The sequence below is a fragment of the Ptychodera flava genome, chromosome 19 (genome assembly GCF_041260155.1).
Source record: "Ptychodera flava strain L36383 chromosome 19, AS_Pfla_20210202, whole genome shotgun sequence".
In the NCBI taxonomy this organism is placed as follows: domain Eukaryota; kingdom Metazoa; phylum Hemichordata; class Enteropneusta; family Ptychoderidae; genus Ptychodera; species Ptychodera flava.
In genome coordinates, this window is record NC_091946.1 from 18,443,454 (window position 1) to 18,515,542 (window position 72,089).

The 72,089-nt window shown below is 38.0% G+C and overlaps 4 protein-coding genes across 5 annotated transcripts; 1 reads left to right on the forward strand and 3 right to left on the reverse strand.

The window, feature by feature from the left end:
• Window positions 1-680: 680 nt before the first annotated feature.
• Window positions 681-12,083, reverse strand: LOC139118791 (sulfotransferase 1B1-like). 2 transcript variants are annotated; one of them, XM_070682250.1, is made up of 7 exons: window positions 12,008-12,083; window positions 11,477-11,671; window positions 7,216-7,475; window positions 4,590-4,713; window positions 3,522-3,616; window positions 1,966-2,137; window positions 681-1,586 (listed from the first exon to the last, which is right to left on the reverse strand). In XM_070682250.1, the coding sequence occupies exons 2-7, from the start codon at window positions 11,634-11,636 to the stop codon at window positions 1,477-1,479; spliced, it is 921 nt and encodes a 306-aa protein (XP_070538351.1). In that variant the 5' UTR covers window positions 11,637-11,671; window positions 12,008-12,083; the 3' UTR covers window positions 681-1,476. The 2 variants fall into 2 exon arrangements, with proteins under 2 accessions (XP_070538351.1, XP_070538350.1); XM_070682249.1 differs by lacking the exon at window positions 12,008-12,083 and having other exon boundaries at window positions 11,477-11,745.
• Window positions 12,084-14,330: 2,247 nt separating this feature from the next.
• Window positions 14,331-19,535, forward strand: LOC139118070 (sulfotransferase 1A3-like). Its single transcript, XM_070681365.1, has 5 exons — window positions 14,331-14,378; window positions 16,875-16,998; window positions 17,396-17,487; window positions 18,994-19,165; window positions 19,426-19,535. The coding sequence occupies exons 1-5, from the start codon at window positions 14,331-14,333 to the stop codon at window positions 19,533-19,535; spliced, it is 546 nt and encodes a 181-aa protein (XP_070537466.1).
• Window positions 19,536-25,311: 5,776 nt separating this feature from the next.
• LOC139118071 (sulfotransferase 1B1-like) lies at window positions 25,312-40,228 on the reverse strand. The gene is made up of 6 exons (XM_070681366.1): window positions 40,045-40,228; window positions 38,050-38,309; window positions 37,155-37,278; window positions 36,093-36,187; window positions 25,804-25,975; window positions 25,312-25,421 (listed from the first exon to the last, which is right to left on the reverse strand). Exons 1-6 carry the CDS (start codon window positions 40,202-40,204, stop codon window positions 25,312-25,314), a joined length of 921 nt encoding a protein of 306 aa, XP_070537467.1. The 5' UTR covers window positions 40,205-40,228.
• Window positions 40,229-50,089: 9,861 nt separating this feature from the next.
• LOC139118793 (sulfotransferase 1B1-like) lies at window positions 50,090-58,139 on the reverse strand. The gene is made up of 6 exons (XM_070682253.1): window positions 57,901-58,139; window positions 53,542-53,801; window positions 52,673-52,796; window positions 51,830-51,924; window positions 51,399-51,570; window positions 50,090-51,021 (listed from the first exon to the last, which is right to left on the reverse strand). The coding sequence occupies exons 1-6, from the start codon at window positions 58,058-58,060 to the stop codon at window positions 50,912-50,914; spliced, it is 921 nt and encodes a 306-aa protein (XP_070538354.1). The 5' UTR covers window positions 58,061-58,139; the 3' UTR covers window positions 50,090-50,911.
• Between the last annotated feature and the right edge of the window lie 13,950 nt (window positions 58,140-72,089).

Here is a 72,089-nt window from a genome sequence, read left to right on the forward strand (position 1 = left end):
GTCTTTCCTGTAGGTACTATAACGTAAAGTGCGACGTCAAATGTTCAATGCCGGGTAAAAAAACTTGAAGCCACCACTTTTTATTGAATCTCGGGGGGGGGGGTTTGAAACATATTGCCACTTTACTGATCCACTTTTAAAATCAAAACTAGGACGACTTACTCTTTGCTCAAGGTTTGCAACCAAGAATAATAACGTGATATATTTTCTCATATTCAGACCTAGTCTGATGGATTTGGGGTGAATCAACTTATGTGTGCAGGAGCAGCCAGCTGGTCACTTTGAGCAATGATAATCTGACATGATACACTACATATGTATCTTAGAGTTATAAAAAGGGAAAGTTAAGAGAAATAAAGAGCTCCAACGGGCATTTCCATTGCAAAAACTCCCCATTGCCCTTTCCACACTGCATGACATCACCATCGATATCCAAACAGCAAATGCCCGCTGAGGTACAGCAAAACAAACAAACAACCATACTAGCATTTAAGTTTCAGGTACAGTGCAAGCCCCCAGTCTAGCTCTCAAATTATAGAGTAAACGTTTTTTAAGGAGACAGGACCCATCCCAACCCCCTCATGCACAATCCAGAGATTTGAAATGCTAACTCAGTTTTATGTACACATGTAACACCACGCATCAACTTCAATATTGCGTGCAAAACAATTAATCCAACATTATTTTGTAAAACTTTATAACATGCAAAAATTCGTTAACTAAATATTAATTTTGGTATCTATCAAACTACAACAGTATGAGCCGGTTCTACTTCACTTGACATCTGTGGCGCCTTAGTTCATCGTACAGTTAATGAGAAATTACACACAGTTACAATATTGCGTCACAGCACAGTAACATGTCCTAAACATCCTTTGGCAGAGCTACAACTTGTGCCTTGAAGAGCCTGGAGCGGGTTAAGAGTCAGTTCACGAAGTTATACTGAGCTTGCCATGTAACAGCAGTCCCGAGGAATGTACGCTAGGGGCAGTGTAGCTGTATCAGTCTATGTCACGTCGCGAGAGCAAATTCAATCGTCATCGTTGCTGTGAGCGGCCATATATCACTGTTTTATGGCAGTTTACTCTTGAACAGAAAGAATATTCAAGGCGGTATCAAAAATATATTATAGTAACAACCACTCATATATGACCATCCAATTTCAGCTAAGGCGCTCTCACAGGCCGCTTATGCCGTCATGCTTATATTGACTCGCGTCTATACATAACTTTTTTGATTATTCACTCCACTAAAATAATTAATCGTCTTTGGTTATGCAAATTAGGGCTAGGGCTGCATGGAGACACCATGACCTTATATACAGCATATATACAGCATATATGCCAAAGTTGATAATTGAACATAAAACTTGACAACGAGAGGAAGAAGTGGTAAACATATTCTGATTACACCTTGCAGACAACACTTTTTCTGCATAAAACCTAAGGTATGATTTTGTCTACTTTGTGTCATCATTTAAAACTTGTATTTTAGGTGTTCGTAGCCTTTCATTTCTTCGTCGTACTGCTTGTTGAAAGCCTCGTTTTGGGCAATGGTGAAAGCATTCTTCCAATTGCCAACAACACCTGTAAATTGAGATGATATAGGAAATGTAGTTAGAAATATTTTTTCTGCTTGTTTAAAAAAATTGGCAGGAGAGTAGGCCGGAAATTACGTTTGAACTTCTGAATAATAAAATAATTGCATGTATGCCATGGAAAATATTTTGGAAATGCTACTTGATTGATCTTGAAATGAAAAAAAATTCTACTTCGGCGTTGCGCTCTTCCCTAGTTCCAAGATTTACTGGTCGACGCCTAAGGGACTGACGCAATTGAAAATGAGACCATCGATAGAATTAGATGAAACACTCAATAAGAAATGAAGTGGGTAACATACTACAGAATGGTGAAAGCACCAGCACATGATATCGCCAGAGTTTGTCAGGTAAATTGTGGATTTTACCTTTTCTCTGCCAAACTCCTTTTGGATTCAGGTAAGCGTCCCGACCTTTCACTGTTTCCATGGCTTTCTTCATGTAGTCAAAACTAGTGACGCGCATCACGTCATCAATCTGCGAGTCAGTCAGATTTTTACCTAAAAACGTCGTTATCTTTTTGATCGATCCTTTAGGATTCTGCAAAAAAGTACATTTGAAACATAAAAAATTAATAATAATCAATACTTGCTTGCATACATCTTTTAAGGCCTACATGTGCTGACCATATGGTTTTATATTAACACAGATACATTGTATATTATAGCCCAAACATGGGACTATGTTCCCGAGGGTAGGTGACCAATTGTTGGGTGACCGTAAGGAGGGAAAATGGTCTCCTGTCCTGAGGGTACATAGTACTTGTTTGGGCTATAATGTTTTTATTACATGCCTCTCCTACACAGTTTTCACTCAAAATATTTAGGTTTATTGGCAAATGATCATCAAATACTTTATTTCCATCTTAGACGAAAATCCGTGAAAAATGGAACGATTTTCATCATCGAATGGCGCATTGATATATTTAAACTGCTGTTATACGATTAATTTGGATTTGGTTGAGCGGTTTTGTCTGTGGCTTCTCTGCTTGGTGACTTGGTACCGTACGCTGTGAGTACGAACCCGATTGAAACCACCGTATTTTTTTCTGCAAAATTTAAAAAAAACCCCAGGATTTTCTATGCAAAACAGAAATTGCCAACATTTTTACATCCAAAGGTGTCAAGTTGAAAGTAGTTCCGGTTCACTCTCAGTCAAGTGATAACTATGCGGCCCGCGAAGTCATCGACGAGTAACCATTGAATCCTATGGAGCACGTGACGTTCTATATACGAGGCATGTAATAAACATAAATACAGACATACACTCTCACACTCTCTCACACACAAACACACACACACACACATACATACATACATACATACATACATACATACATACATACATACATACATACATACATACATACATACATACATACATACATACATACATACATACATACATACATACATACATACATATTCATATACTTACGGGCTGATGCTCGATATCGGATCGCAGAGCATATAGCGATAAAAACAATAAATACTGTGTAAGAACATGTCAAGTGCAAAATTAGGTACTTGACATTCGATTTTCAGTCATTTGAGGAACAAATCACATTGGAAAACTTTAATTTACCGACGTATGACAGATGTCCTTGAGGGAAATTACAATGCCCGAATGCCCGATGCAAAAAACAGAGCGTTATAAATAATAACACATAAAATCGGTCAAGTACAAAGCAATAATAAATGTTAGTTTAGTAAAGATTACATGAATAGTAAGTGTATATATATATATATATATATATATATATATATATATATATATATATATATATATATATATATATATATATATATATATATATATGTGCGTACACTATAGCCAAATAAGTGATAATTGATTATTGTTGATTCGGTGTTTTAATGCACGGTCCCTCGGACTATGTTTAATGTAACTATGATAGCTTTATCACCTGCCTCAAGTCTTCGTACTTCATCCATAAAAGCCATGGTTCGTTTTCGTATTTCGCCCAAGATTTGATAAAAGAATGGTAAGGTCCATATTCACCTACAAAGACAACGATACATAGTTTGTCAGTGATGATCAAAGCAGACAAGATTACTGAATTTCCAAATGATCACCAGAGTTGAACAGATAGACAAGCAACGTCTTTCACTTTCCAGTCGATACTGACCATCACATGTAAGCGAGTACACTGTTGGATGCTAAAAAAGTGTTAACCCGCTCTTTTAACTCCAGACTGTCGTGAAATGGACTGGGAAAGTCTATAATGTCTTCACTTTCTGCAACCGACAAAAAGTGTAGACATTATAGGGGCTCCTGTCTCAGTCCATTACACGGCAGTCTGAAGTTTTAAAAGAGTGGGGTCTTTTTTATCTAGATCTTGAAATCTCGCGGACATAAATCCTAATTTAGGTTATCACTGAAAATATTAAGTATGGTGTCGCTGATGTAAAGAACAGCCACTCCCGGGAATGCTAAATCAGTTTTAATCACAAAGCACAGTTCAAGTCTTTATACACGTAGGTGGAGTCCTTTACAATCAATGTGTTATCTATTTACATAATGTGTGTGTGAATGTGAGAGAGAGAGAGAGAGAGAGAGAGAGAGAGAGAGAGAGAGAGAGAGAGAGAGAGAGAGAGAGAGAGAGAGAGAGAGAGAGAAGAGAGAGAGAGAGAGAGAGAATGAGAGAGACAGACTGACTGGTAATCAGAAACAAAGAAACAGACACACAGACAGATAGAGACATAAACACAGATAGACAGGTACAGTGACAGAGTACAAAACACAAACACAAACAGACACAATATTGCTGTACACATGTATTCAAAGTACGAAATAACACATCCAATAAAAAGCTGAACTCTAAAGAAAATGCACACAAAGTACCTTCAGACTTTTGCAGCACTGACTCGTTCACCTTGCAGACCCACCATTGCCCAAGGCAGGAACGTACTGATGCCAATTGATGAGCGAACTATCCCCTTCTACTTACAAACAAAACTCTCTACATACTTACTGAGTCCATTCATGTATATCTCATACATTTCGTTCCACTCCAAGGGGGACAGAAAGCGTATTGAAGCGTACCATCCAAACAGGGAAACTAAACAGTCCTTCGGATTTCTGTCGACGAGAACAGTCTGAGAAAGATAAACAGAAAAAGACATTTCTGTGGCAGAAACAAATGAAAATTGGATTAACCTACAATGACAATGACAATGATAAGTTTGGTTCGTGTCAAGTACAGATTTTTGTTCTTTTTTTCTTTGTCAGCTACTTGTTACTGCCGAAGGCGACAAACATTGGACGTTTGGTAGAAATTAATGCTAGGTGTCGTAGGCTGGAGGGGCCACTTGTACCCCCCATAAACCTCCTACATGGGTATTTCTTTGTTCTTTGGGATCTGCTGAACTAGAAAAAAAAAGATGTTAACATTGGATATTTAGGATGCACTACCTATCTGCGCTGGTTTTTGATTTGCATGTACCGCAAAAAATGGCGAAAAATGGGTAGGGGTAGGGGGTACTATATCCTCCCCTACATTAAGTAAACTAGCATGAAATAGCACAAACCTTACATTTTGGAAAGCTCAGATACTGCTCTTTCTAAGAAACACCAACTTTAGCAAAATAATTTGTGTACATAGAATAGGACGACTTTAAAATGAATTTTTTTGACAATTTTGAAATTTTTTACCCAAATACCATGTAACAATTGTGATTTACTTTTTATTAAGCAAAATTTTCACAACTTTTTTGTGTTTGAATTATTTATTCCCACATATTAAACAAGAAAAAAAGTGTTAACATTAGATATTTAACTATACACTACTTCTCTGGAGTCAATTTTGAATTGCGTGTATCTGTATGGGGTGTGCAAAAGCTAGGGGTAGGGGTACAACATTCTTTCCTTGATGAAGTAAACTGGCTTGAAATGCCATATACCTTATAGTTTTAGAAAGCTTAGATACTGGTCTTTCTAAAATGCATAAAGTTTAGTAAAAAATATGACGTCATAGAATTGGATAACTTTAAATCGATTTTTTCTGGTAATTCAGCATTTTTAACCGGAAGAAAATACGATAACTATTGTTTCCTCCCTATGAAGCAAATCAAACAGATTTATGGATGTTATTTACTAATTGCAATGTGCTGAAGAAGAAATAAATTCAAATTGGGTATTTACAATGCATTATTGTCTCTACTCACTAAAATTGCAAGTTTTGCTACATTGGTATATCGTGAATGGGCATTTATTGTTATGCAATGAACTAATGCACAGCCTAAAAAGAAGACTTTAAAACGCACACACATAGTCATATTGCCATTTTCTCCTTAAGAAAATAGATTGTTGATGACTGTCTATTTTTATAATTTACATTTAAAATATTTGTTTATAAAATATTTTGATAAGACGTATTTGGAAAATTGTCTATGCCTCCTTGTCTTACTTATACAGCAAGCATACTAACAATCTATTAGGCCGTGGGCTAGAGGGGGCGTCTAAGTGCACCCTCCCCCAACCGCACAGGATAACAAACCTGTATTTTTCAGAAGCCTTGGGATCCTAGAATAAGAAATAGGATTTTAACAGACAAAATATACGGGACTCAATAGCTGTTACGGTCATGTTTTGAAGGGTACCGCAAAATCACGATTTGTGACCCACATGGATTTTTGTCAAACCTGTCTTCATGTACGTCATCTGCTGAGCTTACTGTTTAACATGACCTGGCTTATGGGGTATCATTAGAAAGGTGATTTATTCTTCTTGAAAATGGTATATAGCAATATGCAATATCTTCTATAGTTTTCATGAAATGAGACCAAAACTTACCCCATACCCCAAAGTTTTATGTCGCAAGTTACAGTCAAAACTAATGTCAAATTCTACCAATTATTTTCCTAGACACTTTACAAAAGGCAATGCTTTGTATAAAATATATTTTATTTGGTACAAGGACATGTCAAAAATATGAGCTAGATTTTTAACAGACAAAACATTGGGATTGAATGACTGTTACTTGCATGTTTTGAAGGGTACCGTGAAGTCGCAAATTATTTTGCGGTACCCTTCAAAACATGACTTTCAAAATTGTCCAAAAAAATCATTTTAAAGCCGTCCTATTCTATGTACACAAAGTAATATTGCTAAAGTTGGTGTTCCTCAGAAAGAGCAGTATCTGAGCTTTAAAAAAAGTAAGGTTTTGTGCTATTTCATGCTAGTTTACTCAATTAAGGGGAGGATATAGTACCCCTACCCCTACCCATTTTCGCCATTTTTAGGGGTACATACAAATCAAAAAACCAGTGCAGACAGGTAGTGCATCCAGAATATCCAATGTTAACATCTTTTTTTTCTAGTTCAGCAGACCCCAAAGAACAAAGAAATACCATGTAGAAGGTTTATGGGGGGTGCATGGTGGGCCCCTCCAGCCAACGGACTAAGGGTTATCATTTAAAAGCCTCCCAAACGCCCCCCACAAAACCAACAAAAACTTGTAATAGCCGATATAATCAAATATATTGGCAAAAGCAATGTACATGCGTTTGTGTTTGTGTTGTTGTTTCATAATTCGGTGTTTTAAAAGCCATCATTCCATTAAAAAAAACGATTTCCAGATGAATGTGAGGAGTTTATACCTTAGGTTTCTTAGTGAACAGTTGGTCTGGGCAATACTCCGGTAGCAGATGGGTAGGTATTCTTCTCGGTGACGGGCATGGGTCGAGTATAGCTTTTATGTTGGACGGTATGCCCTCTACACCGTCCGCCACCAGGTCTGGATGAATTGAGGGTCCAAGTTCCAGCATTGGAATTTTCTCGAATATAGACCTCGTCTTCAGGACTTCCAGGTTGTCGATGTTCAGAATGGCATCCAGAATTTCACATGTCCAGATTGTACCTTGAATGAAAAACAATTGGAGTCCTTCGCTGACAATATGCTCACCATACTGCTCACCTTGCCCTTTCGCCTTGCCCTTGCCCTTTGTTCCCCCCCCCGCTTCAAGTACAAAGGTCAACACTTACCATCGGAAACATCGAGTCTAGACCAAAACTGGCTTTGAGTCCGGTTTATAAAAGCATAGATATATAAGCCAGGCTAATTCCATGGATCGAAGAAAGGCACCCCTGCCCTCTGTGAATTGTTAAAATTGTTATGGAGTTTCAAATCGCTACCAAGAGCGAAAGCCTAAGAAAAAATCTAAACGCTTGGATCTAAAATAATAACAAATATTTACGTTGATAGGGGCGGCGTAATTATTGTTTCAATACGTCGTGATATCATGTCTTAATTGGCAAATTTATTTATAATTATCATTCGAGTGGCCCGAATGAGCTAATCACTCAACCCTATAAAAATTGATACCTTCTTCTGAGAAGCGTTGACTCGTCGTTTTTATTGTCCGATATTGAATCGATCAAGATAGGAACTTCTGGGAGTCTTTGCGTCGCCTAGTTTTTAATCGCGATATAAGTGCAATTGACTTCCTTAACCAAACTTTCATTCATTTTCAAAGATCTGAGCTGACAAATTAGGTATGGTGGCTTTGCTAATAGCTTTACGTTGGTCTTAAATTTTCTTGACTTTGACTACGCGTGGAGATGATTGAATATACCAACTTTAAAAAACTTATTATTCTCGGATAAAAGGCAAAATATTAATTCCCCTGCAGGATGTCCTGAGTACAGGTAGTAAGCGACTCGAGACTGAAAGACTTAAGCCTTGTTCTATATTTTCTCAATGAAAGTTTCAACGACTCTCTTTCAAAATCAAGAAAAAAAAATCGGGGAGTCATAGTGAAAATTTCGGTACAAGAAAAACAAATCAACCGAAGATACGGACAGTTGAAATGTAAAATTACCACCATCCCTGTAACTCAAAGGAAAAAATTACATTTTCGTTTTTTTTTTCAAAAATAAGACAGCGAAAACTTTATTCACTCTATTAGCTTCAAAATGAGCCCCCACAAGTGACCAACGGGAAGAGTATCGTAAAAAAATGTCTGAATGTCTGTCTCAGAGGCAAATTCAACTACGAGTGTACGAAGATGTTTGTGCAAAGTCATAAACTTTTTGGCGAATCGCATCACCTGGAAATAAACCAGGCAGAACTTATACCTTAAAAGTCACTCCCTCCTTGCAAAGTGGGCCAGTGTCCTGGTTATAGGGAGCCTTCAGTAATTACATGGGGTTGGCCTGGGGAGTCCCGCGCACACCTGTACTGTAAAATGTGACCCTCCCCATCCTCCTGTCTAAAATGTGACCCTCCCCCTTGTAAGACATTCTAAAACTTGACCCTCTCCCCAACCATTACCGTATTCTCCCGAGGAATAACTAAAACAGTATCAGCTAATTTACGTACAATTGGTTCAATTGTTATGTAAGTTAGGGACAAATTACGGAGGGGAGGGCTAGTGTTTTTTAGGGACTGTTGCAATTTATCACGTAAGAATTTTTGAAGAGATATGGTATTTCATCTTTTGAGGGAGGGTCACCAAATTTTTTGCAACTATAAGAAGGCAAGATGTGGCTGATATAGTGCTTCATCAAAACATATCAAATTACAATACATGGAGTCTATCAGGCAAATTATTTACAGTTTACCCTCACAAAAATCATGCTATATCTACCGGTATATATCATATATGTTTGATAATGTATTTAAGTGTACTTTGCTTGAATCGAGAAGTAAAATGTGCATTGTTTACAAGAAATTAATTTTGGAATTTCATACAAAATGTTTGTTCACTATAATTGGCAGGTTATGATGAAACTATGAATAATTTTTTTCAATACAAGAATAGGTAAATCTGTGCATTTTTATACGCTTGATTATTGATATTAATGTTCTTGATTTGACTAGAGTTGTTACAAGTCCACGTGAGTGCAAGAAATGTGATTTTGTAATTTCACCAAAATGAGGATTTCTTATACATGGCAGTCAATTTTGAAACTATGAATAATTTTTTCCAATACAAAATTAGGTAAATCTGTGCATAATTGTATGCTTAGACTAGAGTGGTTGCAAGTCCATGTGAGTGCAAGAAATGTGATTTTGGAATTTCACCGAAATTCGATTCACTAAACATGTGATGAAACTATGAATTTTTTTTCCAATAAACAATTATGTAAATCCGTGCATTTATCTATGCTCGATTATTAATAATAACGTTCTTGATTAGACTAGAGTGGTTATAAGTCATGGTTGTGCAAGATATGTGATTTTGAATTTTCACTGAAATGTACATTCACTGTACAGAGAACTATGCACAATTTTTGCCAATATAAAACAATATCTTTGTATTATGTATATTTGATAATTGATATACACTTTCCCACCTGCCTCTTGTCTTTCATCAGTTTAACTATTCAAGGTGTTAATGTAGGATACCACAGCCTCTTCTTTGCTTGTGAAACTTGCGGATATTCTGTACTTATTAAAAGAATCGGCATATTTCGTAGGTGATTTCCTATTCATTAAATATCACAAGGACAATCAAAGGTTTACCATAAAATAAACTTCTGTCAACAGTGACCCTCCCCTAACATAGAGGTATATAAAGTGACCCTCCCCCTTGAAACGTTTTCTAAAAAATGACTCTCCCAAAATTCCCCCGGCCCAGCCCCGGTAATTACTGAACGCTCCCTAAGACTGTTGGTTTTGAGAGTCACGTGACGTACCCGCAGGCTTTTCCTGCCAGACAACATGCTAGCCTCAAATTTCACGGACACAACTTGCAGCTAGAGTCTGAGAATAATTGAAACGCGCATGGCTTGCGAAACTCGTCGCGTATCAGCAGTGTAGGCGTATTTTGATTATTCGCTCAAACCACATGTCAGGGTTACGCATCCAAACCCATGTCAACTCAGGCGATTCCCGTGCACTGCTGATGCTCTTTTTGGAAAGTTTGTTGTTCAAAACCTCAGGCTGTTCGCAGGTCAAACTTCCGACGGCTTATTAAGGCAATTGATTTTTCATGGGGAAGTTAAAATCAAAATTTCCAGGCCGGATTTTTGCTTTACCAGACTTTCAGTAAGGCGAGTAGACCTGAGGACCTGAGGACCTGAGGTCACACACAGTGAGTGTGATTTGCCATAACTCTCTGGAACGTTTAAGGATAAAAAAAGACAATAGGGCCATAGAGTACGCAAGAATGATATTATACTTTCAAATATTATGGTTGTTGTAACGAGCATAGTAAAAGAAGTATTATGTCAATTTCGTTTACGACTGTTTAAATCATCGTAAAGCATAAACAAACGGCAAAAGTCCTACGTATTTCCAAACTTATCAGCTAGCAACACACCCCTCGTACAAGCCTTTGGCACCTTGACCTATTAAACCCTAAAAATGATAAACTCGGAGGAGTGTCATTTTGCCAGTGACATTTGCTTCTGACTGCTTTCTGTGTTAATGCGCGCTTTCAGCTCTGACGATTACCTCTCCACAATCGACAGTTGTACTGCAAACTGGTACATTAGTTATACCGCGAGCTGGGGAAACTAGTCACGGTTTCTTCACGATATAGCGATAAGTCGGGCCCGGGTCGTAGATGATTGCAATGCCCGCAAGACAAATTAACCTGTTCACCCAACGATTTCCTATGAACAAGTCCACATTCATCATTGACAACAACGGAATGTATAGGTGCAACCATGGTGGCTTAAACTAGGTGCTTTTTACTTGACATTTAAAAAACATTTGGAAAAGTACAAAATTAAAGGGCAGAAAATTTTATTTTGAACTTGCTGCAATTTTATCGGACAGTCGTTCGAACATAGCAGGACTCTCCCCAAAACTCTTTCAACGAATAAATTAAATATGTCAGACTTGTGTAGTTTGCGGCCTCGAAATTTAAAAACTTAAAACAGTCGCTTCAAGGGTACATTAGGTGTTCTTACCTGCCTTTGGATAGGTCACTAGGAAGACATCGTCGTCGCGAACTTGGAAATTCTTTACGTTCGTCAGAATGTTGTTCTTTTCCATGATTCCGGGCATCACCAAGTCTGGCCTTATGAAATAACACTTCTTCAACGCCTTCTTTTTGAGTTCTTCATCCATGTTTGTTGTCCAGGGATAGTTCGACCGAATCTACACTGTAAATATAGACACGGATACTTTATAGAGCGAGGTCAGTGCGGCTGTGTACCAAGCGCCAGGATGAAAAGTCAACCTAGAAAGCGATTTATTTTATGCCTAAACAATAAACTGTCGTACCTGACCTAATAGCACTGACCGCAAATGACGTCACTTTTCTCTCTCATTAATATTCCAAAATAAATATTATAAATAAAGTCACGGCTAGTTCGTGGTATTTTACGGCGCAGACTACAAGCTGCAACAACAGCCGCGCATGCAACAACAATGTTTGTCCGAATTTTAGGCAGCGTTGTCTGAAAGTCGCGCGCGTGCAGCTATATTTAGTAACAAACCTGAAATCACGATCAACGCTATACATGCATGTCTTTAAAAGGTTTCTGCATGAATAGAATAGATATGAGAGAGAGTTCGTGAGTTCGAGAGTTCGAAAGAGAAAGAGTTCGAGAGTTCGAGAGAGTTCGAGAAAGGGAGAGTGAAAGTTCGAGAGTTAAAGAGTTAGAGAGAGAGAGAGAGAGAAAGAGGGGCTGTGTTCGATTATGTTCCTCGGGGAACCCTAAGTGACGTCATGATGGGGCTCCCCGGGGAAGTGGGAAAATCGAATGTTACCGGGGTAACAAAATGGCATACGACAACTACAATACAGCTGAAAATCAAAGATATCGCCACAGATTAGCTATTTTTTGCCTGTTTATTTTCAACAACTAACCGTGTCACGTGAATTGTTTTGATTAACTGTAGCCTACAACCAATAGGGGGATTTTTCTCCATAAGCACTAGTGTTGTTTGTTTGCCGTCCGCCATGTTTTTTATCCAGTGCCCGGCACTTCCCGACTCGACGAGGGGCGGTGAAATCTACCCCGAGGTTCCCCAGACAATGACGTCACACGATAATCGAACAGAAACTGGCATGGGTCGCCCTCGGCCGCCTCGAGGAAGATAATCGAACGCACCCAAAGAGAGAGAGAGAGAGAGAGAGAGAGAGAGAGAGAGAGAGAGAGAGAGAGAGAGAGAGAGAGTCTCCTTTGTGATTACCAAGTGCAACTCTTGAATACTCGAAAACTGACGCCGCAATGATTAACACTCATTTTGTCATTGTTCATATCTATTACGAAAACTCTTTAGATTGGTTATACAGACGTTACAACCGCACGCTTTAGTTACACATAGTTTTCATAGTTTTCGTCCATTGAAAATTATATCGGCTACAGAAATTAAAGCAGTTCGCGCCTCGAAATGGAAAAAACTTCAGCACCTGACCAAAATTTCTTAAGCAGACTTTAAATCATTCGCTTCTGAAATCACAAAAAGAACTCAGAGGTCACCGTGCAAGATTTGGTACCAGAGAGACGAATTACCCACAATTTACCGACACTTGAAATTCAAAATGGCCGCCATCCCTTTGTTTACTCTATGGAGGGAAATATAATTTTTGAGCTTCTGCCGTGCATTACCTAAACACCCATGAGAAAAAAGGCGGCAATCAACCAGCAAAGTCTCCGTGCCTATCCTTGAAAAAACGCCAACTGAGAACTGGTCGCCGATAGCGCATGCGCATGAATGACGGAGGGTCAAATAAAGCGACCATTACAAGTCGGAATCTTTTAATCTTTTGAGACATTTTCATATTAAGAAGCGATATTTGTCTTCCGCATGGTATTACACGATTAACCAAGCCATGCACATGAAGTTTTCACCTTGAGTGTCGTCCACTTTGAATCAGTGGCTTCGATACTTTTGTACCGAAAAGAAGCCATTAAGAGAGCCATAAAAGGAAATGATTACGCTGACGTTTTATAATACCTGCCAAGAAGTTAAAAATTAGCTACAACAACATTACACGTTGCTGTCATCCCTATACAATGCAGGATTCGAGGCACAATCATTTTTTCCCCGAGGTCTCCGCTACGTAGTGAGCGGTATGGGTTAGCAATAAAGAAGTCATCCCTACTATTTGGCCGCTATCTTTACAGCTCGGCGATCAGTCAGCGATTTATATCGTGTGTTTCTGAATAACAATTTTATTGGAGTAAGTTGTCATTTGAACTGTATAACTGCAACAAAGCGACACGTACAAGAGCCTTGAATTCGCCTTGACTCTTTCCATTATAGTAAAGTACCGTGTTTTCATGCGTTGCAACACCTTCACATTATTTTGCTGTAATAGTACACCGTATTGCCCTTGCCCTTGAAATACGTGTCAAGGGTTTCAACCGACTACCTATTCCTGTGTGAATCATCCAATAGTTCGTGTGGTGTTGTTTGTATTGCTACATACAGCCCATATGCTTCCTTATCAAATTCGTATTTGATATAAAAAAACTCATTTTGATACCTGTTTTTATTTTATTTTATTTTTTTTTGGGGGGGTTGGGGTTGAGCACATGCCAATACACTATCCCGCGGTATCACAGTTATCTTACGTTACGATGTGCCACCGGCGGTCATAGGTGGAGGGGCAGTGCAGTGGAGGGGCAGTGCAGTAGAGGGGCAAATGCAGTGGAGGGGTTGTATTTACTCGTAGGGAAACAACAATGAATCTATGTCCAAAGCACGCTGGACGTAGTCAATAAGCACATTAATTTTTGCAGCGACAGTGCCTTTGCCCTTACTAGATATGACTTTGATTGATGTAAAATGAATATCAATTTTCCCAAGATGACGTGCGATCTGATCATGTGTGGTACCTTCTTTGATACCACCAAAGTAAATCAGTTTAATGTTCTGGCGCTTTGAATAAGGTACACCGTCCCTCAAATTCGAAGTAATTTTGGCCTCTATAAAGCGTGTTACACGACAAATCATCGGAAACGTGCGGCAATGAGACATGCATCGGATCACTATCTGTCGGAATTTCCTGCGCATCCGAGTTAGCAGCATGCAGTGAAAATGTCGATAGTATGTCTACTGTAGGGGCAGTTGCACTTACAGTTTTTGTTCTCGATCAGTCAAGTTAAGTCCTTCTAATAGAGCAAAATGTCCTGTCAATTGTTCAGCTTGGTTTTAATTTTGCAATGACATTTTGATCGGTGTTTGAGTAGTTCTTTTCGCCATTTCTGGTTGTACGGGCTGAAGATGATAGATCGATAGGCGATTTATTACCACATACAATGTCTGGATACGATTCTCGATTCGACCAAGTAGCACTTCGTAATTCAAGTCCACACAGACATCATACGTTTAGAACTTGGAATCTTCAGAATCAATCTAAACTTTTTTCTTTGAACTATCAAAAATCTGAAACCAGATATGAACTGAAAATGCTCACGTGTTTCATTATATATTGCATTTATGTGCAAATTTGAACCTTTGCCACATGTTTGCAGCTTCAATGAAAGTGTTATGATTAACATAATGAACAATATTCACCACAGATCAATTCTAAAGGCATTAATTATTCAAATATGTAATAAGCTGAAATAAAAAGAATTAATTTCGCTGAGTACTGTACATGTCATTGTATCACCACTTATATAATATAGCACGTGTAATTGCCTTTGGTCAAGTCCTTCAAGCAATATATGCAAAACTGTGAAAGCTTATTAGATATGCAAATTATAAATTAGCTGACATGAAAATGTGAAACGACTTTCAGTATTGTTATAACCTGGTATAATCATCAATGTACATAGCATGGTTTGCCAACTTTGATCAAGTATATCCCAGTATATATCCCTAATTAGGAAAGTTCATTAAATATGCAAATTAGGAATTGACTGAAATGTTCTCGTTAAATATGCAAATTAGGAATTGGCTGAAATAAAAATGTTAAATGACTTTCAATAATGTTGTATCATAGTATCTTTAATGTACATAGAAGTTTCGTCAACTTTGGTCTAGTCAACACAGATAAACATACCTAATTAAGAAAGTTCATCAAATATGCAAATTAGAAATTGGCTGAAGTAAAAATGCTTAACGACTTTTAATAATGTTGCATTATAGTATCTTAAAAATATGTAGCAAGATTCATCAACTTTGGTCAAGTCAATTCAGAAATATATCCCTAATTAGAAACATGCATTACGTATGCAAATAAGGAATTGACTGAAGTAAAACTAATTAATGACTTTCAATAATGTTATATCATAGTATCTTCAATGTACATAGCAAGTTTCATCAACTTTGGTCTAGTCAATTCAGATATATATCCCTAACTGATTAGGAAAGTTCATTAAATATGCAAATAAGGAATTGGCTAGCGCTGCGGTAAAATGCTTAATGAATTTCAGTAATGTTATATCATAGTATCTTTAATGTACATAACAAGTTTCATTTATTTTGACCAAGTCAATTCAAATATAAATCCTTCATTTCAAAAGTTTTATTTATTATGCAGATTAGGAGTTGGTTGAAGTAAAAATGCTTATTGACTTTCAAGAATATTGTATCATTATAGTATTTTTAATATATGTAGCAAGTTTCATCAAATTTGGTCTAGTCAATTCAGAACTATATCCCTAATTAGGAAAGTTCATTAAATATGCATATTAGGAATTGGCTAAAGTAAAAAATGCCCAATGACTTCCATAACTGTTAATATCATAGTATCTTTAAACACGATAGGAACTAATTTGGGATAATTGAATTTTTATATCTTTTAAATTTCTCAAAAGTGTTAGGTGCGAGATAGTTGAATGTTGCTATAATACAAATTACTGATAAAAACAAGTGAGTAATGTAAAAAAAAAGCAGATGATATTACATTTGTACATTAAATCGGCATTACATCTATACTTTCGTCTTAGACAAATGTGTTTTTTTCCCATGCTTTCCTGGTTCAGATACGAGGAATGCTTGGATATATTGACGTCGGAGTTTAATATAATTGTCAGGCTTTGACTAAACTCTTACGTTCCAACTCTTCTCAGATATGACTGTAATATAAGTTCTACCAATCTCGAAAATGATAAGGCAACCTTTTTTGACGGAAGAACAGATGAAAGGTGAAAGAGGGTAGGGAAAAGACAGTTAGAACATGTAGACACGGATATTGGACAAACAACTTTGCGAGTTCCTACAATTCCATCGGTCTTTGAATACTATTAGCCAGTCTTTTCCCAATTAACAGATCATTAATTTTCCTCTTTTCGGCTTAGCGTTGTTTTCTGTTTAGCGTTTCTTCATGTACATTATAGGACTTTGTTAAACTTTGAGGGCGTGCTCTCTTTTATTCTTTATCCTGTCTAAATCCCTCCGTAGACTATTGTGGTAGACAGGAACCCGAAGGATTGTCTCATATCCCTGTTCAACTGGCATCAGTCCGTGCGTTTCTTGGATCCCTGCACCTGGGACGAAATGTTTGCTGCCTACATGAAGGGTCACAGTAATTTTGATAAACCACGCAGTAATGCGTATTAGCTCATGTGCTATTAATATCTGTTCACAACTACACGCTTGGCTACTTTCAAATCCAAAGGAATTATGCTATTGCGTGTATGATTAAAAGGCGACTTATAAGAAATATCAGCCCAGGACTCCAAATACCATGTAGAGCAAGGGAGATCAAGCGGGGATATAGTAATGTTTTAAAATGAAATATGTAATACTTTGAATGTATACGGGTTGCTTATGTGATCGATACGTTGGTACAATTTGTGTTTCCGCCCAATTATTTATACATCGTTGTCCCCTGAATCTCTTTTGGCAAGTAGTCGTGCAGAGAACGTCCGCTCAGTCAAATATTTATAACCACTTAAAATTGTTGGACACTTCCTCCACAGCTACATATGGTGATTATTGCGTGTTTACCAAAGCTTGGGCTAAATACAAGAACGAACCCTGGGTGCTTTTGATAGGATACGAGGACATGAAGGTATGACTTGAAGTCATTTTCACAAGACTATGTGTAATGTTCACTGGCATGATATAAAGCATTCGTCCAGAAAAACTGCTCATTTACATTTGCGATAGACCTTTCATTTATGAACAAAACCTCACATAAAGATTTTTTAATTTTGCTTGTGCATGAGTCAAACCGAAACAGGAGACTGATCTCCTGTCGAACGATGCACTTTCTCAGAGGTTGGAATACACACAACCCCCTCTCTCCTTATTCCTAGGCCCTCTTCCCCCCCCTCTCTCTCTCTCTCTCTCTCTCTCTCTCTCTCTCTCTCTCTCTCCACTTTGCCTTTAAATCTTGCCCTACAAGAGCTGCGTCATTCTATTCGTCAAAAATTCAACAGTCAGCAGTAAATATGGTATACGATTTTATATGCCTTTGACAACAATACATGATACGAAACGCCTGCACAGTGCATTAGCACGGTTGTCCAACTTTACATGCATGCCAACTTTCATCTTTCTTGAAGTAGTCTATCTTCGTATGATTATTTGGACTGGCAATAATGCATGCCTGAAATAAAGATTATTGTATTCTAGTCATGTAGCTCAATATTCAGCCCTACAAAAGCCATCAAATATTCAAATATCAAATTAATGTGGCACAAAGAATGTCCAGTATCTTTACTGCTGCCTTATCTATGGCCATATATTTATCAAGTATCTATAGAGCCTGTTATGAAGATATATTGTCTGTAGTTAATCATGCTATTCCCAGTTGAGCTTGTCAAATTCAATCAACGCCATGCTGAAGGTAAAATTCTGGGAGCTGAATTGCTAAGAATTCGGCTTGATACTTTCTAAATTCTACAACTATATTACAACACGGGTGCGAAACATGCAAATTAGCATCTAATTTACATGGTTCTGACAATGTCCTTCAACTTATACCATTTGTAACACTATAACAAACTAGGTTTCTTTCAATTCTAAAATTTCGAGCATTACGAAAATATAGTGCTTCAAAATTAGTTACATTTGACAGTAAGCAGCCACACCCACAACAATTATTTATTAGACCTTTCCTATAAAACCTCTGCTTAAACTTTCCTGAATGAAACTTTCAGTTACTCTCTTACCAAATCAAGAATACAAATAAGGGGTCACAGTGCAAAGTTTGAAACAAGAGAAACAAATTACCAAACATCTACCCATGTGAGAAATTCAAAATTGCCTCTTCGCCTCTGTTAACTCTTCGGGGAGAAATATAATTAATTTGACTTTCAACACACGCGGTAGCCAAGAAAATGTTTTGAAAAAATTTGCGAGTCCGATTATCTTTCCCCGAAGCCACACAATTAACTTTGACCGAAGTTGCTTAGCAATCGTGCAGCAGTGATTTGGTTAGGGTTACACGTACTAGTAACAACAAGTTGCTACGTGAACGGAGAAGAGCAATCATGTAAGAAGTCAAGCACAATTATTGCTGAAAAGACAAGTGAATGTACAATATGTTGTTTTCTGTCTTCATTTTCATTAGGACCACAAAGGGTCTGTCAGGAGAATTGCCGAGTTCATGGGCAAATCGCTGACAGAAGAACAACTGGATGAGGTGGTTCGCGTGACACACTTCCTGTACATGAAGAAGGCCAACGAGACAATCAAAGGTTGTGAGTTCATACTCAGGCCAGAGGGAGTATGGCAGAGGAAAGGTACGTATACGTCGAAAAAAGAACACTGCCCTCTACCAGTTAACCTTTGACGTTTAAAAGTAAGCATGTCGTCAGTGTAGTTCTTACTTTCACCTATAGGGGGCCTGTTTTGTCTAAGTCAGATTTTGCGCGTTATTCGTTTTCATCGATTGAGAACCCTTGCTTACAAAAGCAATATTATTGTATGACATTAGACTGAATAGAACGGAAATGAAAACGACGCCTCCGAGTATGATGCATATTTTCCGTTAATATTTCAGGCGCTTCTGGTGGTTGGAAGAACACATTCACGGTGGACCAAGACGAGATGTTTGACAAAGATTACAATGAAAAAATGGAGGGTTACGAAGACTTGAAATATGATTTGTAACATTTTGGTTTATCTGCAAGCGGATCGCGAGATAATCGATAAAAACATGTCATTCCCGAGCGTATTTTTCACATCCCGAAGTTTTACGATCGTTTGTGATTATGACGCGAAATCCCCCGAAGGTTTGTTGTTGTGCTGATTGACGATATTCTAGGAAGTCTATAATAAAATCGAACGACGCAATTTTACCTCCCACTGCGAAGACTTTATTTACAGCACTATGCCTTTACCACAGGTCGTTTTTGAAAACGTCTTCTTAGCTTTTGTCGTTTTCATTATACCACATAACATCAGTGTTTACGTGTAAAATATTAGCCGCCTCCGATGACTACATTTTGTCGTCTGCCACACAGTACGTGTGGTTCGCCGCTCGCGCGCGTGGTATGCGTCTATGCATGCCATGCGGTGGCCGCTATATATCAACCGCACGTAACTGGCTAGTCACCTATGCGATTCTGGTGGAATCAGCAAAAATTGTTTTTTCGTTTTTCACCAAGTCAGTAAGACTCAGCTTTCTCCCACGGGGCATAACCGATCACCGACGCAAGTGGTACTGCTGTGGCGTACAGCCAGCGTCAGTCTAGACTCGTACTCCATAGCTTAGTTGACAGTGGCCCCAGTGCCGAACGTTCTATGTTCGGAAGCTGAATTTAGGTGGGCCACAGGAATTCAAACTTTTGCTTTTTTGAAGACATTTTTTATCGATATCTCGCGATCCGCGCTTAGTCGCCACGTCAAAATATCGACCGTTTTCACTCAAAAACTGTGTTTTAAAAATGTTACCAAGTGGGAGTGCCACTTAAATATGCGGTGTCAAACGTTGTTGTTGACAATTGAATTTTCAGGGCGAACCAGAATTCATTGGTCTACGATATCATCTCACATTGTATACAATGCATTAAGTTTACCAACCACACACCCACTGCACTTTAACGTACAATTTCTACGAAGAAGTAGAACGTGCACTGGTTTCATTGCAAAATAAATTGTGGATGGTGATAAAGTTACAGATTTTGGCCCATAAACATCAACAATAAAAATAGTATTATTTTATACTCTCCGATCCAAATAATGAAATAAAAAATCTGTCTGGTGGATTATTTTGCATGTGGTCGTCAGAATAAAAACGGATGGTGCAACTTTTCATTTTAGCCTTCCTGGCCTGTTCAGAATTTTGGACAATCAGTAGTGTGTCGTCGGTATCAGGGACGGCGTTTAGGTTGACATGCATGTGAGAGGTTACGTGAATTAATCAGTCTGTTTTTGACTGAGAACAATACCTTATCAGAGTTTCGGTTCACACGTACTTGTTTTCCTCTTATTTTCACCTTCCAGGTACAACTAACAAAATATCCATTATTTTGCCTATTGAATGTCGGGTAGGCTCAACAGGAACGTAAAAACGTTATGTGTAGCTTCCCTCTTTATATCCGCATACCTAATAATCTATAGTCTGTCTACCTGCCTGCATGTCTGTCTGTACGTACGTACGTACGTATGTATGTATGTATGTATGTACGTACGTACGTACGTACGTACGTACGTACGTACGTACGTATGTATGTATGTATGTATGTATGTATGTATGTATGTATGTATGTATGTATGTATGTATGTATGTATGTATGTATGTATGAAGTACGTATAGATAGATGGATGGATAGATGGATGGATGGGTTGATGGATTGATAGCTGGATGGCTTGATGCATGGATGAGTGGATGGGTGGGTGCAATCCTCCGATAGAGCTATCCGTCTTTCCCGTAGGTATCATAACGTGACGTAAAGTGCGACGGCAAATGTTCAATGCCGTGTAAAAAACTTGAAGTCCACACTTTTTATTGAATCTGGATGGGCGGGAGGTTTTGTTGAAACGTGTTGCCACTTTACTGATCCACTTTTTAAATCAAAACGTGGACGACTGACCCTAAGTTTGCAACCAAGAATAGTAACGTGATATTTTTTCTCATATCATAGATTCTGACCCAGTATGATTGTTTTGGGGTGAATGAACTTATGTGTGCAGGAGCATTCAGCTGGTCACTTTTCAGCAATGATAATCTGACGTTATAATGCTACATATGTATCTTGGAGTTCTAAAACATAGGGCAAAAGTCCCTGAAGCTACTATAGACATGGATACAAAATTAAGTATTTCCTGACTGTATGAAATTATCTCACTTAGGTCATCCTAGGGACCTGTAAACCAAATATTAAAGCTGTCTGACCAGCGGTTTTGAAAAAACAAGCGACTCAACAGTTGACAGAGCTCTGCTGTGTTATGTAGAGAATAACCTTTTGTGACACATGTATTGATGAAGAAGGTGGATATCTTTGATAGCTCATTTCAGGATGGCCTTACCAAAAATGGAAAAAAAAATTCCGTAAAAATACAGATTTGCATATTTCATCACAATTTTAACAAATCTAAGTTGGGTTATCCCTAGGGACCTGTATACCAAATAACAAAGCTGTCTGACCAGTGGTTATGAAGAAGAAGATTTTTTACCAAAAACGCCTTTTTTGGTGCTAATTTGCATATTTTCAACAATATCAAAATTAATAAAAGTTTCTCAAAATCATATATTTTATCTACACAACAAATATCAAATCAGTAAGTAATGCAGTTCTCAAGATATTTGAGTGGACGGACGCCTCACAAACGGACATACATACATACATACATACATACATACATACATACATACATACATACATACACATACATACATACATACATACATACATACATACATACATACATACAAACTGACGGTGCACGCAGGACGGATACCCATCCCAATAGCTTCTATAGACTATATTAGTCTATAGTAGCTAATAAATGAGAGTTAATTACATTCTAATTAAAGTAAACAAGACTTGCTTAAATCAAGATTTTCATCATAAAAAAACAGCATATCTGTCAGGTTATAAAGAATCTTAAGCTGGTTATCTTTTTATCAGTATTTTCATCCTATTAACCAAGCACATTTTAACTTTCAAATTAACTTGTTAGTAAGTTTCTGTTGAATAAGTTGAGACTGTACGTACTCAGAGAAAGCACACTGAAGAAACAAATGTTTGAAACTTAAGAAGTTCAAGGTCATCAAAGCATCATGTAACACTTTCATTGCACTGTTTACACAGATGCATAATTGCTATAAATAGCACATGAGGAATCTTACAGCCCAGCTTTACCATAAAAACCCTATCACTTTGACCACTCTTTTAATTGACCACTCTATTTTTTTCCTCAAAAAGTAATTTTATTTTATCCTTACCAAGTCAACCATAAATGGAAATTAGAACTTTCTCTATCTCTATTTATTTGACCACCCTATCATGACAAACAATTTTGAGCAATTTCTTTTAGATAACATACAGGGCACAATAAATGACGGTTCAGAATATGTCAAAGTTGGGATTCAGGAAATTGCCTTTACATGTTTTATTCCCCCAAGATGGTAAGCATTTCACTATGAACTGTCAAAAAAAGTTGAACTTTCTGATAATTCTACACTAAAATTATTTTGGCTTTGATGATTTCCTAATTAATTCAATTATTTAAAATCATATTAATTATTTTTTTCTGGGTGAATTGATAGGGTTTATACAGTACAAGAATTACATACAATGTAAGTCAAATTTTGATCAAAAATGACAAAAAAAATTCCTTAAAAATACAGATTTGCATATTTCATCACAATTTGAACAAATCTAAGTTGGGTTGTCCCTAGGGACCTGTATACCAAATAACAAAGCTGTCTGACCAGCGGTTATGAAGAAGAAGATTTTTTTACAAAAAACGCCTTTTTTGCATTAATTTGCCTATTTCAACAATATCAAAAAATAAAAAAAACAGTTTCTCAAAATCGTATTTTTTCATCTACATAACAAATATCAAATCAGTAAGTACTGCGGTTCTCAAGATATTTGAGTGGACGGACGCCTCACAAACGGACATACATACATACATACATACATACATACATACATAATACAGACTGACGACTGACACGCCGGACGGATACCCATCCCAACAGCTTCTATAGACTATAGTCTATAGTAACTAATAAAATGAAATATCAAGAGAAATAACATCTCAACGTGGCATTTCCTCTTGCAAAAATCCCATTTGCCCTTTCCATATTGCATGACCTCACCATCGATATCCAACAGCAAATGCCCGCTGAGGTACAGCAAATCAAACAAACAAACATACTAGTATTGAAGTTTCAGGTACAGTACAAGCCCCCGGTCTAGCTCTCAAAGTACAGAGTACACATTTTGTAAAAGGAGACAAGACCCACCCCCACCCCCTCATGCACAATCGAGAGATTTGAAGAATTAACTTTTTAATGTACACATATAACACCACGCATCAACTTCAATATTGCGTGCAAAACAACTAATCCTACAATTTTACAACTTTGTAACATGCAAAAGTTCGCCAACTAAACATTAATTTTGGTATCTATCAAACCACAACATTCTTTGGTGGAGCAACAACTTGTGCCTTGAAGAGCCTGGCGCGGGTTAAGAGTCAGTTGACGAAGTTATACTGGGCTTGCAATATAACAGTAGTCCCAATGACTGTACGTTGGGCGCAGTGTAGCTGTATCAGTCTATATCACGTGGTGAAATCGTCATCGTTGCTGTGAGCGGCCATATATCACTGTTTCATGGCAGTTTACCCCTGAACAGAAATAATATTCAAGGCGGTCTCAAAAATATATAATAATCGCGCCAGCGGCTTACTGACTACGCATGCGCAGATTCATAATATCTATGCAAGTAACAGGAAGTGTACCCAACTTTTATGGGTGCCGCCATGTTTTCAAATACGAAATGTGCAAATTATTTTATAACATTCTCTTTATAACGTATATCTCTTTTATTAGCCAGTAAGTATTGTCATCCACCTTGCCGCTGATACAAAATATCGTAAATATCACGCCTAAAAATAGAAAAAGAAAGAAAACTGTCGTGCATATACCGAGGGCATACGCAAATAATGCTGGGATTGAATTTTAGAAAAGCTCCCGTGTGTCAATAACTAGATTCAAAAATTGCCAGTTTTTAGACAGAACGCTATAGTTCTCAGCTTGCAAGCGGAAGGTGGGCACTGCAGTTACCATTGCAATGATCATAATGGCACAATACGTCCCTTGTTATACACAATAGGCTGTTATCATTGTAAAAATTGCAAATTTTTGTCCAACATTTTTACACATGACAGAATATCTATAGGCCTACCTGCATGCTGCAGGGTTTGGCGTCGGGTACGTACGTGAAGGCAACTGGGCATAGTTGCCATACAAACGTATATGAAGTAACAATTAATTCTATTTTATCATGAGTCAATACAAATAACATTGCCAATCTTAACCCCTGGCGCGACACCAAGGGCTGAGCCCTATATAATATAACAACCACTCATGTATGACCATCCAATTTCAGCTAAGGCGCCCTCACACGCTGCTTATACGTCATGCTTATAGTGACTCGCGTCTATACATAGCTAATTTTGATTATTCGCTTCACTAAAACAACTAATCGCCTTTGGTTATGCAGTTTAGGCAAGGGCTGCATGGAATCTCCATGACCAGTACTTGATATATAGCAATGCCAGAGTTGATAATGGAACATAAAACTTGACAATGGGAGGAAGAAGTGGTAAACGTATTCTGATTACACATTGCAGATAAAAGTATTTCTGCTTGAAACCAAAGATATGATTTTGTCTACTTTGTGTGAACACTCCGGAATGTCATCATTTAAAACTTGTATTTTAGATGTTCGTAGCCTTTCATCTCCTCGTTGTACTGCTTGTTGAACGCCTCGTTTTGGGCGACGGTGAAAACATTCTTCCAATTGCCTACGACACCTAAAAATTGAGAAGTAGTAGAAAATATAGTTAAATTATTGTTTCTGCTTGTTTTTTTACAACAATTGGCAAGACAGTAGGCCGGAAATTATGTTTGAACTTCTGGATAATAAAATAATTGCATGTATGCCACAGATCATCTTTTAGAAATGCTACTTAATGGATCTTGGAATGAAAAAAAAATTCCACTTCGGCGTTGCGCTCTTCCTTAGTTCCAAGATTTAGTGGTCGAAGCATAAGGGACTGACGCAATGGAAGAAAGACCATCGATCGCATTAGATGAAACACTGAATAAGAAATGAAGTGGGTAAAATGCTACAGAATGGTGATAGTAGAAGTACATGATAACGCAAGAGTTTGTCAGGTAAATTGTTGGTTTTACCTTTTCTCTGCCAAACTCCTTTTGGATTCAGGTACGCATCCCGACCTTTCACAGTTTCCATGGCTTTCTTCATGTAGTCAAAACTAGTGACGCGCATCACGTCATCAATTTGCGAGTCAGTCAGATTTTTGTCCAAAAACGTCGATATCTTTTTGAACGATTCTTTAGGATTCTGAAAAAAAGACAAATTAATAATCAATACTTGTGTGCAAACATCGTTTAAGACCAACGTGTGCTGACCACATATGTTTTATGTCAACACAGATACATACATAAATACAGATATACACTCTCACTCTTACACATACATACATACATACATACATACATACATACATACATACATACATACATACGCGCAGATGCTCGATATCTGATCACAGAGCACATAGCGATAAAAACAATAAATACTATGTAAGAACACGGCAAGTGCAAAATTAGGTGCATCACACTCGCCTTTCAGTCATTCGAGGACAAATCACGTTGAGAAACTTAAATTTACCGATGTATGACAGATGTCCTTGTGTTAAATTACAATGCCCGATGCAAAAAGCAGACCGTTTTAAATAATAACACATAAATTCGTTCAAGTACAAAGCAATGATATAATTATGTTAGTTAAGTAAAGCTTGTATGAATATTAAGTATATATATATATATATATATATATATATATATATATATATATATATATATATATATATATATATATATTCAAAAGTAGTTAAACAGTTTAAATTCACTCGGATGGAAATAAATACAGCAATGATGTAAAGTAATGTCATGCAAGTGCAAGCAATAGATAATTATGGGTTCTCTATGATTGTGTCATATGAATGATGAAGATATGACATCAGCAGGATTAGTTTATAACAATTAATATACAGCAAAGAAATAACATCATCAAAATCGCTTAGGTGTTCATCAGTTATTTACCAAGGCGACTGTTTCGGGGATTTGAAAACAATACAGTCAACTGCCTTGGCTCCCCAAGCAGTACTGATCAGGTACCACTACACCTTACCTGAGTCTTATGTTATATATGATGTCTTTCGGTGTTATATTGAAGTTTTCAAACAGTTGAGGATGTCTTGACATAGCTTTATAAAACTGTCTGATAATTTTAGGCTGTTATTCTCCTTGAGACATCATACTGTTGTACAGGATTGCAACTCTTGAAAGAAAATCTTCTATTAGAAGTGTTGCGCGAGCAATGCGAAGATATTCTGACAATACAGTGCCATAAAAAATATACGAAGGGATGTTACTTTCGCAATCTGGCATTCGCACTATAGAAAACTTGAGATCATCGCGCTTGTCAAAGAGTTTATAGACGAATATTCCACCTACTATAGATATGTCCAATTCGAGAAAAGTAGCATGTTGTCCATTATGCTCACATTTCAACGTGAGCTCTGCAGGATATATTTTCTTGTATGATCTTCAAAACTCTCTACCATCATTTAGAAGACATACGTCATCGATGAATCGTGCGCATCCATGAAATTTCCGAGCACGAGCTATATCGGTATGAATGAGTCTTGACATGAATCGATACTCATGCCTGTGTAGATATGAATTTGCCCAAAATGGTGCTGAATCAATACCCATAGGAATGCCTGTGTTTTGTAAAAGGACTATGTTGCCAATCTGGAAATAGCTTTCAACTCTGAGATGTTTTATAGCAGACTTTAGTGATGCCTGAGAAAAACAAAGGCTTTGTTTCTCTTTGCGCCAAAATGCCTTAGAAGAAGAGAAATCAATATATCGTTTATTTCCACCCTCAAATACAAAGTCAACTACGTTGTACAATTCTTTCAGTAGATCCTTATGTTCAATTTTGGTGTCTAGTGTACTGAAATCGAATGTTGAGATGCATTTGGCCTTTTTCCTAGAGTTGATGACGTTCAACTTTTCAATTACCGGAAAAGAATTTTTCACAACCAAGAAAGTTTTGATGTTGCTGTAAAATTTACTTTTTAGATGGAATCTGTGTACTTGCTCAAAAATTAATTTAAAGACACTAGAAACCGCTTTACTGAGTGGTTTAGTGCTGCAAGTGCTTGATGCTACAATAAAGCGAGCTCCGGAGGGGTTATTATGCATCTTGGGCATCCAGTACATTAGTGGTAGTTATTGTTCTTTCTCTGATACTTTAAGTCCAAATCTGTCACATACTGCAATGTTGTTCGTGATAACAGATGTCACATCTTTTGTTGATATTGTGCATGTGTCTGACCCTCCGTTCATAATACCCACTTCAGTAAGGAGACGCTTTATATAGAATGATTTGCACACAAATGCAATATTGTTTGCAGCTTTATCTATTGGTACCACAACATGTTTACGGTGTAGGTTTTCGAGATAGGCGACTGCCGTAGGGTCTTTAAGTACTGGAGATGTTTTCCTTTGGTTTTTTACGTTTCTTCAATTTTTGAACACTTTCATTTACCGCATCCATCACCTTACTTTTCCATTCATCGAAAGTTGTGATGTCAACATCATATTTGGCGGCCATGGATGGAATGAAGTCCTTGAGAGATGACTCAATAAACCTAACACACTGAGAATAATTGACTGTCCTTGGCTCCCTAAAATTAGGTCCCTTGGATAACAATTTCCTTAACCTGGCATTTTCAACAATCCTGAGATCCCCTGTTACAATATGTCTGTGATTCGGATCACAGAACTGAGAATGTTGACAGTCACAACTTTCAGTGTCAGATAGGCATTCGTCTTCTGAGATGTTTATACTTTCAACTGTTTGTTTGTATAGTCCGGGGTCACTTGTCGTGATTTTGGCTTCCTTGTGCATTTCGTGAAGACTCTTGTCAACATATATCATTTTTTTCCTTAATATCTGGAGAGTCCAAAAAACATTGTTGGCATTTTTTCTTTCCACTTTGTCAAGGTCAAATTCAAGGTCATTCGTTACTCTGCAAATTCCATTGATTAAGCATTGTAGTCCATACAAATTGGCTATAATCATTGACCAAACTACTTTATAATACCTTCAGTGGTGGAAGGGAACTTCACAGCTCATAAAAGATTTAAAAAACCCTATTGTTTTTGTTTTTTTACCATTTTATATGAATTTATAAGCAATTACAAGGATTTGCTTGTATTGCAGTAGCTGTTGTACAGTATCTTTTTCCATGCACTGTGTTAAATAATGACACAGATCGGTTTTTGACATGAACTGTGCTTGACAACTACATCATAAATTTCCCTGCATCTCGGCGTAAGCCATCCGCAGTATTATCAACTCTGGTAGGTTGTAAATTCCAGACCTCTGTGCAAAATTTCACTAGTGTAGACAGGATTGCTGTGCAGCTAGCAGTGTGTACTCTTTGCTTGTGAGAGTAAGTCATCCCTTTTCCTCGTATTTCTCTCCAAGTCATATAAAATGATTTGTACTTTTGCTAACAATAGCAGGGATTAGAGACTTGTTGCTATAGGCTACATGCAGAAGCCATTTATCAAAACTAAGCCTCTGCGCTGAGGAATAAAGGCTATTACTTGTGGCTTTTCAAAATCAACTCTAGTATGCACAATGTTGTACTTACCAAGACACCCATTGTTAAAATATTGATACTGAGTACGAAAAATGATTCATTAACAATGGTTGATCCTTTATTGTGAGACACTGGAAGTCCGTAGATTATTTAGGGTTAAAAACGACGAGATTAGTGACATACGGTGTTAGTAGTTTCTCAGAAACCGTTATTCAAAGGCCATTTACTCGATATTTTATTGTCACGGAATCTTGACATTTAGTGGTTGCATTTCACATATACATATTTCACATAACTGACATTGCATGCTAATAACTTCGTCAAAACTTTCAGTAAAAAAGCATTTCATTCCTCCGAAAAGAGGACGTTATGCCTGATATGTCAGGAAGCAAGTGATGAGCTTGTGTCACATATTCCACTGAATACGACACAGTTCTGGAGTTTGTTCACCAGAGAGGTGAATTTTTTGATGATGTCTTTCCAAGAATATGTTCAAGACTCAAGGATGATGATTCCTCTTCCCTTCGAGATTGTGGTGCTTGCTGGCATATAGGGAATGCTTTTTAAATACTTGCCACAAAGCTCTATTCCAGTGAGCAAAATTGCGCTATGAAAAAGCGTTAGAGCAAGGTGATAGCTCTGTATTAATAAGTTTAGCTCGTGGACGACCTGTACACCAACTTTACTCTCATCTACCATGTAAAGCGCTGGTTCATCTGAACCTATAAAGTTGCTTTCACTAGATCATCAGCTAGTACATACGACAAAAGCATTTCTTTTGTCTGTCAACAATATATATTTCCTTTGGGTCCTCTCCATGAGGTTTCTTCATTCAATGCTGGGGAAAAAACCACAAAAAGCAGTAAAAAAGGAAAATCAGACTTGTTAAAATTCAGACTCAGTGGTGGAAAAGATCCAAAGGATGCTAGAGCCATTGACATTAACTATCAATCACAAAAGATGTTGGACCAAAAACATTGAAAATGTACTGCGAAATTTAAACCACAAATGCAGACCCATTGTGTGAGACTGGATCTGCAAATGTCGGTAATGATAAAAACCACCATGCTTGCTGCAGATATCAATTGTTTCCTTGTTGGAAAATTCTTAAACTGAAGGTTCAGTTTTAAACCTGGGTGAAGTACATGACTCATATTTGGCAATACGTAAGGAACATGGAATTGTGAACCCATCAATTGGAAATAGGAAATTAACGAAAATTATAACTGATCACATAAAAGTATGGAATTTGGAAAATCTGCACGACACAGTAAACCAGAATTGGTTTTGCTAAATGCTACTAAAGATGCGGCAATACAGGGAGTTGCTGAGGAAAGTACAGAGGACAATGTAAGAGTACTGTTCAAAGCTGCCAAAATTTTGTGAAAAGCAATATCATTTTCAAGATGTACACCAACCAAAGGCAGTCTTACCCAAGCAATTCTCAGAGCCCATTATCAAACAATGATCTGGAAAATGACATCATTGCCTATTTGACTTGCCACCTCCAGCAAACTAACAATGGAAGCTGGAGGAAAACACATTCATATCCATAGTAAGCATGCTTCCTCCTTTCCCTGAAGCTGTTGTGCATTTGATCAGATATTCTTGTAAACAAAATATATACAAAACAAATATCTGCTCTTGCAAGACGAATGCAATGACATCACATGTACGGAAATGTGTCACTGTGAGGCTGATGAAAATTATTGTCCGAACTGTTCACCTCGTATAAGTGACACTTTTGTTGATGATTTTGATAATGATTAACAACTTAAGCATGAAAATCTTCTGTTTTTTTGAAAACAGTATTACTTTTATAACAAAACTTTCTTCAGATTAGAGATTATGGCATTAAAAGTCTATGACCTTTGACAAGAAATGTTAGACATATGACTTCCTGAGAATGTTGTATAAGTTTTATGAATCTGAAATTGTATACAAGATAATCAGCGTGATGTTTTAAGATATGGGAGGCATATCTAGAAAGAAATTTCATACTGACTTTCAATTGACCTTTGGTAAAGTAGTTCTATATATTTTTAATACAATAACCGGTTTTTTTTTCAAAAAACTTCAATTTTAATGATCGTAAGGAATAATTCACATCAAAATGCATGTTTCCAAAATTAATATGGTTGCAAACCGGCCATAAAGTCTTTTCATGGCTAAGAAAAAACGATTTTTGTCGATTTTAAGGAAATGACTTTGAAATGACCTTCAGAGTTGTCAGAAAAAATGCCAACAATTTTTTTTGAAAAACTTGGCCATTAAGTAAATCGATGAGCTAGGTTTGCAAAAATCTTCACTCAAAACACACGGAATGACAATTGACCCCGGACTAGTAGTTGAAGATATTATTACGAATAGGTTTAACTAGTCTGTATGTCACTCGAGGTCCATCATCATCCTCTTTCATTTCTCTTGGTAGGTATTGATGAATATCACGTTGATTAAAGATCTTCGAAAGGTTGATATCATCGAGACCCTTATTCCCGTAATATACTACACAGGTATTTTTAGTTGGAGTTACTGATTGCTTAGTTGGCTGTTTGTATAGTTCAGTGTCTATTATATCCAATATGTAACCGTACCATTGATGGTATTTCTGTTGGTAATCTTTGTGTTGTAGGACAGAAAAAACAATCTTTTCTCTGTCTCAGATATATCTATATATATATATATATATATATATATATATATATATATATATATATATATAATTATTACATAATTATAGAATATCTAACTGTGATATTATATATATATATATAATTATTACATAATTATAGTATATCTAACTGTGATATTATATATATATATATATATATATATATATATATATATATATATATATATATATATATATATATATATCAGGTTGAAGATGTCTACAAGGGAGAATACAGACAAATACAGAACACTGTAAGGATAGTGTTGATCCTAAGTAAATGCTTAACTTACTTTATAGGCTGAGTAAATTAGAAAGTTTCAAAGGATATAGAATATGACAATTCTTACCGTTTATGTGTGGCGCAGATGGAAAGTGACAATTCAAAATTGGCGGTAATGGTTATTTATAGTGCCTGTCCGAGGGCTAAGCTAGCTAAGAATGTTGAGGCCATTTGGTGACAATGTACCCAGTTTTGAAATCCAGATGGATTTTCTTGCGAAGCGTGTCATCTTGTTTATTAATTTAATAATCCCTATTATTGAAACGTCGTGAATGGTGTGTTGATTTTCGTTGAAATGAATCGGGAGTGTTAGTTTTGAGTCTTATGGTTGATAGATGGTTATTGAACCTGAGGCGAAATTCTGTTTTAGTTTCTCCAACATACTGTTTATTGCATCTGTTGCATGTGATTAGATAGACCAGGTTGGATTTGCAAGTAATGTTATGTTTGATGGTGTAAACGGAGTTTGTTACGTGACTTTGAAATTGCGTGGCATTAGTGGAGTACTTGCAGATGTTACAACCTCTGTTTGAACCGCATTGTAGAAACCTGCTGGAAGTTTTGACTGTTGTATGTCGCTATGGACCAAGAGGTCTCGTAGATTATGGCTTCGTCTATGAGCTATTATTGGTGGATTTGGAAGGGCAGTTTTGCCGCGAGTTGATTTGTGTAAGATATCGAAGTGGGAATTGACAATTTGTTTGATGTTTGGGTGGTGTGGATTAAACGTTGTTACTAATGGTATGCGTGACTGGTCTTGTTTTGATTTATACTGCAGTAGGGTGTCACGGGATATTTGTTTGGCGATGTATTTGATCATCTACGAGATTGTCGGGATAGCCACGTTTAACGAGTGATGCTTTCAGCTCATTTAAGCGAACATCCCGCCAGTCCTTTTTGGAGCAGATGCGGCAGATACGCAACGCCAGGCCGTATGGAATGCCTGTTTTTGTATGCCTAGGGTGAATAGCAAATATTGATTGGTGTCGGTCGACTTTTTGTAAAGGTCTGTTTCTATGTTACCATCTGGGTCAACGTGCTGTGTAACATCAAGAAAGGGGACAGAAGTGTTAGAGACGGTCATAGTGAATTTGATGGTAGGGTGAACGTCGTTGATAAATGTAAAGAACGCGGTAATTATTGATCGGTCACATGACCATATGGAATTGACATCATCAATAAATCTAGCCCAGTCAAGTGGTTTGTGAGGTGTTTGTGCTAAGATTTTTGATTCCAGTTGGCCCATGAAAATGTTTGCATAACTTGGAGCCATCTTTTGACCCATCGATGTGCCAAATATTTGTAAATAATGTTGACCATTGAAGTTGAAATTATTGTTATGCAAAATGAGGGTGCGGAATTTGATTATGGTTTTTGTTGGCGGGTTCTTTCTTTGCGGTTTTCCAGGGCAATTTCACATGCTTTGATTCCTTCATCGATAGGAATGTTAGAGTAGAGGGATGTTACATCAAATGTGGCCAAGGTACTACCTTTTGGAACTTTCCCTAGATTTCTTAGTCTCTGTAGAAAGTGAGTTGTATCTTTGATGTGGGATGGAAGCTTGGAAACAAGTGGTTGGAGAAAGTGATCTACAAACTCTGAAATCTTTTGAGTAGGGTGATTTATAGTAGAGATTATCGGACGGAAAAGTATACCAGGTTTGTGTATTTTGGGTAAAATGTAAAATTTGCCAGGGGGTGGGTTGGTGCAGATTAAATAATCTTTGGTTTCTTTGGTTAAATTCCCCTCTTTGTATTCTTCTTCTATTGCGTTTGTTATGATTTTGTTGATTTTGTCAGTGGGGTCTGATCGAAGTCGTTGATAATGTTTGGGGTTGTTCAGGATTTTGTCTGCTTCTGCGATGTAATCGGTCTTATTCATGACCACAGTGGATGAACCTTTGTCCGCTGGTTTGATTACTAAATCTGGTCTTTGTCTTAAATTTGTCAATGCATCTCTCTCTAGTTCATTTAGGTTGTCCCTGAACTTATTAATATAGGGTTGATTATTTATATCATCGTTGACAAAGGCGATATAAGTCTCCAGAAAAGGGTCACGATTGGGGGTGGCGTGAAATTACTTTTTTTGCAAAACGGATTTAGATCCTTGGTCAGTTGAGAGTCGTCGTCAGTATGAAAAAATTCTGTGAGGCGCAGACGACGATAGAAAGAAGTCATATCTGTATCTAGCTGGATTGTGTTTGCTTTGGTGGGGGTGGGACAGAGCGTGAGTCCTTTTTCTAGGAGACTTACCTCGGCTTCGCTGAGAGGAACACTGGATAAGTTTATAACGGTGGATGGGTACAATTGAGTGTTGTCAGTACTGGGTTCAGAAGTTTGTGAGTTCCTGTTTACATACTCGGTTGTTGGCGGGCTTTCAAACCGTTTATAAATATACTGATAGAATCGATGATCGGAGAGCTCGAGTTTGACGTTGATGCCATCTCGGTGAAGTTTTCGTTGTTTAGTGTCAGTAATTCTTCGCACCATGTCGGTTTCCCATTGTTTGAGTTCATCGCAGATAGCTGACAAAGCATCAGGTTGACATTGTTCTTTCAGTGTTGAGATGATGTCGTCGACATTTTTGTAGTAATCGGCTGCTAGACGCCTGCATTCCTTGATCAACATATTTTGTAGAGTGATTGTTGTCTTGTGTATTTCTCTATGCCATTTCTCGTGGAAGCTGTCGAGCTTCTTGGCAGATTCGGTTTCAGCTTGATTTTTAGTCCCTTTGGAACCACACTTTTACGTTTATAGAGGCGTAAAGTTCAACTTTGTGATGTAAAGGATATGAGTCGTTCTGCAGATCTCTTGAGATTGTTAAGAGTCTGTGGTGGTCACCCTAGGCATACAAAAACAGGCATTCCATACGGCCTGGCGTTGCGTATCTGCCGCATCTGCTCCAAAAAAGGACTGGCGGGATGTTCGCTTAAATGAGCTGAAAGCATCACTCGTTAAACGTGGCTATCCCGACAATCTCGTAGATGATCAAATACATCGCGCCAAACAAATATCCCGTGACACCCTAGTGCAGTATAAATCAAAACAAGACCAGTCACGCATACCATTAGTAACAACGTTTAATCCACACCACCCCAACATCAAACAAATTATCAATTCCCACTTCGATATCTTACACAAATCAACTCGCTGCAAACCTGCCCTTCCAAATCCACCAATAATAATAATTATAACAATAATTCTTAGCTAAAAGTAATTTAAATGACAATTGATCACAGCGCCCTCGGACAGGCACTATAAATAACCATTACCGCCAATTTTGAATTGCGACTTTCCATCTGCGCCACACATAAACGGTACGAATTGTCATATTCTATATCCTTTGTAACTTTCTAATTTACTCAGCCTATAAAGTAAGTTAAGCATTTAATTAGGATCAACACTATCCTCACACTGTTCTGTATTTGTCTGTATTCTCCCTTGTAGACATCTTCAACCTGATGAAGTCCTACTTTTAGGACGAAACGTTGTATCAAAATTACCAACAGAATAAACAGAAGATATACAAGCAGATCAGTAGACGGTTGCAATTTTATTCATCCGCTATTACCAAACCACGCTACGAACAACACTGGGAGCTATCTGTACATCTCAAATTTACGTATATAAATAAATAAATAAATAAATAAATAAATAAATATATATATATATATATATATATATATATATATATATATAATATATATATATATATATATATATATATATGCATATACTATAGCCAAGTGAAGTGATAATTGTTTATTGTCATTGATTATTGTTGATTTGGTGTTTTAATGTAATTATGATAGCATTATTACCTGCTTTAAGTCTTCGTATTTCATCCATAAAAGCCATGGTTCGTTTTCGTATTTCGCCCAAGATTTAATAAAAGAATGGTAAGGTCCATACGCACCTGCCAAGACAAAGATATATAGTTTGTCAGAGACAATCTAAGCAGGCAAGATTGCTGAATTTCCAAATGATCAACAGAGTTGAACTGAAAGACAAGCAACGTCTTTCACTTTCCAGGCGACACTGAAGATCAAATGTAAGCGAGTACACTGTCGGTTGCAAAAATTGTAAACCCAGCCTTTAAACTTAAAACTGCCGTGTAATGGACTGAGAAAGAAGCCCCATAATGTCTACACTTTTTGCACCCGACAAAGAGTGTAGAAATTGTAGGGGCTCCTTTCTCAGTCCTTTACACGGCAGTCTGAAGTTAGAATAGCAGGTTCTTTTTCATCTAGATCCCGGAAATAAATCCTTATTGAGATAATCACTGACAATATTAACGTTGCGTTGCTTATGTAAACGACAGCCACTTCCGGGAATGATAAATAAGGTTTAATCACAAAGCAAAGGTTTCAAGTTTTGATACACGTAGGTAGAAAATCAATGCGTTATTTACTTTCATAATATGTGTGTATGAGAGAGAGAGAGAGAGAGAGAGAGAGAGAGAGAGAGAGAGAGAGAGAGAGAGAGAGAGAGAGAGAGAGACAGAAATAGACAGACAGAAGACAGACAGATCTGATAATCAGAAACAAAGAAACAGACAGACAGATAGACAGTCAGATAGACAGACAGCCAGAAAGAGACATAGACATAGATAGACAGGTACAGTGACAGAGAACCAAACACAAACACAAACACAAACAGACACAATATTGCTGTACACATGTATTCAAAGCACGAATGACACACCAAATAAAAATCTGAACTCTAAAGAAAATGCACACAAAATGCCTCCAGACTTTACAGCACTGAATCGGTCACCTTGCAGACCCACCATTGCCCAAGGCAGGAACGTACTGATACCACTTGATGAGCGAACTGTCGCCAACAATTCCCTTCTACATATATACAACTCTCAACAGACTTACTGAGTCCGTTCATGTATATCTCATACAATTCGTTCCACTCCAAGGGGGATAGAAAGCGTGTTGAAGCGTGCCACCCTAACAGGGAAATTAAACAGTCCTTCGGATTTCTGTCGACGAGAACAGTCTGAGAAAGAGAAAAAAAGAAGAAATTTATATGGCAGAAACAAATGAAAAAAAGGATTAACCTAAAATTGCACATAATACAATGACAATGATTAATGTCAAGTACAGATGTTTGGTTCTTTTTTCTTTTCCGGCTTTTTGTTACCTGTCGAAGCGACGACAATTGAGACGTTTGATAGAAATTTATGCAGTGTTATCATTTTAAAAACTGCTTTCCTGTCTTGACTAACATTAACGGCAGCTCACTGTATACTGATCTAAGTAAAGTGCAGTGTATCACGTATTACTTGCAGAGTATAAAAGTTTTGATAAATTTAATTATTTTATTGGAAGTAACAGAGGTTTATTTGCAAAAGTCTATCAAATTCATTTTTCAACTCAAATTTCTTGGAAAAACCGCCCGCAAAGCCCTATGAACTTGGCCTTTATTTAAGTAATTCATCATAATTTTCTTCCCTTACACTAGCACTACCATGCCGTTAGAAGAACAGTTACTCGTATCCTAGCACTAGCGTTTGCAACCACGAAGATTCTAGACTCTGTGATGTAACTTGCATATCCCCCTTCAAAATCCATAACGGACAAACAAACAAAAGGAAACAAAAAACCAAAAAAAGAACCCCAACATGCGCCTTATGATAGAGGATATAAACACATATATTGGCTATAGTGTATATGCGTTTGTGTTTGTGTTGTTGTTTCATAATTTGTCATTTTACAAGGCATCATTTCTTTAAAATAAGATTTCCAGATGAATGTGAGGAGTTTATACCTTAGGTTTCTTAATGAACAGTTGGTCTGGGCAGTACTCCGGTAGCAGATGAGTAGGTATTCTTCTCGGTGACGGGAATGGGTCGAGTATAGCTTTTATGTTGGACGGTATGTCCTCTATACCGTCCGCCACCAGGTCTGGATGAATTGAGGGTCCGAGTTCCAGCATTGGAATTTTCTCGAATATAGACCTCGTCTTGAGGACTTCCAGGTTGTCGATGTTCAGAATGGCATCCAGAATTTCACATGTCCAGTTTGTACCTGGAATGAAAAATAATTTGATTCCTTCGCTGACAATATGCTCACCATATGACGAATATAACACGTCCTTACCCTTTGTCTTTGTGTCTTTGCGTCGCCTAGTTTTTAATCGCGAGACGAGTGCAATTGAACTTTCTTAACCAAACTTTAATTCATATTCAAAAATCCGAGCAAACAAATTAGATATAGTTGCTATGCTGATAGCTGTACGTTGGTCATAAAGTCCCTTGCCTTTGACTTTGGAGATTGTTGAATATACCAACTTTAAAAACTCATTATTCGCGCCCGGCGGATAAAAGGCAAAAAACGTAACATTAAAAGGTTGTTCCCTTGCAGCTTGTCCTGAGTACAAGTATAAAGCGCCTCGAGACTGAAAGACTTAAGCCTCTGTTCAATGTTTTTCTCAATGAAACTTTCAAAGACTCTCTTTTCAAAATCAAGAACGAAAATCGAGGAGTCACAGTGAAAATTTTGGTACAAGAAAAAACAAATCACCCACGTTACGGGCACTTGAAATGCAAAATTACCACCATATCTGTAACTCAAAGGGTTATATTATTTTTTTGTTTTTGTTTTTTACAAAAATAAGACATCGAAAACTTCATTCACTCTATGAGCTTCAGAATTAGCCCCCACATTACGACCGGAAGGGTATCATAAAAATTTGACTGAATATCTGTCCCAGCAGAGGCTGATTCTACCACTAGTGTACGAAGATGTTGGTGAAGAGTCATAGGCTTTACGAATCATCTGGAAAGCAACCAGAAAGAAGCTCTACCGCAAAAGTCACGTCCTCTTTGCAAAGTGGGCCAGTGTCCTGGATAAGACTGATACAGTTTTGAGAGTCACGTGACGTAACCGCATGCTTTTATCCGCCAAGACAAACATGCTAAACTCAACTAAACTTGCAGCTAGAGTGTGCGAATATTTGAAACACGCACGCATGGCGAACGAAACTCGTCGCGTATAAGCAGTTGTCGATGTATTTTGATTATTCGCCTAAACCACTGGCCAGGGTTACGCTTTCAAACCCGTGTCTACATCCGTGCACTGCTGACAGTGTTTTTGGCAATTTGTAGTTCAAAACCTCAGGCTGATCGCAGGTTAAACTTCCAACGGCCTATTTAGGCAATTCATTTTGCATGGGGAATTTAAAACCAAAATTTCGAGTTCGGAAATTTGCTCTTCTAGACTCTCGGTAAGGCAAGTAGACCGGGGGCCTGAGGTCACAGTGGATTGATTTGACATGACACGGGAAGGTTAAAGGGTCGAAAAAACCGACAAAGGGGTCATAGAGAATGCAAGAATGATAAAATACTTTCAAATATTTTCGTTGTTGTAACGAACATACTAAAATAATTATGTCAATTTCGTTTACGACGGGTTAAATCATCGTAAAGCATAAACAAATGGCAAAAGTCGTCGTATTTCCAAACTTATCAGCAATACACCCGTCGTACCGGGCCTTGGGCACCTTGTCCTGCTTAACCCGAAAAACGATAAACTCTCAAGAAAAAGTACATTTTCTCGGCTTCTTATATGTAAACACACTCCACAACAGTTAGCCCCTGATTTAGGCCTATATAACTGCTCCTAAAATGTCATATAAGCTACAAACCATGAACGGTAAACGAAGACAGCTTTGATTGCCGGTATTGTTGAGCGACGTGCAGCAATAATCCAATCGAGCTCTACAACATTGGATTTCCTCCAAGGGTTCATTAGGTGATCTTACCTGCCTTTGGATAGGTCACCAAAAAGACATCATCGTCGCGAACTTGGAAGTTCTTCACGTTCGTTAGGATGTTGTTCTTTTCCATGATTCCTGCCATCACCAAGTCTGGCCTCATGAAATAACACTTCTTCAACGCCGCCTTTTTGAGTTCTTCATCCATATTTGTTGTCCAGGAATAGTTCAACTGAATCTACACTGTAAAAATAGACACGGCTACTTTATAGAGGGAGGTCAGTGCGACTGTGTACCCAGCGCCAGAATGAACAATCAACCCAGAAAGCGATTTTTTATGCCAAAACAATAAACCGTCGACCCTGTCACACCAACTCCTGACCTTCGACCGACTCTCCAAATGTGAAGTCACAAGCAAGATGTTACCCGCAAACGCCTACGCAAGCAAAGTGCTTTGAAATTTTGACTGAATTTCTACGAAACTTTTGGTATCAATGGTGGAGAGAGAGAGAGAGAGAGAGAGAGAGAGAGAGAGAGAGAGAGAGAGAGAGAGAGAGAGAGAGAGAGAGAGAGAGAGAGAGAGAGAGAGAGATTCAAACTTTCACGCAGCAAGCACTAGCTCCACTTTGTTGAGACTGGTTCGCCATGCATGCAAATTAGCTCCTACCATTGCTTCGCCCAGTGTACCCACAGGCGGCCCAATCACTATTAATAAGCTTATTATTGAGTTTTTCTCAGTTTTCTCTATCAGTTCTTCTCCTTTTCTTCATACTCTGACTGATCGTAGTAAATAAAAATAAATGGCTTTATAGCCTAACCTAGCCCCTCGACTCTTTATTTATTTTACACCGCATTACAAGGACGTTTATTTCTCATATACACACATCTTGTAATAATAGTCAACATGACTAATTATGCTAGTCCGTGGACTTATCAGGCAGTTTATGGGTTAGTCAACATCGCGAAAGATGGGAAAGGTTACATAAAACTCCTTTTTCATTTACATCTCTATCTTTGCAATGTTGACCAACCCTTGATAAGTCCACGGATTAGCATAATTAGTTGTGTTGACTAATTAATTACAAGATGTGTATATGAGAGATAAGCGTCCTTGTAATGGGGTGTAAGATAAATAAAGGGTCAAGAGGCTATAGGTTAGGCTATATAGTCATTTATTTTATTTACTACGATCAGTCAGAGCATGAAGAAAAGGAGAGGGACTGATAGTGACAGAGAAAACTGAGAAAAACTCAATAATAAGCCTATTAATAGTGATTGGGCTGCATGTAGTGTACCTCAGCAGAGGGAAAAAAGTCCAATTTACAGTTAACCGGAGCAGGGGGCAAAAGACAGATCCCGTCCACACAGACTCCCTAAGATTGGAATCTTCAGAATCAATCCAAACTCTCTTCTTTGAACTGTCAAGATTCTGAAAAAAGGAGCACACCAAGGCAACGCGTGTTACGCACTAGTGGCCCCGATATGAAAGAATCTAGTCAGATTGCACAACCTGTTCTGCGAATTCGCAAAGCACGCAGTGATCCGAGTCAGACTGTACAAAGTACTAAAGCAGAAAGGTTATGATTCAAGGCAGTGTTCGCCTTAAAAGTGGAAGACTTAAACATTTGTTTCAACTTACCTCAAGGGAACTTTCACCTGTTCTGTTTCAAAACCAACAATAACAATCTTGGTGGGCGGGGGAGTCACCGTTAAAGTTTGGTACAAGTGAAAAAAATGACCGAAACATGAAACTCAAAATAGCCGCCATCCTGGTGTTCACTCTTACGGGGGAAATTATCAAATGTTTGACTTTCAAAAAAATAAGATGTTGAAAAATGTTTTCACTCAATAAGCTGCAAAATTAGCCTCTGTAAGCAATAGATCACAAAAGTATTATAAAATAATTGAGAGTCCGAGGCCGACTATATATGACCACGAGGCGAATTCTACTTTTAATGAAACGCCGTATCTGTCCCAATCTCTCATAGGAATTAACCGGACACTGGAAATCATCGACGCTATCCAGAATATCGATAACATTGACATACTCAAGGAAAGATCGCTCATGGAAAGGTTCCCTTGGTAGAAATTGGTCCATCCACTCACCCCGAAATGATTCAAGATGGCATCACGGATTTCCCTTCAATTTGTCAAGTGATATTAGAGTCGGTTCCCGAGTGTTCCCTGAGAAGGATACCAACTCATCTGCTGCCAGACATATCTGGAACACAGCTTTTTACCAAGAAACCAAAGGCAGGTTTTGATTCGGTCCTCAAATTACATCAAAAGCATTGTGGAATGTAGATACCAAATATACCAACATTGTTTTCTCTCTTTTGCTTTAATATTTATTTGTCATGTCATGCCAATAATTTAGGAGGGCGCTGCACCCAACACAGCGTATTTTGCTCAAAAATCATTGTTTTGAAAGTATTCATTCAATGTTAATTAATTTGTTAACCTAAGATTAAAATATTGGTTTGGTTTACCTTTTAGCATGTCAAGTAGTAAGTTGCGTGATAAAGAAGTGTTAATTTATGCAAATGTGAGCAAATCACCCTATTTCCGGGCTTCTTTTTCCTCCCTTTTTCACAATTTCAAAAGAATTTATCTCCACTCTGGCCGGGTCAAATTTTCTGAAATTTTCACTTATGTTCTTGAAATGCTATACAAAAGACTACTTTGTTTGGCAATAAAATTCTTACATTTTGAATAAGAGGCATTTCAATTTTGCTAATCATGATTTTAATAATCTTTTTAAGTGTCAGTCTTTCAACCCTTGCCATTTTAGAATGAAGATAGATAATGCAAAATAAAATAGTCGTTTTTTCTATATATGCTCTTCTTAAAGTGAAATATTATATTTTAGAAAATAGTGTCAAATAATTAATTTTTATCATTAATACCAAAATTGAGTTTGTAACGCCAAAACATACACCCACTTCATCCTTAAAGTAAACTACTTCTACCATACTAAACTTTAGAGTCTCAGCTTTTTGAAAATATATGGTGTATGGTGTAATGAGAAATATTGCTTTAAAAAAACTGCGTTGGCAACATGCAACTCCACCTTAAGACAGACTTTTCTCGGAGACAGACTTTTCATCTGATCTTGTGACCACAAGAAAGTATATGGTTCGCATAAGACTGATGCGCACTAGATACTTTCACATGCGCACAAGATAGTATCGAGAGCGCAAGAGACATTAATTATTTTTTTCTTCCAAAAATATCCCTTATGGACTTTCATACCCATCTGCTGGGTGTTTTTATTATTTCTCTGGCTTGCAATTTGTTTGGACATGTTTTAAAACATATAGAGAAATTTGACCTGCCTTTGTTTTTATTTGAAAATCTGAAAACTTTACCGTTGATTTTTTATTTTACTTTAAACTTTCAAGTAATTCATATTACATATGAGCATCACATCGTAAAAGCTAAATTTGAGAATACAGTCGAAAGATAGCCATGTCCTGTTATGTGCAATTTGAATCACTGAAGAACATGAGAGATCCGTGGAATGCAATACCCGAATTTATACATCAACAAATCACAATTCAGAATTTTTGCGACATCTATACTTTCGTCTTAGACAAATGTGGTTTGTGTTTCCATGCTTTGCTGGTTCAGATAAGAGGAATGCTGGTATACATTGACGTCAAAGTTTGGTATAATTGCCAGCCTGTGACTAACAAGTTACGCTGTAACTCACATCAGATATGACTGTAATATATGTTCTCCCAATCTTGAAAATGATGAGGCAACCTTTTTTGACGAAAGAACAGATGAAAGGTCAAACAGGGTAAGGAAAGGACAGTTTGAACATGTAGACACAGATACTGAACACACAGCTGTTCGTGTTACTACCTTTCCATCAGTTTTTGAATGCTATTGGCTAGTCTTTTGCCAATTATCAGAGCATTACTTTTTCCTCTTTTGGGCGTATTTTCGATTTCTATTGGCGTTCCTACATATCTGGACTATATTAAACTTTGAGGGCGTGCTCTCTCATATTCTCAATTCTGTATAAAAACCTCCCTAGACTATGTGGTAGACAGGAACCCGAATGGTTGTCTCATATCCCTGTTCAACTGGCATCAGTCCTTGCGTTTCTTGGATCCCTCGCCTGGGAAAAAATGTTTACTGCCAACATGAAGGGTCACAGTAAGTTTGATAAACCACGCAGTAATGCGTATTTGCTCGTTTGTTATTAAGATTTATTCACAAACCGCATGCTTGCTATATACTTTCACATGTAAAGTATATAAATTATTTTATTGTGTGCATGTTTAAAAGGGGATTTATAAGAAATATCGGACCAGGACTCCAAATACCGTGTAGAGCTAGGGCAATCCAGCGGGGATATAGTATTGTTAGTTACAAAAGTACTTTGATCGTGTACGGATTGCGTACGTGAGGGATACGTTGTTATAATTTTTGTTTTTCTACCCAATACTTCGTTGTCGCCTGAACCTCTGTGGGCAAGTAGCCGAGCATGCAGAGAGCGCCCGCACAGTCAAATATAGCCAGTTAAAATTGTTGGATACTTCCTCCACAGCTCTAAGTGGTGATTACCAAAGCTTGGGCCACAGACAAAAAGAAGAAACAGACTAGCAACGCGGCATGGCTTTTGTTACATGGTCGTCTCGGTAGACTACGGCCTTTTCATATTAAAATGAGCTTCACAGGTGTTAGATTCTTTTGAGACCTTTGTTTGTGGTTGATAATTGCACGAGATTATGCAAAAAGTACGACGAGATGGCATCGTGCTGCCAGTCGCGTAGCAAACACACTTACTTTGTGAGCTCTCAGGGCAGAAACACTGCTTCACGCCAATCAAAACATAACACGCCCGCAGTTTCATAAACACGTCCTTCAATGACCAACTTTTAATAGACGATATGACTGACCGTAAACCATTGAGTAAAACCAGACAGTATCGATAAAAGATTTTCAAATTTGGTTCAAACACACTCAATATGTATTCATAAAAATGTGAGAGGAATTTTTAAAATGGTAAAACTCACTTTCCCGAAGCTCAAAACTTTCCAGTTTTTGCCAGCATGCCGATTTCACTCAGCACCCCTTGACAATAATAACACAAACTTTGCCGAACATACTTTCGCTTAAAAATTGGCGAAAATCCGGAAACTACCGAAGGGTGCATGGTCGGCATTCTTCGGAAAAGCGAGGCGAAAGCTACCTGAGGCGGGGCGAACATGGATGACTTACGTAACCGCCTCACGCCTTGAACAATACCCGTTGCCAGTCTGTTTATATTTGTCTGTGCTTGGGCTAAATACAAGAACGAACTCTGGGTGCTTTTGATAGGATACGAGGACATTAAGGTATGACTTGAAGTCATTTTCACTAGACCATGTGTAATGTAGACTTGCATGACTTAAAGCATTCATCCACAAAAACTGCTCATTTACATTTTAGATAGAGAGACATTTCATTTATGAATCTTCTCCCGAAACATCATCATAAAAATCATTTTATTTTGCTCGTGCATTAGTCAAACCTACAGGAGATCGATAACCTGGAATGATGCAGTTTCTCGGAGGGAAATTGGTTTACACTTTTGCCCTGTTTCTCATTCTCTCTGTCAGCAGTAAATATATGATACGATTTTAATCTGTTTTTGACAACAATACATGACACGTTCGCCTGCACAGTGCATTAGCACGGTTGTCCATCTTTACGTGTATGCCAACTTTCATCTTTCTTGAAGTAGTCTATCTTCGTTTGATTATTTGGACTGGCAATAATGCATGCCTGAAATGAAGATTATTGTATTCTAGTCTTGTAGGTCAATATTCAGCCCAACAAAATGCCATCAAATATTCAAATATCAAATAAATTGACACGAAATATGTCCAGTATCTTTACTATTGCTTTATCTATAGCCATATATTTAGCAAGCTCCCATAAAGCTTTTGACAACAATATATTGTCTGTGGTTAATCATGTTATTCCTAGTTGCGCTAGTCAAATTCAATCGATATCAACGCTGGCATGCTGAAGGTAAAGCTGAACTGCTAAGAATTCGACTTGGTACTTTCTAAATTATATAACTTTAGTACAGTATGTGTGTGAAACATGCAAATTAGCATCTAATTAACATGGCTTTGACAATGTCCTTCGACTTATACCATTTGTTTCACTATAATTATGGTTTCTTTCGAGTCTAAAATTTCGAGCATTACGGAAATATAGTGCTTCTAAATCAATACTACTTATCTTTAAATTAGATAAGCAACCACACTCACAACAATTATTTAATCAGACCTTTCCTTTAAGGTTGTACGCACGTTGAAAATGAAAGACTCAAACGTTTGCTCAAACTTTCCTCAATGAAACTATCGGCTTTTCTCTTACCAAATCAAGTATACACATCAGGGGTTACAGTGTAAAGTTTGGAACTAGAGAAACAAATTACCTAACATCTACCCATATGTGAAATTCAAAATGACCGCCACCCCTATGTTGACTCAATGGGGAGAAATAACATTTTTGACTTTCAACACACCCTGTAGATTAGAAAATGTTTTCGAAAATTTGCGAGTCAGAATATATGTGCCCGAATCGCAATCTACCTGAACAGAGGCCCATGCAATTAATTTTGGCCGAAGTTGTTTAGTTATCGATGAAGCTGTGATTTACCCAGGGTTACACAAATATGGATAACAACAAACAACAACAACAACAACAACAACAACAACAACAACAACAACAACAACAAACAAACAACAACAAGCTGCTACGTGATTGAGAAAGAACAAATCATGTAAGAAGTCGAAGCACAATTATTACTGAAAGACAAGTGAATGAAAATCATTTTAATTTTTGTCTTTATTTCATTATTGGGCAATCGCTGACAGAAGAACAACTGGATGAGGTTGTTCACGTCATGCACTTCTTGTACATGAAGAAGGCCACTGAGACCATCAAAGGTTGTGAGTTCATACTCAGGCCAGAGGGAGTATGGCAGAGGAAAGGAACGTATACGTCGAAAAAGAATACTGCCCTCTACCGGTTTACTTTAAATATTTAAAGTTTAAAGTAAGCGTGTCGTAAGTGTAGTACTTACTCTCACCTATAGGGGGCTTGTTTTGTCTAAGTCAGATTTTGCACGTTATTTGTTTTCATCGATTGAGAACTCTTTCTCGCTAAAGCAATATTATTTTAAATGACATGAGGCTGAATAGAACGGAAATGAAAACGACGCCTCCGAGTATGATGCATATTTTCCGTTTACATTTTAGGTGTTTCTGGTGATTGGAAGAACATGTACACGATGGCCCAGAACAAAATGCTTGACAAAGATTACCATGAAAAAATGGAGGGTTACGAAGACTTGAAATATGATTTTTAACATTTTTTAATCTTGTGTACCGTCAAATATTTAAGACAAATTGATTGACTGCTAATATAGCTAAATTTATACTAACAAAAATATATTATAGCCAAAGGAATTTTTAACCGGAAAATATGAAGTACCGTAAATATAGCCATACATAAAACAGCTGTATCATTATGCCATCATGATGTTAACAGTATCGCACTGCTCTATTTTAGTATATCTCACCTTCTCACCCCAAGAGGGCGTGTCTGTACAAAACGAACCAAAAACGATACTTTGTGACATATTTTTCCAGTACCTTTGTTTTACAGGTTGCAAAATACAGTGCCTCTTTCAACTTGTTTGCGCAGGCTAGAATATGTGGTGTCAAACGTTGTTGTTGACAATTGAATTTTCAGGGCGGACCAGAATTCATTGGTCTACGATATCATGACACATTGTATACAGTAGTGCGTTAAGTTTACCAACCAGACACACACTGTATTTCGAAGTACAATTACTAGGGAGACGCAGAACGTGCACTAGTTTCATAGCAAAATAAATAGTGGATAGTGATAAACTTACAGATTTTGTTCCATAAACATCAACAAAACATTTAGTATTATTATTTTATGCTCTCCGATTCAAATAATGAAATAAAAATATATCTGGTGGATTATTTTGCATGTGGTCGTCAGAATAAAAACGGATGACGTAATCTTTTCATTGCAGCGTTCCTGGACTGTTTAGAGTTTTGGACTATCAGTAGTGTGTCGTCGGTATCAGGGACGGCGTTTAGGTTGACATGCATGTAAAAGGTTACGTAAATTAATCGGTCTGTTTTTGACTGAATAGAATACCTCATCAGAGTCTCGGGTCACACGTACTTGTTTTTCTCTTATCTTCATCTTATAGCTAAAACAAACAAAATATCCATTATTTTGCCTATCGAATGTCGGGTAGGCTCAACAGGAACATAAAACGTTTATGTGTAGCGTCCCTTTTAAAACACACATACCTAATAATCTAGTTAGCTACCTTGCCAAGTCTGTCGTCCGTCTGCCTGTCTGTCTGTATGCCTGTCTGTCTGTCTGTCTGTCTGTCTGTCTGTCTGTCTGTCTGTTGTATGTATGTATGTATGTATGTATGTATGTATGTATGTATGTATGTATGTATGTATGTATGTATGTATGTATGTATGTATGTATGTATGTATGTATGTATGTATGTATGTATGTATGTATGTATGTATGTATGTATGTATGTATGTATGTATGTATGTATGTATGTATGTATGTATGTATGTATGTATGTATGTATGTATGTATGTATGTATGTATGTATGTATGTATGTATGTATGTATGTATGTATGTATGTATGTATGTATGTATCTTGTATGTATGTATGTATGTATGTATGTATGTATGTATGTATGTATGTATGTATGTATGTATGTATGTATGTATGTATGTGTGTATGTATGTGTGTATGTATGTGTGTGTGTACGCATATATGTATGGCTACTTTCCTGATCCGCTTTTTAAATCAACCACAGACAAATGTAGACAGACTGGAAACGTGGCATGCCTTTTGTTCCATGGTCGTCTCGGTAGACTATTGGCTTTTCATATTAAAATGAGCTTCAAAGGTGTTAAACTTTTTGGATGCTTTGGGTTTTTTTGATAATTGCACGAGATAATGCGAAAAATAAAACGAGATGGCATCGTACTGCCAGTCGCGTAGCAACCATGGTTACTTTGTGAGCTCTCAGGCCAGAAACACTGCTTCACACCAATCAAAACATAACACGCCGGCAGTTTCATAAAATTGTCCTTCCTTGACGCACGTGTAAAAGACGGTATGACTGACAGTAAACCATTGAGTAAAACCAGACAGTGTCGATAAAAGACTTTCAAATTTGGTTCAAACACACTCATTATGTGAGAGGAATTTTTAAAACGGCAAAACTCACGTTCCTGAAGCTCAAAACAGTCCCGTTTTCGCCAGCACGCCAATTCCGCTCAGCACCACTCGACAACAACAACACAAACTTTGCTGAACATACTTTCGCTTAATATTTGGCGGAAATCCGAAAATTATCGAAGGATGCATGGTCATCACTCTTCGGAAAGGAGAGGCGAGAGCTACCTGAGGCGAGGCAAACATGGATGGGTTACGTAACCGCTTCACGCCTTAAACAATACCCGTGAATCAACACGTGGACGACTGACCCTTTGCTAAAGTTTGCAACCAAGAATAATAGCGTGATATATTTTTTTCATATCATAGATTAACGTCCAGTCTGATTGGGTTCGGGGTGAATGAACTTATGTGAGCAGGAGCAGCCAGCTGGTCACTTTTGAGCAATGATAATCTGACGTGATACACTACATATGTATCTTGGAGTTCTAAATAAAAAGAAATTTCGGGAGAGACAGTAAAAGCTCCAACGGGCATTTCCCGTTGCAAATCTCCCCATTGCCCTTCCCACACTCCCTTTCCTCACCATCGATATCCAAACAGCAAATGCCCGCTGAGGTACAGCAAATCAAACAAACAACCATACTAGTATTGAAGTTTCAGGTACAGTACAAGCCCCCAGTCTAGCTCTCAAATTTTCAGAGTACACATTTTGTAAAAAAAGACAAGACCCACCCCACCCCCTCATGCACAATCGAGAGATTTGAAGAATTAACTTTTTAATGTACACATGTAACACCACGCATGAACTTCAATATTGCGTGCAAAACAACTAATCTTACATTTGTACAACTTTGTAACATGCAAAAGTTCGCAAACCAAACATTAATTTTGGTATCAATCAAACTACAACAGTATGAGCGGGTTCTACTTCAATTAACACCTGTGCCTCCTTTGTTCATCGTACAGTTAATAGGAAATTACACACAGTTACAATATTGCGTCACAGCACAGTAACATGTCCTAAAACATCCTTTGACGCAGCTACAACTTGTGACTTCTGACTTGTGACTGGCGTGGGTTATGAGTAAGTTCACAAAGTACTACAGAGCTTGCCATGTAACTGTAGTCCTAAAGAATGTACACTAGGGGCAGTGTAGCTGTATCAGTCTATGTCACGTCGCGAGAGAAAATTAAATCGTCATCGTTGCTGTGAGCGGCCATATATCACTTTTTCATGGCAGTTTACTCCTGAACAGAAAGAATATTCGAGGCCGGTCTCAAAAATATATAAAAGTAACAACCACTCATGTATGACCATCCAATTTCAGTTAAGGCGCCCTCATAGGCTGCTTATGACGTCATGCTTATAGTGACTTGCATCTATACATAGCTAATTTTGATTATTCGATTCACTGAAATAATTAATCGTCTTTGGTTATGCAAATTAGGGCAAGGGCTGCATGGAATCGCCATGACCAGTACTTGATATACAGCAATGCCAAAGTTGATAATGGAACATAAAACTTCACAAAGGCAGGAAGAAGTGATAAACGTATTCTGATTACACATTGCAGACAAAAATATTTCGCTTAAAAGCAAAGATATGATTTTGTCTACTTTGTCTAAAGTTCCCGGAGTGTCATCATTTAAAACTTGTATTTTAGGTGTTCGTAGCCTTTCATCTCCTCGTCGTACTGCTTGTTGAAAGCCTCGTTTTGGGCAATGGTGAAAGCTGCCTTCCAATTGCCGACAACACCTGGAAATTTAGATGAAATAGGAAATGTAGTTAAAAATATTTGTTTCTGCTTGTTTAAAAAAAATTACAGGAGAATAGGCCGGAAATTACGTTTGAACTTCCGAATAATAAAATAATTGCATGTATGCCAAGGAAAATCTTTAACAAATGCTATTTAATTGATCTTGGAATGAAAAGAAAATTCCACTTTGGCATTGCACTCTGCCTTCCAAGATCTATAGGTCGACGCCTAAGGGACTGACTCTATGGGATATACACCATCGATTGCATTAGACGAAACACTCAATGAGAAATGATGTGAGTAAAATGCTAAAGAATGGTGACAGTGCCGGCAAATGATATGGCAAGAGTTTGTCAGGTAAAATTGTGGGTTTTACCTTTTCTCTGCCAAACTCCTTTTGGATTCAGGAACGCGTCCCGATCTTTCACATTTTCCATGGCTTTCTTCATGTAGTCAAAACTGGTGACGCGCATCACGTCATCAATTTGCGAGTCAGTCAGATTTTTGCCTAAAAACGTCGATATCTTTTTGAACGATTCCTTAGGATTCTATAAAAAATGTACATTTAAAATAGAAAAAAATAATCAATACTTGTGTGCAGACATCGCTTAAGGCCCACATGTGCTAACCATATGGTTTATATCAACAAAGATACATACATAAATACAGACATACACTCACACTCTTATTCTCACACATAGATAGATAGATAGATAGATAGATACTGTAGCCAAATATAGTTATAATTGATTATTGTTGATTCGTTGTTTTAATGTATTGTACATGTAACAATTGTAGCTTTATCACCTGCTTCAAGTCTTCGTACTTCATCCATAAAAGCCATGGTTCGTTTTCGTATTTCGCCCAAGATTTAGTAAAAGAATGGTAAGGTCCATACACACCTGCCAAGATAAAGATACATAGTTTGTTAGTGACGATTCAAGCAGACAAGATTGCTGAATTTCCAAATGATCACCAGAGTTGAACAGATAGACAAGCAACGTCTTTCACTTTTCAGTCGATACTGACAATCACATGTAAGCGAGTATATTGTTGGTTTCAAAAAGTGTAGACAATATACGGGCTCCTTTCTCAGTTAATTACTGTCACTAAAGTGGTGTCGCTGATGTAAACGACAGCCACGTCCTGGAATGATAAATTAGCCTTAATCAAAAAGCACAGGTTTCAAGTCTTAATACACGTACGTAGGTTGACTCCTTTACAATCAATGTGTTATTAATTTTCATAATGTGTGTGTGTGTTTGTGTGTGTGTGTGAGAGAGCGAGGGAGAGAGAGACAGAGAGAGAGAGACAGACAGACAGACAGACAGACAGACAGACGGACGGACGGACGGACGGACAGACAGACAGACAGAGACATAAACACAGATAGACAGGTTCAGTGACAGAGAGCCAAAGACAGACACAATATTGCTGTACACATGTATTCAAAGCACGAAATGACACACCAAATAAAAATCTGAACTCAAAAGAAAATGCACACAAAATGCCTTCAGACTTTGCCGCACTGAATCGTTCACCTTGCAGACCCACCATTGCCCAAGGCAGGAACGTACTGATACCACTTGAAGAGCGAACTGTCGCCAACAATTCCCTTCCATATACAATTAAGACTCTCTACACACTTACTGAGTCCGTTCATGTATATCTCATACAATTCGTTCCACTCTAAGGGGGATAGAAAGCGTGTTGAAGAGTGCCATCCTAAGAGGGAAATTAAACAGTCCTTTGGATTTCTGTCGACGAGAATAGTCTGAGAAAGAGAAAAAGAGAAAGACATTTCTATGTCAGAGAGAAATGAAAATAAGGATGAACAGAAAATGTAACACAAAATAGAATGACAAGGAAAATTTTGTCCGTGTCAAGAACAGATTTTTTGTTCTTTTGTTCCTTTTTTGCTATTTGTTACCTAGTAAAGCGACAAAAATTGAGACGTTTGGTAGAAAATAATGCAGTGTTATCACTTTATAGAATGCGTTTCTGTCTTGACTAATATTCAAGGCAGCTCACTGTATGTTGATCCAAGTAAAGAGCAGTCTATTACGTATTACTTTCAGAGTCTAAAAGTTTTATAAAATTAATAGTCGTAATCCAAGTAACATAGGTTAGTATCTGCAAAAGCCAATTAAATTCATTTTTCAACTAAAACTCTCGGAGAACAGCTTACAAACTGCTGTGATCGTGGCCTTCATCACGTATCATTTCCTTTTCCTTACATGTTAACTAGCGCGCCGTTAGGAGAATAGTTACTCAATCCTGGCACTCAACTTGCGTATGCAACTATAGACTATATAGGTTCTATGATGCAACTTAAACATTCCCCCTCAATTCCATACAAACAAACAAACAACTTATGATAGCGGATATAATTAAATAATATTGGCAATAGCAATGTATATGCGTTTGTGTTTGCGTTGTTGTTCCATAGTTCGGCGTTTTACAAGCTATCATTCCATAAAAAAACTTCCGATTTTCAGATGCATGTGATGAGTTTATACCTTAGGTTTCTTAGTGAACAGTTGGTCTGGGCAGTACTCCGGTAGCAGATGGGTAGGTATTCTTCTCGGTGACGGGAATGGGTCCAGTATAGCTTTTACGTTGGACGGTATGCCCTCTACACCGTCCGCCACCAGGTCTGGATGAATTGAGGGTCCGAGTTCCAGCATTGGAATTTTCTCGAATAGCGACCTCGTCTTCAGGACTTCCAGGTTGTCAATGTTCAGAATGGCATCCAGAATTTCACATGTCCAGTTTGTACCTGAAATGAAAAATAATTTAAGTCCTTCGCTGACAATATGCTCACCATACTGCTCACCACAAGAAGAATACAACACGTCCTTGCCCTTTCGACCCCCTCCCCCTCTCAATTTTCAGACACAAAGGCCAATACTTACCATCAGAAACATTGAGTCTAGACCAAAACTGGCTTTGAGTCAGGTTTATTAGAAAAAATGTAAATGCTTGGATCTAAAACGATAACAAATATTTATGTTGATAGGGACGTTATGATATCATCTTGATATCATCTCTTAATGGGCAAATATATTTATAATTATCATTCGAGTGGCCCGAATGATCTAATCCACCTGATAAAAATTGATACCTTATTCTGAGAAGCGTTGACTCTTCGATTTTGCAGTCCGATCATTGAACCAATCAAGATAGCAAACTTCGATTTGGGAGTCTTTGCGTCGCCTAGTTTTTTATCGCGAGACCAGTGCAATTTGACTTCCTTAACCAAACTTTCATTCATTTTCAAAGATCTGAGCAGACAAATTATGTATGGCAGCTATGCTGATAGCTGTACATTGGTCATAAATTTCCTTGTCTTTGACTGCGCGTGGAGATTGTTGTATATACCAACTTTAAAAACTTATTATTCGCTGATGTTCCCTTGCAGGATGTCCTGAGTACAGGTAGTAAGCGCCTCGAGACTGAAAGACTTAAGCCTTTGTTCTATATTTTCTCAATGAAACTTTCAACGAATCTCTTTAAAAATCAAGAACGGAAATCGGGGAGTCACAGTGAAAATTTTGGTACAAGAAATACAAATCAACCGAAGATACGGACACTTGAAATGTAAAATTACCACCATCCCTGTAACTCAAAGGGAAAAATTACTTTTTTGTTTTTGTTTCTTTGCAAAAATAAGATATCGAAACTTTCTTCACTCCATGAGCTTCAAAATAAGGTCTCACAACGGATCGACCGGAAGTCTCTTAAAAAAATTGTCTGAATATCTGTGCCAGAGGCGGATTCTACCACGAGTGTACGAAGATGTTGGTGAAAAGTCATAGACCTTTTTGGCAAATCGAATCATCTGGAAAGCAACCAGGCAGAACCTCTACCTCAAAAGTCACGCCCTCCTTGCAAAGTGGTCCAGTGTCCTGGTTAAGACTGATACAGTTTTGAGAGTCACGTGACGTACCCGCGGGCTTTTTCCGCCAGACAAGATCAAATTTCACGGATACAGCTTGCAGCTAGTGTCTTTGATAAATTGAAACACGCGCGCAATGGCGAAGGAAACTCGTCGCGTATCAGCAGTGTAGGTGTATTTTGATTATATGCCAGGGTTACGCCTCCAAACCCCTGTCAACTCACGCCATTCCCGTGCACTGCTGAGGGGGGTCTTTTGGCAAGTTTGTTGTTCAGAAAACTCAGGCTGTTCGCAGTTTAAACTTCAAACGGCTTATTTAGGCAATTCATTTTGCATAGGGAAGTTAAAATCAAAATTTCTAGGTCGGATTGTTGATTTTCCAGACTTTCGGTAAGGCGAATAGACCGAGTGAGTTTGATTTGCCATGACTCTCGGGAAGGTTTAAGGGTCGAAAAAGCGACAATAGGGCCATAGAGTATGAAGAATGATATAATACTTTCAAATATTTTCGTCGTTGTAACAAGCATAGTAAAACAATAATGTCAATTTCGTTTACGACGGGTTAAATCATCGTCGCCAAAGCATAAAGTAACGGCAAAAGTCCTACGTATTTCCAAACTTATCGGCAACACACCCGTCGTACCGGCCTTGTGCACCTTGCCCTAGTGAACCCAAATCACGATAAACTCGGGGGAAAAGGTATATTTTCTCGGTTGCTTATCTGTTAATACACTCCACAGCAGTTTAAATCCCTGATATACGCCTAGCTGCTCCTTGAAAAAGTCACATAAACTACAAACCACCAATGGTCAAAGAAGTTCGCTTCGAAGTATCGGTGTTGTTGAGCTACGTGTAGCTACATGTACATAGAAGTAGGACATTCATGCATTTGAAATGTACATAAATTGCCAAATGTTGGAACAACATGGGCGATTTTGCCGAAAAGCGACAAATCTTGATACGACTGATGTGTATTAATATGTATGTTGGTAATGTACCGCGTCATTTTGCCTGTAACACTTCACTTCAGACTGCTTTCTGTGTTAGTGCGCGCTTTCAGCTCTGACGGATCTGCAATTCACACTTCGCTACGTCTTCGCAATCGACAGTTGTACCGCACACTATTAGTTATACCGCAAGCTGGGGAAACTAGTCACGGTTTCTTCACGATATAGCGATAAGTCGGGGTCGTAGATGATTGCAATTCCCGCAAGACAAATTAACCTGTTCACCCAACGATTTCCTATGAACAAGTCCACATTCATCATTGACAACAACGGAATGTATAGGTGCAACCATGATGGGTGAAGCTATAGGTACTTTTTACTTGACATTTAAAAAAAAATTGGAAAAGTAAAAAATAAAGGGGATTATTATACACCTACTGCCGTAACCTATGGGAGTTTGACCGTCCAATAACTTTGCGTATTTTGTATAGTACGCGGAGTCCCGAATACGGGAGACGCGCGATGCGCCTGTTTGACCTTTGACGTAGCAATTTTATTTCAACAATCGCGCGCGTTCCACTCATATCGCGCGTGCCGCATCCCTCAAAATTTACCATAGAATTAGTTTATACGGACGATTAATTGAGGGAGGTGTATAATAATAGGGTTATACACAAAATACGGCCCTGTATGGACGAGGGCTCAGTGAGTGACGTATTGGACTCGCCTTCGGCCCGTCCAATACGTCACTCACTGAGCCCTCGTCCATACAGGGCCGTATTTTGTGAATAACCCTATAGAAAATTTTATTTTGAACTTGCTGCAATAGACCATGTTCCGAACCGCGCGAGACATTCCGAGATATCGCGAGAATATGTGGTTTGCAGTGGACGTGTTCTCGCAAAACAGGACAAACTGCGTAAAAACAGGACAAGTCGCTAATTACGTTAAACACTGCATAAAATATATGAAGTTGCAATCTTTGCTCAGTTCTGCACTTTTTCTACTTCCATACAAAGTTTGACTTGTATTACTAAGCTGGAATCCTGTTTCTACGGGCATGTATTAAAGTCTCGCGAGATCTCGCAATCAGCGGAACATCGTCTATTTTATCGAACAGTCGTTCGAACATACGCAGGACCCTCCTCGAAACTCTTTCAACAAATGAATTAAATATGTCGGGCTTGTGTAGTTTAAAGACTTAAATTGTAGCTCAAATTTTTCAGTAAGGGAACTGTAAGTCATTCTCCTTCGAAATCAAGAATAAAAATCAGGCAAAATTCAGAGAAATATGTTTAAGCAATAAAGCACACCCAGCTACGGTACACGACGAGATTTTGACTAGTTCACGACATATATGCACGAGCGAACATATATGAAGTGAACTGATCAAAACCGAGTATACACTTCTCTTGCTTTTCATCATTCGTATGACTAAACCTAATTACCAAAAAAAATCAATTCCTAAGTTGGTGACTTCTGTGCGAGTCCCTGGATCCTTAGGCAGAAAGATTAGGTAATGAGTTTAGCCAAACTCACTATACAAGCACATGAAATGAAGAGCCCCATCTGAGTGACAGGACCGATCACCGTAACTCCGACTAATCCATTAGCATCCGAAATGTGTTCGGGGGATGTGGGTTCGAGTCCCGCATGGGTCACTTTTCATTTCATTTACAACAAAATTCGTATAGTGAGGTGAGTCACAATTTCTCTGTTTGTACAGTAACAGTCCCTTCAGGTCACGCTGCACACCCAATGTTGAGTAAACGAAAGACCAACGTAGCAAAACAAACATACAATAATCCAGCAGAACTCTACAATATTGGACTTCCTCAAAGTGTACCGTGTTCTTACCTGCCTTTGGATAGGTCACCAAAAAGACATCGTAGTCGCGAACGCGTCATTTTCTCGCTCTAGTCTCGCAATTTTTCCCTATAGTGTAAGCGAAAACCTAACGTAGCAAACATACAATAATCCAATTGAGCTCTGCAACATTGGATTTCCTCCAAGGGTTCAGTAGGTGATCTTACCTGCCTTTGGATAGGTCACCAAAAAGACATCGTCGTCGCGAACTTGGAAGTTCTTGACGTTCGTGAGGATGTTGTTCTTTTCCATGATTCCTGCCATCACCAAGTCTGGCCTCATGAAATAACACTTCTTCAACGCCTTCTTTTTGAGTTCTTCATCCATGTTTGTTGTCCAGGGATAGTTTGACCGAATCTACACTGTAAAAATAGACACCGATGCTTTATAGAGAGAGGTCAGTGAGGCTGTGTACCAAGCGCCAGAATGAAGAGTCAACCTAGAAAGCGATTTCTTTTATGCCTAACCAATAAACTGTCGTACCTGACCTAATACCTGCTGCATGGCTTTCAAAGGCTCTCTACATGAATGGCTCACCATAGATATGTGAGAGAGAGAGAGAGAGAGAGAGAGAGAGAGAGAGAGAGAGAGAGAGAGAGAGAGAGAGAGAGAGAGAGAGAGACTCCTTGTATGATTAATGTGATTACCAAGTGCACTCTCAAATACTCGAGAACTGACGCCCAAATAATTAACAAAAACACTCAAGATTGTTCATGTAAATTACGGAAACTCTTTAGTTTGGGTATACAGACGCCACAGTCGCATGTTTTAGTTACACACAGTAGTTTTCATATGTTTTAGTTACACACAGTAGTTTTCATAGTTTTCGTTCATTGAAAATTATGTCGGCCACAGACATTTAAGGCAGTTCACGCCCCGAAATGGTAAAACTTCGACTTCTGACCAAACTTAACTTTCTCAAGCAGACTTTAAACCATTCGCTTTTGAAATCACAAATTAAAATTCAGGGTCACCGTGCAAAATTTGATTCCTGAGAAACGAATTACCCACAATTTACCAACACTTGAAATTCAAAATGGCCACCATCCCTGTGTTAACTCTATGGGGGAAATATAATATTTTTAGCATTTGCCGTGCATGACCTAAACACTCTTGAAAAAAAATTGGCGGCAATCAACTAGCAAAGTCTCCGTGCCTATCCTTGAAAAAACGCCGACAGAGAACTGGTCGCCCATAGCGCATGCGCATAAATGACGGATGGTCGAATAAAGTTGCCATTACTAGTCGGAATCTTTTAATCTTTTGAGGCAGAATCATATTCAAAACCGATATTTGTCTTCCACATTGTATTACACGATTAAGCAAGCCATGTACCCTAAGTTTACACCTTGAGTATCACCTCCTTCGAATCAGTGGCTTCGATACTTTTGTGTCAAAAAGAAGACATACAAAGAGCCATAAAGGAAATTATTATCACTGACGTTTTATAATACCTGCCTAAAAGATTATAAATTAGCTACAACAGCATTACACGTTGCTGTCATCCCCGCTATTTAGCCGCTATCTTTACGGCTCGGCGATAAGTCAGCGATTTATATCATGTGTTTCTGAATAACAATTTTATTGGAGTCAGTCGTCGTTTGAACTGAATTAAACTGCAATAAATCGCACGTAGAAGAGCCTTGAGTTCCCCTTGACTCTTTTTCATGTGTTGCAACACCTTCAGATTATTTTGTTGTAATAGTACACACTATTACCCTTGCCCTTGAAATACGTGTCAAGGGTTTCAACCGACTCTCTATTCCTGAGTGAATCATCCAATTGTTCGTGTCGTGTTGTTTGTATTGCTGTACATACAACCCATCATTCACATGCTTCATTGACAAATTCGCATTTGACATCCCCAAAACTGACGATAGACCACTGTTTTCCATTTTCTAACGTTTGAGAATCTCAATAGAATCTTCGCATGATTCACATCACAATCGCATCATTCTAGTTCAATTTTCGTTGATATCCACACGCACCCGAACGTTTGAAGTGTCAGGATCGCCATGGCGATTGTATTGTCTTTGTAACACCATTTTTGAAATTCGTTTGAAGCCGGGACGCTGGACGATCATACAATCGAGAGTTGAAGTGATTAATCTGATACCATGATTAATTAAGTCTCATTCATCAAAGAGGTGATCGGACGGAAAGTCATGCATTGTTACCAAATTTGAGTAATAAGAGTCCCCAGCGACACGGTACGGTACGGGGATCCATCACCGGGCAGTGCTGCCCAAAGAATGAACGCGTTCCGACCGCCATTTAAGGAGGTACGCTACCATTCCAAAAAATGTTGGGACATTCTTGAAGTTGACTTTTCTGAAATAATCTTTATGTGTACATTGCAAAGATATGAAAAAAATATGGGGTACAATGCAAAATTTTTCGAAAAAGCACATGCCAAAATTAACAGAAAACCACTAAATCTCCCCTTTTGCGAAATTTGCACTTACCAGCAGAATCTTTATTTTATCGCAAACGATTAACAGAACCCAGTGTGCATACCACATGTTTTGCATTGCCAGGACAGCTGAAATAGGACAATCAACTAAAATTTGTGATGTCTTGTCTTAAAAATTAAATATTAGACCCTAAATTTATCATTTAACTGTAAAATTAGTCTTTTTTAAAAATATAAACTTCATGTTAATGCACAAAATAATTTTCAAAATGGTAAAAAGTACTGCAATATCTATCAAACAGACAGTGTTCTTTGATTTAGAAGCAAAAAAAAGTTGGGGTCACCACGCAAATTTTCTTACTAAACAGCAAAAAGTGACGAAAAAAGGTGAATTTTGTTAGAACTGAGATTTGACCCTCTAGCTTACTGATATTATGTCAGAGCTACAATTGTTAATTATTCTCTACTGATCATTCAAAATAAAAATAACTGTCGATTTTTCAGTGCAAAAATTAATTTCGGTTGTTTTGATTTATAAACACTTCTGAAAGAAATATTATAAGGTCACTAGCATGATTTTTTGCCATTTTGTCCTGTTATTCACGCTCACCAGGTTAGGTAGTCTAAAAGGAACATGTACATCTTCTGGACAAAAGAGGGCGCTCCCCTATATAGAATGGTAGCGTACTACCTTAACGAAGAAAGTTTTGTGCGGGCGTTAATCACTGTGGCAATAGATGATAGTGGAGTACGGCCAGGAGATTTATAATTGCAAAACCCCTGCCAACAAGAGGATTCTTCGCAAACTTGTCGTGTTTATGACCCGATCATCTTCCTAGAATTGAGGTTATCGTAACCCTAGGCCACGGAATTGATAAGATGTGCGAATCCGTGGCGATATATAGTGGAACATAATGAGATATTTATCGCGATGAAGATTAAGGTGCATTATATTACCATGCCCTGCCTGTCGCATTTTGATTGGTCGAGCTGAACCACGTGACTGATTACAAATACACAGTAATGGTCTGTTTACATGCTCATGAATATGAATAATAAGATGAACAACTCAAAGTATCGTAACTTTACGGCTCAAACGTAAATCATAACCAATCACAAAATAAAATGGAGCATTTGTGGGCCAAGTTGAGATACTTTTTCCTGAAAATATCTCGGGGTTTGCCAATATTTTACAGCGCACGTGACAGTGCGTCGCGTATTGTTCAGTTCTGGGGCCCAGTTGTCGTTCGCTCCGAAAATATTCGCAAATTTTGACGGTTTTCTCCGGTTCGTTGATAATATAATGGAAATAACAAACTCCGCTTTGACCATTAACGTTTATTTATGGGCGCGGGCCAGGCTCGAGGAAAGCCAAATTAACAGGCTCGGCAAGCCTCGCCCGTTAATTTTTGGCTTTCCTCTCGCCCTTGCCCATAAATAAACGTTAATGGTCAGCCCGTCGCCCGTTATTTTTATAATGTGCTCCTGCTGGGAGGGATTCGTTAGCGATTTTAATCCGGCGGACAAATTTTCACCACACCCGATTGCAACGGACAGTGAACAAGCAGTACTTGTAGATGTTCCGCTCGTTTGTGGCACCGCAGGTACTAACTTGCCTTCTTTTGACCAAAAAACCCCACCCGAGTTCATTTTGACACCTGTTTTTTTGGTGAGCACATGCTGATATACTTTCGTCGTATCACAATTATCTTCCGTTACGATGTGCCATAGAATGCAACAGGTCTAGTAAAGACGGGGCAGTGAAGTGGAGGGGTTGTATTTACTGGCAGGGAAACGACAATCAGGAATCAGTGTGTGTTCAGCGGGGTGTTGTTATCATAATGAGATCGAAGTATGACTACGACGACGACGAAGACAATGATGATGGTAGCGATGGTGGTTGCAGCTGTGATTAATGTTAATATGTCTTGGGTTGAATGAGGTATTGAAGGCTAAATATGAACTGTATGGACTCTTCACAGGCCCTTAAGATGTTACCAAGTTGTGCTACTTCTTATAGCAGCTTAATTAAGGGTCACTACGGATGTAAAGTATCTATTTGGAGTCAAACTTCCGTTTGGATCATTATTAGACTGTTTGATCTCTCTCCAATCTTCTGCGTCTGTCTGGGTCAGTAGACAAATAAACTGATAACTCCGATAAGAGTAAATCGATTTATCGATTTTGCATACTATATTTCTTATAAATTACCATTCTATCTCGCGTTTTAGGAACTCATGAAAGGCGCTTTTCTCTTGCTTGATACAAATTACACGGACCGACCAAATCTGTAGATAAATGACGAGTAAGTTCAGGGTACCATATGATTCATTAAAAGATGCTACATCGATGATTAATTCACTCTTCCAGTTAAAACATTACGGGACGCTTGCATCTAAAAAACAGTGCACCTTTTTGGGCTCTTTCTGCACTGATAATATGCAATCTAAAGTAGTTATATCAGATATAATCAGACATTACTTAACGCTTAGTCAACAACTTCAGATACCAATAGCTTGGCCGGTACTACTTTATGCCAAGGTATAGTACAGTGGAGCGGCACAAACTCAGTCTCGTGTAAACCTTGACAACAGTATTATCATTTCAGGACATCGGAATTTGTTCCTACTTTTATTAATTTGAACTAACATATGGCTTGTACTTATATTGATAGGTCCTATTCTGTGAAAATTAGGGTACAATGTTCAAAGAAGTTCAAGGCGAACGATTATCTGTATGAGTGAAGTGTGTAAGGCAGAGATGTCTTCCCTGTACACCCACTTAATCGCTATCTCTAATCACATATTGCAAACAGCTTACGAGATGGCAAATATCTTTAATTAGGAGCTCCATACCCCTTGAAACCCCTATTTCAAGGGGTGAATGTGCATTGAATATGCATTGTTTTTTAGATGGAAACGTCCCCTAATGAAGGGACATCACCCCTTCCCCAAAATTCCTAAAACAAACCGTTCGCATTATTTTCGTTTTAAGTAATAGACGGACCATTTGCCGGTGATTCATCGTGCTGGTCGGGTAAAACATGGTATAAAATAGGTTGAGAATGACTCCCAGAACGCAGGTGTACTCAAGGGCGGCTGCACAGAAGCTTGCGTGGATCAACGCCCCCCCCCCTCAAAAAAACATCCTCGTTGGCAGGCTGACAAAACTTTGGAATGTTCCTTCCAGCAGACTTCGTATTCATCAAGTCTCCGGTTCTAAAAGCATCGTTAACACATTCCAGAACTCTTGAGCATTGTAATCTCAGAGCAGATAATCGTAATACCCTGAAGGATACAAGGGAAACGTCAGCGCTTGTGAACGCCGGACTCATAATTTTTGGTTTTTTCACTTGACATGCCTGGAGGTTATCAGAATGCTAAGCTCAAGGTCAGGTCGTATATGGAGTTTTGAGTGCACTTTGCAGAGAAGGAAGTTGCAGTTTATTCTGAGCGTATGTTGATTCGATGGACATTAATTAACTGACGACTAGTCTGTTGTACGGGAGCTACATGTATTTGCTGGTCAGTTTTCCCATCAGTCATCGTTAATTTCAAAGTGTTTTGTTTTCTAAAGATCAAGTTTCGCTCCTGTCGTTTCAAACATTGGGACAACATCTCAAATGCACAACCTGCAATGTCGCCAACTTAATTGCAGTCTAAAATATTAAGGTTTGAGCATTCCCACCAAAACTGTAGGTGTATTCTCTTCAGTATGCTCTAACTGCCGTCATGACGTTGTCCATGTTGAGCGTCTGTCATGGATTCAAGTGATGTCGAAAAACTAGGGAAACAATATTCCAGTTCACATAAAATGCACTGGATGGAAGATTGACAAAAGATATCTTTGCCCCAATATCACAGGTCTTTTCGGGTCAAATTCTCACTGTTACACGAATACTTATTACCTCGGGTTATGTCTGCATTAGTCTCTCTCTGCTGGAACTTCGGATACTTATAAAGTAGGTCTTATAAACATTTAGAACTTTATTTCGAAGTAATTATAAATCGATCCTAATTATAAATTTGCGGGACAACATTTTCCCCATGGTTGTGTCTGCAATTTTTTTCTTCTTCTGTGTAGTTCTGCATTAGTGACATATATTTGAATACTTCAAATACAAAAAGGTCGCTTAATCACGTGACCCTCAAAGGTACAGTAACATTTTACTTATTGTAGGTTTGGTGCGAACAAGACATTTGGTCGACGACATCGGCTGATTTGATGAACCATTTCAGATGTTAAAACATCTCAGAAAGGGGCCTATCGTCTCGCCTAATCGCTGTGGCATACTTGTACGCGCACGGGCATACAACTCAAGATAGTATGCACCTCGAAAGTGAAAGATTTAAACTTTTGCTCAAACTTTCCTAAATGAAACTTTCAACCATTCTCTTTCAAAATCATCAATACAAATTAGGGGGCACCGTGAAAAGTTTGGAACCATTTCTAGCAATGAATTATTTTCTCGGCGATTTGGCGTCTGTTGATTTAGTTTTCTGAAAAAGGATATCACGAATTAAAATATTGGTTTGGGGGCCTCTTATCAAGAAGTGTTTAAATTGTTGCATTACACTATCTGGATCTGTTATAACACAATGGAGTAGACGAGTAATCAGTTTAATTTGTTATCACATATCTTCATGACCAAATCGAAAATTAAGTGACCTATGCTCTCATGCCAGCGACAATTGGTGCGGTAACTTTATCTGCGAATGCCCTTTCGTCTGATGAAAGTCTTTGTGCGCAGGCGAATTTTTAACCCGAAACGACTTTTCATCAAGGGATAAAGAGTACTTATTCTATTTCAACTTTTGTTCGATGCTTGTAAGGTTAAACATATTTTCACGATTTCGTAATGCAACTGTTCTACTTCATGTAAGCAGTATGCATTGTGTTTTGGTTCAACTTCCGAGTCAACAGTCTTAAATTTGACTGCAAGGATTTTAAGGACAGAATATGTAACCGAAAACTTACATCTTACAGACAGAGCCTAACATGGTTAGGTGATGATAAAACGGTCCCAAAAAGGATGGTGACTTGAAATACAGTTTTTTGAATTAAACAGCGGTTTTTCTATTGTGCAATTAGGAGTCTTATCAGGTAATGTTCGAACAAATATTTTGAACGAAACAGAAGACTTAATATATTCAGTAAGTGTTATTTCTTCCAAGTTGAAATGGCAGAAATCTCTGGAATTCTTCAACAATAAGATATATAATAAGGTCGATGGCAAAAATGCGGTGTTTTTAAAGCATTGGATCTCCACAGCACAGAATTCCTCTCTTCATCTGATGATACGCGTGCAAATATCGTATTGCATTTGAAATCTGATCAATTAAAAAATAAAATAAAGTTTGCTTTAGATGTTCGTCATAGAGGGGAATACATCGAAAAATGTACAGCAAATTTGTCCATAGCTTGATAATACAACTTTCATTTTGACCACTGCAAAGCTGCAACGATTGTGGAAAATTGCAGTGTGCCCTTTACGTTTTAACTTGCTAGCAAGTGGACTGTTGAAAAGAGACAGAGTATAGCAGAATCAAACGAAGGATGGCTAACTCGGCCCTTTCACCTCCAAAAGTAGACTAAATGTCACAAAATTCACCTGAATTTTTGGTTGGTTTGCAATAAAAGGCGCCGCTGACTCTGACTGCAATATTCCCGCGAGGTTAATGGTTATACGACTTATAGTGTGTGACCACAGTACAGGTCCGGTTAACCCTGTGACCGAAGCCAGGGTTAACCTACATTCCTAGGTAGTAACTGTATCAATGACATGCATATACCCTATGGGTACATCTGAATTGGGCTATCGGCAGAAATATCTGGGGTATAAAAATGGTAGTTTGCTCGAGAGTTTCGTGTCGACAAACTGTTCCAAATTTGCTTAGTAAAGATGAGCCATGTTACATTGTCAGCTTATAGACGAAATTGTTCAGACACGTCTGCCATCTGTCTGCCATCAAAACAGCGGATACCTTTCAACTAAAAATAGCCAGACGTTTTTCTTTGGTCTCTGAACTGCAATATCACTCTGTCGTAATTTAGGAAACTAGCTCTCTAGTCAGTAAAAAGGACATGTCGACCATACAAATTAAGTGTGTCAGATGAAAGCAACGCTTCGTCAATGGCCTAACGAGGGTGCTGCCACTCATTTGTACCTTTAACACCCCTTTCTCTGTGTTTTGTGACTTTTCGGAAATGGCTTCCATAACCGTAGTCTTATAGACCATTTTAATTGTATATGGTGGCTGCGAAAAGGAATTCATAGGTTATGAGGAGATGATGTCAATCAAGATGCTTAAAAGGGACAATATTCCAGTCAAACGCACCAGTACTGTGTCACTGTAAAAGACACCCTCACTGAGTTAAAGTTCACCGTAAACAGGTGAGCTAACACATCTTGTCTGTTTGAAGTAATTAATGGTATGAATACATGAATACATTTAGTCACATTAACCCCTGTCCTTTAATTTTCCAGATCCGCATGCACGACCAAGATATCACACGCGGACCACAGGAGTAGGTGGACTGGATAGTCTTTAGTGTATAGCTATGCTACGTTCCGACGTTCTGATACGTAGACAATCCACAAAGGTATGAAAGGGACTTGTCTGGCCTGAAAATGAATTGCCCGTTCTAGTCGAAAAATAAAATAAATCCTACATTCAGTTACCTCCTTCGATGCGGAACGCTCTCTGCTGTAAAATAAAACACTCATGTCACGATAAAATGAAACCTTTTCAAGAAATCTGCCGCGTTGTAACAAAATTGGCGTTTCTGGTGTCCAAATTTGTGATAACGCAACTCATTATCATAATGGGACGCCGTCCGTAGATAGAAAGTGGTGAATCTCCGTCACAAAACTGATCATAGATGATTTCATTTTTATTGTAATTTCTTAAGACGTTTGTTTATCTATCTATGACAAATTTTCCCCACACAGAGTTAGACGTGGTGGATATGGCCGAATTTCGGCATATCGGCCACACTGACCAAGTCTATAAAATTCATGAGTTTAATTTTTTGTTTACACACACACACTAATTTCGATTGGAAATCTGGGGAATGGCTGTCATATCAGGTTGACCACACCCACACATGGGCAGCTAATTAAGATGACTCTTTGTAAGACAGTAATGATTCCGAATAAAAGCAAGAAATATTTATCGGTTTCACATATTTCCCTACAAATACAACACTAACGTTCATCAAACAAGGAAAACTATGCATGACCTAGCAAAGCCGTTTGTAACGACATTTAAAACACAGTAAGCATGTAATGACCCAGATATTCCACAATGCTTGCCATGTAGCATGGAGGTGCTGGCTCCGCTCCTGGCTCCATAATCGTAGCGACTAACCATCAGGGTAGAAGAGAACATTTTAGCCTCCAAGGACTAACGTACGCGTAACCAAAAAATAAATCACGGAGGTTACTACTAGTAAGTCACCTACCCAACCACTTTAAAGGGGTGATCAAGATGGCCAGAAGAGCCAATTTTGACCAACCGGTTTCAAGAACCTTGGAAAAGGTGCTAAAAGCGTGCGATGACTATATTGACGGGATAAACATTAAGGAGAGTAGGATTTAGAGAGGTGTGACTGATTCAACCTGTTCAGTTTCTGTCCGGGGAATAGTTGTTATGTCTGTTGTTGGTGTTGTCCATGAAGTTGTGGATATAGGGTAATTATTCTATTTCAACTTTTCTTCCGTGAATATACCCTTAAACATGTTTAATGCTTTCGGAGCGCCAGCCCTATTTCATGTAAGCGATAAGCAATTATTTTTTGTTTAACTTCAACCGTCTTAGACTTGACTATAAGGATTCTCAGGAGACATATGTAACTGAAAGATTCGACTATAAAAACTTTAAACTTAGAGACATAGCCGGAAACGTGGTTCGGAGATAGTAGTAACATGGTCACAAAAAGGTTTGTGACTTAAACAGCGGTTTTACTATTGTGCAATTCAAAGTCTTATCAGGTAATGTTCGAACAAGCAGCACATGAGACCAACGTGTTTTGAACGAAATAGGAGAGACTTAATATATTCGACAAGTATTCTTACTACCAACTTTGAAATGCAAGAAATCTAATAATTCGTGAACAGTTAAAAGGTATAATAAACATCGTTTGTAAAAATGCAGTGTTATTAAAACATCGCAATTCAGAATTCCTCTCTTCATGTATGATGATACGCGTGCAGATATCATATGGTATGTGAAATCAACTTAAAATTTTAAAAAAAAGTTGGCACCAGGTGTTAGTCGCACACAGTTTCGAGGGGAAAACACGGACAAGAGTACAACAGATTTCACAATTGCTTGATAACAAAACTTTAATTTGATCCTTGTAAAGCTGCAACGATTGTGTAAAAATGCAGCGCGTCTTTTACATCAAAACATTCTGGCAAGTGTGGACTGTTTGGAAAGCGATAGAGTAAAGCTTATAGGCGAGATCGTTCAGACACGTCTGCCATTTGTGGTCCTGATCATAACAGCGGATACCTTTCCACTAAAAATATCAAGACTTTTTCTTTGGTCTCTGAACTGCAATATCACCCTGTCGTAATGAAGGAAAAGAACTCTCAATTCAGTAAAAAGTACACACTGACCCTACAAATTAAGTGTATCAGATGAAAGCAACAACTGGGTAATGGCCTAACGAGGGTGCTGCCATTCATTCTTGCCTTCAACACCCCTTTCTCTGTTTTTGTGAAACGGTTTCTATCATCGTAATCTTATAGACCGTTTTAGTTGTATATGGTGGCTGCTAAAAGGAACTCATAGGTTATGAGGAGGCGATGTCCAATTACGATGCTTAAAAGGGACAAAATTACAGTCAGGCGTACTATTACTGTTTCACTGTCACAGACACCCTCACTGAGTTAAAGTTCAGCGTAAACAGGTGAGCTAACACATCTTGTCTGCTTAAAGTTATAAATGGCATGAATACATGAATACATTAAGTCACATTAACCCCGATCTTCGATTTTCCAGATCCTCAGACACGATCAAGATATTACCCGCGGACCACAGACTACGCATGTGCAGATTCATAATATTCCATGCGAGTAACCGGAAGTGTTTTCATGGGCGCCGCCAAGTTTTTTGAGTACTCGTAAATAAACAAATACGAAACGTGCAAATTGTTATTTTATAACATGCTATTTATAATATATATCTCTTTTATTAGCCAGTAAGTATTATTATCCACCTTGTCGCTGATACAAAATATCGTAAATATCACGCCTAAAAATAGAAAAAGGAAGAAAACTGTCGTGCATATACCGAGGGCATACATAAAGAATGCTGGGATTGAATTTTAGAAAAGCGCCCGTGTGTCAATAACCAGATTCAAAAATTGCCAGTGTTTAGGTAGAACGCTATAGTTTTCAGCTTACAAGTTGAAGGTGGGTACTGCAATTACCATTGCAATGGTAATGATAGCACAATACCTCCCTTGTTATTCACAATAGGCTGTTATCATTGTAAAAATTGCCAATTTTTTTTCCAACATTTTTACACATTACAGAATATCTATAGGCCTATCTACACTGCTGCAGGGTTTGATGTCCGGTACGTACGTGAGGGAAACTGGGCATAGTTGTCATTCAAACGTGTATGAAGTAACAAGTAATTCTATTTTATCATGAATGAATACAAATAACATTGCCAATCTTAACCCCTGGTGCGACACCAAGGGCTGAGCCCTATATAATATTAGAAACAACCACTAATGTATGACCATCCAATTCTGGCTAAAGCGCCCTCACAGGCTGCTTATAACGTCATGCTTATAGTGACTCGCGTCTATACATAGCTAATTTTGATTATTCGCTTCACTAAAATAACTAATCGTCCGTGGGTATGCAATTAAGGCTAGGGCTGCATGGAATCGCCATGACCAGTACTTGATATATAGCAATGCCAATGTTGATAATTGAACATAAAACTTGCCAATTGCCTACGACACCTAAAAATTGAGAAGAAATAGAAAATATAGTTAAATTATTGTTTCTGCTTTTCTTTTTACAACAATTGGCAGGAGAGTAGGCCGGAAATTATGTTTGAACTTCTGGATAATAAAATAATTGCATGTATGCCATAGAAAATCTTTAAGAAATGCTACTTAATTGATCTTCAAAAGAAAAAAAAATCCACTTCGGCGTTGCGCTCTTCCTTAGTTCCAAGATTTAGTGGTCGACGTCCAAGGGACTGACGCTATTAGAAAAAAAAGACCATCAATCGCATTAGATGAAACACTCAATAAGAAATGAAGTGGGTAAAATGCTACAGAATGGTGATAGTAGATGTACACGATATCGCCAGAGTTGTTCAGGTAAATTGTGGGCTTTACCTTTTCTCTGCCAAACTCCTTTAGGATTCAGGTACGCGTCCCGACCTTTCACTGTTTCCATGGCTTTCTTCATGTGGTCAAAATTAGTGATGCGTATCACGTCATCAATTTGCCAGTCAGTCAGATTTTTGTTCAAAAACGTCGATATCTTTTTAATCGATTCTTTAGGATTCTGCAAAAACAAGACAAAATAATAATACTTTACTTTATTGTCCAATCTAAGTGGAAAATTATCTTTGGCACCAGGCGTTAAAAAGCAAAACACTTCAACTACATAAAGAACAGTTACACAAAACAACAAACTACACATAAGCCAATCCTAAAATCCTCTGTTAAAAATGGAAGCTCTGCTTCCTGACGATAGTTTTGACATGTTCTTATTTAAAATGGCAACAGCAGACGGGATGAACGATTTCTTAAAAACATTTTTCTTTGCTCTAGGCACCAATAATCGGCGACCCGAAGGTAAATATTGGAAATGACTATGTAATGGGTGAGATTTGTCATTCAAAATCAACAAGCTTTTCCTCCGAAGAGCCTGTGTGTACATTTTTTCCAGGTCATTGAAACGTACCCCAACTAGTTTGTTGCAGATATTAACAAGTCTTGATAATCTCGTTTTATCTCTGACGGAGAGATGGCCAAACCAAGAGATAATATTAAAAGTTAGCACACTCTCGATACAACAACGATAAACTGAAACTAGTACATGGGTGCTGACATTGAAATTCTTAAGTTTACGTAAAAGATAGATGCGTTAGTGAGCTTTTTTGTAGATGTTATCGGTGTTTAACCTAAAACTGAGATCCTTATCTAAGTGTGAGCCCAAATACTTGAACGATGTCACAATTTCTACATCTTGACTGTCAATACGAATGGGTGTCGTTTCATTTGATTTACAATTACCAAGAACCAACTCTTTCGTCTTAGTGATATTCAATGTGAGGAAATTATCTTTAAACCAACAACATAAGTGTTCTATTTCAGAAAAGTAGGTAGACAGTGAAGCTTCATTTTTCAGTCTGGCAACTAACGCCATGTCATGGGCGAATTTTATCAAAGTTAACAGGTTATTTGAAAGCATGACATCATTCGTGTAAATTGAAAACAAAACGGGAGAAAGAACACAGCCCTGTGGGGCGCCCGTATTTAGCGTTAGTTCACCAGACATGTGACCATTAACAATAACACGTTGTGGTCGATCGCTAAGAACTGTCTTATCCAAAGCACGATAGTATGGTTGACCTCTAAATCTAAAAGCCTTTTGATCAACAGATGGGGATGGATTGTATTAAATGCTGAGGAAAAGTCCATGAAGAGAATACGAATGTAATTTGTGGAATTATCAAGATGGCTTGCAATCAGGTTAATGAGAGTTAAACTCGCATCTTCTACCCCTCTTTTGGGCTTGTATGCAAATTGGAAAGGGTCTAAGCGATCGGACACAGACGCCTTGAGCTGAGAACCTACTAATCTTTCCATACATTTGGCAATGATTGATGTCAATGCGACTGGTCTATAATCATTCAGCTGGTTTGGATTTCTTTTCTTAGGTACAGGGATTATATGTGATAA

Excerpts from the sequence above, each read along its gene's own strand:
- LOC139118793 (XM_070682253.1), bottom strand. The coding sequence starts at position 58,060 with ATGGATGAAGAACTCAAAAAGAAGGCGTTGAAGAAGTGTTATTTCATG. Across the intron at positions 52,797-53,541 it reads TGTTCACTAAGAAACCTAAG|ACTATTCTCGTCGACAGAAA; the intron begins GTATAAACTCAT and ends TCTCTTTCTCAG. Across the intron at positions 51,925-52,672 it reads GATATACATGAACGGACTCA|GTGTGTATGGACCTTACCAT; the intron begins GTAAGTGTGTAG and ends TTATCTTGGCAG.
- LOC139118791 (XM_070682250.1), bottom strand. The coding sequence starts at position 11,636 with ATGGATGAAGAACTCAAAAAGAAGGCGTTGAAGAAGTGTTATTTCATA. Across the intron at positions 3,617-4,589 it reads GATATACATGAATGGACTCA|GTGAATATGGACCTTACCAT; the intron begins GTAAGTATGTAG and ends TTGTCTTTGTAG. Across the intron at positions 2,138-3,521 it reads AGTACGAAGACTTGAGGCAG|AATCCTAAAGGATCGATCAA; the intron begins GTGATAAAGCTA and ends ACTTTTTTGCAG.
- LOC139118071 (XM_070681366.1), bottom strand. The coding sequence starts at position 40,204 with ATGGATGAAGAACTCAAAAAGGCGGCGTTGAAGAAGTGTTATTTCATG. Across the intron at positions 38,310-40,044 it reads GGTGACCTATCCAAAGGCAG|GTACAAACTGGACATGTGAA; the intron begins GTAAGATCACCT and ends TTTTCATTCCAG. Across the intron at positions 25,976-36,092 it reads AATACGAAGACTTAAAGCAG|AATCCTAAAGAATCGTTCAA; the intron begins GTAATAATGCTA and ends TCTTTTTTTCAG.
- LOC139118070 (XM_070681365.1), top strand. The coding sequence starts at position 14,331 with ATGACGTGCGATCTGATCATGTGTGGTACCTTCTTTGATACCACCAAA. Across the intron at positions 16,999-17,395 it reads TGCCTACATGAAGGGTCACA|CTACATATGGTGATTATTGC; the intron begins GTAATTTTGATA and ends CTTCCTCCACAG. Across the intron at positions 19,166-19,425 it reads GGGAGTATGGCAGAGGAAAG|GCGCTTCTGGTGGTTGGAAG; the intron begins GTACGTATACGT and ends TTAATATTTCAG.